The 72,089-nt window shown below is 36.6% G+C and overlaps 1 protein-coding gene across 1 annotated transcript; it reads left to right on the top strand.

Annotated features, from left to right (window-relative positions):
- The first annotated feature begins 45,905 nt into the window (after positions 1 to 45,905).
- Positions 45,906 to 66,818, top strand: LOC132303166 (uncharacterized). The gene is made up of 6 exons (XM_059800315.1): positions 45,906 to 46,450; positions 46,558 to 46,633; positions 47,802 to 47,932; positions 48,113 to 48,183; positions 56,688 to 56,769; positions 66,446 to 66,818. Exons 1-6 carry the CDS (start codon positions 46,088 to 46,090, stop codon positions 66,464 to 66,466), a joined length of 744 nt encoding a protein of 247 aa, XP_059656298.1. The 5' UTR covers positions 45,906 to 46,087; the 3' UTR covers positions 66,467 to 66,818.
- Positions 66,819 to 72,089: the final 5,271 nt, after the last annotated feature.

Raw genomic sequence — 72,089 nt, 5'->3', positions numbered from 1 at the left:
CTCAGGGAGCCAGCTCCCTTTTCTTTGAGAGCCGACTCTCCATTGCATAAAGCCAGCTCCCTACCTCTGTGAGCCTGCTCCCCATTTTGGGAGCCTGCTCTCTTGCTGGGAGTTTAATTTTTTCGTTGAAAATTAGCTACTGGAATGTTGGCAGCTTGCTCTGTCTTTCACGGAGCCTGCTTCATTGTTGTATGTGACTTAAAATAAGTTTATTTTAGTCATGTATACTTCCTATGATGTGTAGCTCATGTGTGAATGTGTTTTTGAAGTTCATGAGCTGTTTTTATGTTCTTGAAAACAAAATGAGAATGGTTATGCATGATCCTATGAGTTTGAACTTCAAGTAAATATTCAAAAATACCTTAACATTGATACATAACCACTTACCAACCTATCTACCCCTTTTCTTCATTCTTTGACCATGATCATTTAGACTTGATGAAGTCGTGCTTTCTTTCTTTGAAAATGCTTGAATGATCGTTGTAGTCCGAGTAATGATTGGATATGCCTCTGATCTCTTGAATCCATTGTTTGAAATGCTCGGAATAGACTTTAGCTCATCACTTTGTATCCATTGCTTGGAATGCTTGGATTAGACCTCATAGCTCACCATTGAATCTATACATCACTCAATGAAAATATTAGTACTTAAACATCATGAATGTTTTGTAATCATCAAAATATTAGATTGATCTTTAGATAAAATCCTTAAGGCCAACAATCTCCCCCTTTTTTATGATGACAATACATTGATGTGTTTATTGTCAAGTGAAGTAGCATTTAAAAGAATGCTTACCCTATCGATATGCATATCTTGAATATTATAGCATGCTTATATGATGATAGCATAGTTAGAAATTTATAGCTCACAATTACACACATTTTTCTCCCCCTTTGTCATCTAAAAAAGGTAGGAGGGCAAACTAGTTTCTTACCATATTTTGAAGTAGAAGTGCATGAGAAACACAAGTACAATGAAAGATGAAACAAGTTTAGAATAAATTGGAAGCAAATTTTCATTTTATATATATGGCAAATTTCGATACATAATGAGAAAATGATAACAAATTGCCATTTAAGAGACAAAAACATAGAAAATAACATAAGAGAATATAGCTTAAGCAAAACACAACCAAAATAATGATTCTCTAAAGCATATATAGAAGTTAAGTGCACAAAACAGATTCTAGAAAGGCTACTGCAGATTTAATGTGGAGGGAATCCATAAGCGCTTCGCATTTCTTGAATATTGTCATTAATGTCATCTATTGCCATGACTACTTCTTTGATTTGTTCTTGTTGTCTTTCAAGAGTGGCTTTGTTTTAACGAGAGACTTTAAGAATTTCTAACAAAAGATGACAATCAGATCTTTCTTTAACCCCTATATTCATTGGCTCATTTTCAGCGCCATCATCACTTTCAAGTTCCTCTTCATCATCATCAACATCATCAATCTCTTCTCTTCTAGCCCTAGCCTTTTCCATCCTCCTTTGTCTCGGATAATACCATTGATCCGTAGCATCCTTTTGTAGCCCTATTGACTCATGATTTATGGTAGTGAGTATGTGTCTTAGTCCTGGATCAACTGATTCACTATTATCAAACGGAATATTCTTATCTATGAATATGTGAGTGAGAACCATAGCATAGTATAGAGGGACCGTTTTCTTTTTCTTGCATCCATACAAGTGATGAAAGATTATATATGCAAGATCAAAGTACTTTTCATTTAAGACACACCAAATTAGGAAAGCTTTCATATGCGAGACTTTGGAGTGACTGCCGGATTTTGGAAGAATAGAGTACATAATGATTTTGTGAATCAATTGAGGTTCCATAGTCAATTACTTTATTTTTACCTCTTTGGTATTGGTTATGCGGGAATCATAACTCATTTGCTGAATAGCTGTGAGTTTGTCAAAGCCTTTCCCTTGAAACCATTTGGAAGAAGAATAGAATTGAATTCCATCCATAAGGCGAAGAATTCGTGCAATGCTACTTGTATCAAGGTGAAATTCTACTCTAGCCACATAACAATGTAGTTTTTCTACTCCGGACATTTTTTCGAGGTGGGTGTAGTACAACTTCACTAGTTTAGGATAGTATTTGTTATCCATCCCAACAAATGATCTAAGTCCAATTGCATCAAACAATCTGTAGGTGTTGAGATTAATATCAACGCAGATTGTGTGTGACAACACCATTCCTTTGGCCACTTTGCTATGAAAAAAGTTTTTCTCATATACTCTTTTATAGGTGGGGTTTCTATACAACATGGTTGTAGAGATTTGAATTGGTCTTGGAGGAGGACGAGGTTCATTAGGGCCAGATTTATGGTCATTAGCACGTTGGGTGCTTTGGTTTTGGCCACGAGAGTGAGATGGATATCTCCTAACTGAAGAGGAAGCCATGGATTCTAGTGTTTGAACTAAAAATTCACTAAGGAGACCTAATATAGAAACCAATGGAAAATTCAAAAGAAACCCACAATTTAATGTACAAGACAAACCTAAAAATCATACTTAATTTAATATATGATTAAAACTGTAGATATAAGGGTTTGTTAGAGATGAATTTGACGTGTAGGTCAATTAGAAGTTCATGCATAAATACTAAAAATTTGGAATATGAAAGAGGCAATGAATCCAATAGATTGAGTGAATGATTCTTACTATAGTGAATGAACATATTATATGTGAGAGTGAAATAGATTCAGTGCATATAAGGGTTTAATGGATGATGAAAGAAGGGGAATAAATTTGTAAATGAATGACTAAAAATGTGAATTAAAGGCAAGAACATATGAAATTTTGATTGGATTAGGTGAAGGGAACTTATTACTGAAGATGCCCAAAATGCATGTGAGTCGCCCTTCAGAGTTCTTATCTCTAAAAATTTTAACTGAAATTGCCCCAACTGATACATTTCAAAACCTAAAATGAATTAATCAGGTTGGGAGCCGACTCTCATGAGTATAGAGCCGACTCTATCTCTTTTCATAGAGCGGACTCTTAAGTGAATGGAGCTGGCTCTCGCTATTTGCTGAAAGGATCCCGAGAGATGGAATTTGCAGACATGATTGGAGTTGGCTCTTTTGTACATGAAGTCGGCTCTCTCTCTTTAAGGAGTCGGCTCTCATTTGAATGAAGTCGGTGCTGTTGCTGCTTACTTCAGTGAATTAATTCCTTTTCTGAAGACATTCCAATTTCCCTTCTAAGCAAGCAAAATCTATCTTCCTAGAGTGGTTTTGTGAAGAGATCAGCTAATTGCTTTTCAGTATTGATAAATACGAGTTCAATGTCGCCCTTAGAAACATGATCCCTAAGAAAATGGTACTGAATTTCAATATGCTTTGTTCTTGAGTGCTGAATAGGATTTTTAGAAATACATATTGCACTTATGTTATCACACATAATAGGAATATGATCGAAATAAAGTCCAAAATCCTTAAGTTGTTGTTTAATGTTAAGTGTTTGAGTGTAACAACTACCGGCTGCAATATACTCGGCTTCTGCCATTGATAGAACTACGGAATTTTGTTTCTTGCATGACCAAGACACTAATGATTGTCCAATGAAGTGACAAGTCCCGTTAGTACTTTTTTTACCAACTTTGCATCCTCCAAAATCAGCGTCCGAGTAACCAACAAGGTCAAATGATGTATGCCTAGGATACTAAAGTCCTAAAAATGTGGTATAACTTAAATAACGAAAGATGCATTTAATGGCACATAGATAAGATTCTTTAGGACAAGATTGAAAAAGAGCACATAGCATACACTAAATATAATGTTCGGTCTACTTGTGGTTAAATATAAGAGACTACCAATCATACCTCTATATTTTTTAATATCTACATTAATGCCCTTTTCATCTTTTTTAAGTTTCAAAGATGAGCTCATTGGAGTATTGGCATATTTGACTTCCTTCAAGCCAAATTTCTTTAGTAAATCTTTAACGTACTTAGATTGGCAAACAAAAATGCCATCAAGTGTTTATTTGATTTGTAACCCTAAGAAGAAGGTAAGTTCACCCATCATGCTCATTTCAAATTCATTTTGTATGCTTGAGGCAAACTTTTCACATCGCACACTATTAGTTGATCCAAAGATAATATCATCAACGTAAATTTGAATGACCAACAAGTTGCTATCAATGGTTTTAATAAAAAGAGTATTGTTAATTTTTCCTCTAATAAAACCATTAGTGAGTAAAAAACCACTTAGTCTTTCATACGAAGCTCTTGGAGCTTGTTTCAAACCATACAATGCTTTTGATAATTTGTAAACATGGTTTGGACTATTATAGCTTTCAAAGCCCGGTGGTTGTTTTACATACACTTCTTCTTCTTCAATGAAGCCATTTAAGAAAGCACTTTTTACATCCATTTGATATAATTAAAGTTCTTATGGGATGCAAATGCAAGTAGCATTCTTATAGCTTCAAGTCTAGCTACGGGGGCAAAGGTTTCCTCATAATCAATTCCTTCTTCTTGATTATAACCTTGAGCAACAAGCCTCGCCTTGTTTCTCACAATTATTCCTAATTCATCCTTTTTATTCCTAAATACCCATTTTGTGCCAATGATAGTTTTATCTTTAGGTCTTGGAACCAATTGTCAAACTTCATTTCTTTCAAATTGGTTAATATCTTCTTGCATGGCCAAGAGCCAAGATTCATTATTTTTGATTTCATGAATATTTTTTGGTTCAAGTTGGGAAACAAAAGCTACATAATTGCAAATATTACTAATTTGAGATCTAATGCTTACTCCTTTGGATGGATCGCCAATAATTTGATTTATTGGATGATTAAGCACTTGCTTCCAAGCCTTAGGAAGTGTGTCCTTATGAGAGTGACTTCTTTTGGATCATCTTTGGGGAGATCTTCAAGAGATGGATCATTTAAATCAAGATTTTAATGTTCTTTTCAATCTCAATCACATCTTCATTATCATCTAATAAACATCTAAAAGGGGCAATGATGATTCATCAAATACAATATGTGTAGATTCCACAACCACTAGTGTTCTCCTGTTAAACACTCTAAATGCTTTGCTACGAGAGGAATATCCTAGGAAAATGCCTTTATCCGATTTAGGTTCAAATTTTCCTAAATTATCTTTGTCATTTAACATGAAGCATTTACACCCAAAAACTTTAAAGTAACCAATGTTTGGCTTCCTTTTATTCCAAAGTTCATAAGGAGTCTTATTAAGGAGCTTTCTAATGATGACTCTATTTATGACATAGCATGAGGTACTAACGGCTTCGGTAAATAAAGTTCTAAGAGATTTATGTTCATTCAATATAGTCCTAGTCATTTCTTGGAAAGACCTATTCTTTCTTTCAACAACTCCATTTTGTTGAGGAGTTCTAGGAGCCGAAAGATTATGATTGTATCCATTTTCATCACAAAATCTTTCTACATCTTGGTTTTCAAACTCTCTTCCTCTATCACTTCTAATGGTCTTAATCTTATTCTCTTTTTCATTCTCGACTCTTTTACAAAATTTAGCAAAGAGTGTATGAGCCTCATTTTTGTGTGTAAGAAAAAGTACCCAAGTGAATCTAGAGTAATCATCAATAATGGCAAATGCATAGAGTTTTCCACCAAGACTAACAATTCTCTCCGGACCAAATAAGTCCATATGAATTAATTCAAGTGGTCTTGTAGTCATTATGTCATTATTCCTTTTAAATGATGACTTGATTTGCTTGTTTATTTGGCATGCGCTACAAGTTTTAACTTTAGAAAAATTAGTCTTTGGGAGGCCTTTGACTAATTCATTTTAAGATAGTTTAGAAATCAAATCCATCCTAGCATGACCTAACCTTCTATGCCACAACCAACTATTTTCATTTGACGATACAAGGCACTTGACATCTTAATCATGTAATTCACACAAAAGCTAAGTATACACATTACCATTTCTAAGAGCATGAAATACTTCATTATTATCTTTTTTAACAATGCATTTATCCAATTTAAGCAACACATCATATCTTTTATCACATAGTTGGCTAATACTAAAGAAGTTATGTTTTAAGCCTTTAATAACATCATCAATAGATAAGGAAGAGGAGATACCAATAGTTCCAATGCCAATGACCTTGCCTTTTGAATTGTCACCGAATGTAACACTTCCTCCTTTATGAGGTTTGATGGAAACAAATTTTGATTGATCTCCCGTTATATATCTTGAGCATCCACTATCAAGGAACCATTTGTCCTTTGATGAATATAGAGTCTTCAAGCAAACCTATAAAAGGAATTTGAGTAATCTTCTTTTGGTACCCACATTTTCTTAGGTCCATAAGAATTAGGAAGAGGCATATATGTCCCTTTAATAGCCCAAATTTCTTTTGTCATACATGGCCTAATAGGACAATAATTAATCTTATGTCCTAGCTTTTTATAATATTTGCATTTTGGACTTAAAGTGGAATTTTTAACAAAATAATTATTCAAAGGCTTTCTCTTTTTCAATAAACAAGAATCTTTATTGTGAGGATCATATCCAAGCCCATCCTTAGCATAAGCATTTCTTTGTTTTCTAAGCATATGGCTCAAATTCTCTCTACCTTTTGTGAATTTGGCTAAAATCTCAATTTGATCCTCAATAATGACTTTCAATGATTCATTTTCAGAAATTAAGTCAATTGAGGCCGATTCTTTAGCTAATTATTTCTCCTTTTTCAAAGCTTCATTTTCAAGTTGAAAATTTTCAAGGTTTTGAGAGATGATAAATTTTTCTCTTCTAAGATTAGCACATTTTTTAACCATTTTGCCTAATTCATCATGCAATTCTTTAAAAGCATCTAGCAAATAGTTATGTGCATCAACCAATTCATCATAAGTACTTCAAAATCAAATGAGTTATGATTAGAGTTTACCTCATCTTCATTGGCCATGAGACAAAGATTAACTAATTCATTATGCTCATCGTCACTTTCAGATCTATTTGAATCATCATCCTCTCATGTAGCTCGCATGGCTTTGCCTTTCTTTTTTCTTTCCTTTTCATTTTTGTAAGCATAGCAATCGGATTTGAAATGTCCCAGTTTTCCACAATGAAAAGAAGTAGGTGCTTCTTTTTTTCCTTGCTCACTTGATGAACCATTTCTTTTGAAGTTGTTACTCTTTTGGTACTTATTCATTTGAAGGACTCTTCTCACGGTTTTGGTAATGAGAGCAATTTCTTCTTCTTATTCACATCAGGAGCTTTATCAATTACGACTTCTTTGGTAGTAGCTTGAAGAGCTAGATCCTTCTTTTGAGTTTCTTTGTCTTCATCTCTATTGATGGGTACAAATTGTTACCACTTAAAATACCACTTGCAATAGCACAATTCAAGGTAGAATAAGGCTATAGTAAGGGCTGTCGAACCACAAGGATTGCTAGTTTATAGCAACCAAAATTATAAAATTGCGTTTTAGTTTGATAAGAGAGATAATAATTTGATTGGTTTGTCACTTAAAAGTATAGAATGGAATTGCATAAAAACAGTAAATAAAATGAATTCAAATGGATTGAACTTGTAGAGATAAGAGCTAGGGAATTGATTTCACCAAAACCTCATAAACATATTAACTTGCACTCAACTTGGGGATAAACAACTATGTATATAAAATAATGTGTAGAAGTATAAAACAACCACAACATCTTCTAGAAAATCATACATTTCAGGACTAAGCATAACCCATCTTTGGTTAGCATGGTTCATCCACCTAAACTAGGTTGTGGTATGAACCATCTTCCTTAGGCATGGCCTATCAAGGTCCTTCAATTGTATATTGAAGTATATGAAATTCGATTATCTATCATAAATTATCTTCAGTTGGTATGGACCATTTGCCTAACTAAATTAATCTAAAGGTATAGCATAATCCATCTTCCATACGTATAATCTATACAAATCCTCAATTACATGCCAATAAAACCATTTCATAAATTCATTCCCATTGTTACTATAAGAAATCAAGTGCATAATTGTGCCAATATGATTTCTAAGACAAGATAAACATATCAACATAACTATATATTCAAATGAAAATCACATACATTAATTCAATGTAAAAATACATCAATCAACTTCTAATTTATGAAACTAATATATACAAGATGAATCCCCAATTTGAAATAGCAATTACAACATATTTACTTGGTCTAGGTTACATCAACTCCCTAGGAAGGGAGTTAGTTCCTCATGGATATGGTAGCAACATCAAGGATTGAAGAAGAAGAAGATTCCCCTTTTAGCCCCATTGTTACAAAACTCAGCATAAACCTTAGGAAAATCTCTTTTCCTATCTCTATCTTTTTCAATGATAATAATAATGATAAACTTTACAAGCCTTTTGCCCCCCTTTAATTCAAAAGTGGGTTGCCAAACAACCCTAACCCATTCAAATTCAAATTTCCTAGAAAAGAGGAACAAACTTTGACTAAATCAAGGTAGAGACCCGTAGGCTGGCGTTCGGACACGGGAAGTGGCGTTTGGACGCAAAGTTAAGTGCATGGCGTCCGGACACGAAGACTTGCATCCGGACGCGAGATTAATGCATGGCCCACAATGCAACTTGTTTTGCATTTCTTTAGCTTGGACCATTAAGTCCTTCTTCATCCTAATATGTTGCTGAGAGTTTCCAAAGATACATTGGAACCTCTTTTCTTAACTAACCCTAGATATTGACACCCGGAGTGCATTTGATCTTCAAAAGCTCTTAAAGTCCTCTTTTTATTTCTTTTTGGAGAGTACACCTGAAAATAGACAAAAATACAAAAATGAAGATAATCTATATACAAAGACCAGAAAATGGACTTAACTAATACAATTAAGGGTGCTTGAATATACAATATTCGGCACTTATCATCTATCATTCATTTCTAGCTCATAAGCCATCAACGAACCAATGAGTTCATCTATGGGGAGTGTGTTGAGATCTTTAGCCTCTTGGATGGCGGTCTTCTTGGAGTCCCAATTTTTAGGTAAAGACCTAAGAATTTTTCTCACATTGTCGGATGATGTATATGACCTTCCAAGAGCCTTCAAAGAATTCACAATGTTAGTAAAACGATAGTACAGTTCACTAATAGTTTCTTTGTTGTTCATGGTAAAAAGTTTATATTTATGGACGAGCATATTCATTTTGGATTCCTTAACATGACTAATACCTAAATAGGTAACTTCAAGTTTATCCCAAATTTCTTTGGCCGTTTCACAATCCGAAACTCTATTGAATTCGTCTTTGCTTAAGGCACGATCGAGATTAGTGATAGCCTTGACATTGTGTTATACAAGCCTATGGTCATTGAGGGTCCATTTAATATCGGTTGTTGGAACTTTTTCACCATCTACCATTTTAGTTGGAACATGGTCTCTTTATTTGGTGGCTTTCCAAACATTTATATCTAGGCCTCTTATGAATGCTCTCATTTTGATTCTCCAATAGTTATAGTCATTTTCGTCAAATCAAAGAGGTCTATTGTTAGATTGACCTTCTTGATGAAAATTTGTATTGACCATGATCGTTCTCTAAGATGATTAAATTTTTTTCTAGAGATTAGGCTCTGATACCAATTGTTAACCACTAATTGACTCTAGAGGAGGGTGAATAGAGTCAATGGCCAATTCTTACAATTTATAAAAATTATTTCCGACTAACTATCATGCAATAATCAATTGAAAAATTTAAGCAATATATAGTATAAGTATAAAAGAGATAGAGATAGGAAATTGCAAACAATAACTCAGCGATTTAGCGAAGTTCGAAAACTCCTACTCCTCGGCTCAAGGTCCCCCCTTGAGACTTCCTAAATTCACTAGAGCTTCTTCTTAATGGTGAAGAACAAACCTTCAATTGAAGCAAGACCTTACTTCTCGTCCTTGCTAGGAGAATACCTCTCTCCTAGGCTTCTTTTGAGTCACACCAACCCTTTACAATAACTTGTAATAGAAATGAAGTGTACAATGAATCTCTCAAAGATAGTAGTACAAAGTTTAGCTCACAACTATAGTAAAGATAAATATATATATAAAGCCCAATATCACTAAAATGGAATGAAATATTAGAGAGGAAATGAAAGCTCAATGAATATTTCTTTGATGATCTTGGGAGGTAGAATGCTCTCTCAAAAGTGTAATTTTTCCTTCAGACTTCCTTTAGTATTTATATAGTTTTTAGGATCTGAATAATGATGCTAAAGAAGAAAAAATTGAATTAAAAGGCAAAGGAGCCGTTGGTCACAGATTTCCAGGAGCAAAGCCGGCTTTGTCCTAAAGGGAGTCGGCTCCATTTTCTTTGAGAGTCGGCTCTCTGTTGTGTTTGTTTTTACTTCAATAATAAATAACCACTCGCAATAGCACGAATCTTTGTAGGATAGTACTATAAAAAGAGTGTCGAACCCATAGGGGGATGAGTGTATTTTGTTTTGCTTTTAACTAATCTTTATTCGTTTACAGGTAACTCGTTGAATTGATTGATTGGTTGTCACGATTATAAATTGAAATTAAACTAAAGTGATCAGTGAGAGACAGGTCAAAGGGCTTTGACTTCACCATAACCTTCATACTATGGTCAACTATTTCAACTCTGGGAATTTAACACATTATATTTCAAATGAATTGAACTTAATAATATTTGTTCAACTCGGTTTTTAAAGAAAGATATTTTATAAATTGCAGTTAATTATAACCTATTTGCGGTTAGCATAGACTATCCACCTACCTACTCGAACTACTTTAACTAATTTTGTAAACAATCCATCTTTTCTAAGCACAGACTATGAAAACATTCATTTATAAAAAAACATTGGAATGCCATTACATGACCTCCATTCCTATGTCCGGCAGGGCTCCGCCAGATACCGTCCAATAAGAATGGGTTGAGAATCGAATACGAACAGTTATATCTAAGATAAGGTAATAACAATTCGAAAGCTATTTAAAACATTAAAATCCAATTGAGTTGTCTCAATTGCTCATAGTCATGTAATCAAAAACATAATATATATTAAAAATATCCCAGAGTTAAAACAATCAAACCATAGTATTAGATTAGGTTACATCAGTGCCCTAAGAGAGAAATTAGCTACTCATGACGATGCCGAGTGTAATACCCTTACATTTTACAAGGCTTTTATTTATTTGTTTTATTTATTTATTTATTTATTTTGTCTACGTGGCTATTTAAATTGTTTGTGCATTTGTTTTAGGGTTTTAATTGTTTGTCATTTAAATATTAAGTATTTAGTATTTATTATATTTTATTTTTATTTAATTGGCTATTTGAATTATTTATGGAGTGTTTAATTATTTAGTAGAAATTTTTGTGCTAATTGTATTTTTTTTTTTTTCATTGATGTTATTTTAGACAATTTTTTTAAGTTAATTACATGGATATATATATATATATATATATATATATTAAAGTGGTATTTATAGATATGTAAATCTATAGTGCAAACTATTACATGTAATAGTATTAGCCAAAGAGAAAAACTACCAATACTACGAAACTCTTGCATGTAACAATATCAATAGAAATGTGTTTAAAATTTCTGGATGAGATGCTTACCTCCACAACTTTCATGAACTTTACTGAATGACTTCCACATCTACGCCGACTGGAGTGAGGAAAACAAAAAAAAACTAAAGTCAAAATTGGTATTATTATTATTTTTGTATTAATTTTTATTAGGTATTACGTGTCATGGTTTTGGTGGGTTAGTGGGTGATGAGCACTGAAAAGTGCGCATTTAAACCCGTTAAGCTTAAGCATTCTAGTACCTTTATCTATCTTACTTTGCCGTTTTAGACTTATTACGTGTTATTTATATTTTCAGGCACTAATCCCAAAATTGAGCTAACTCAGCCAAATAAGAGCTTAATTGAAGCAATCCTGAGATAAATCAAGGAGGGAGCAAAGTGGAGAAAGAAAGGAGCAAAAAGGAATCAAAGTTGTGCAGCTGAAAAGTTCGATCGATCCAACTTAGAGTTCGATCAATCGAACATCTATGATCGATCACAGTACTTCTCGATAGATCCAACCTTGGCCTTTGCTGAAATTCCAAGTTCGATCGATCGAACATCACCTTCGATCGATCGAACCCTATTTTGTCCTATTCAAATGATTGATCTTATCCACAGCTGTACGCCTACCAACCACTTTTGTCCTTTTCCCCATAAATATCTTCGAAATATCTCAGCCTTGTTCTTATCCGGAGGAGTCAGACCACTTCGATCGATCCAAGATGTAGTTCGATCGATCGAACCCATCTTCGATCGATCCAAGTTAAGGTTCGATCGATCGAACTTCCTCCAGCGAGAAAAAGTTAAAGTCTAGCTCATTTATTCCGTCCTTCACCCAATCATTGGAGAATATGCCTTGCACGACCACAGCTCATCATAGGGTGTATTTGACCTACCTATATAAGGAATATGATACACTTTTTGAGGAGGAGTCTAGAGTCTCTTGTCACACATTGAAAATCATCTTGGAGGCTATTCTTGGAGAGGAAGAAGGGAGGAAGCTAGAGCAACCATTGGAGGAGATCTTCATCTACAAGGAGCAGCCATGGAGTTAGCCCTTGAGGGTTGGATCATCACTACCATGAGTGGCTAGACATCTTCTTGGGGCTAGAGTTAGCCCCAAACATGCTTTCTTTACCTAATCTTGTGTAATTTTGAGGGATTTGTGTTGTAATGCATATTTTGATTCTTGAACTTATGAAGATCTTGATTATTCATTGAGTTCTATGGATTAATGCTTCTAATTGACCATTTTCTCTATCTATATGTCTATGTATGCTAGAGTAGTGCTCACCTCTAGATTTAATGTTATTGATGCATGTCTATGTGTATTAATGCCTTTAATCTTGAGATTGCCAAAATATGAAGTTCTTAATGTAATGCTCTTGTTATGTCTCTAGATGGTTCATACTTATTCCTTGATGGATTGTGTTTCTCTTTTAAGTAGTGTAGTGTTAGTTGGGGAAACAATTCATGCTTGTTCTTTGATGTTCCATGCTTTTGAATGCAAGAAGCATATGCTCTAATTTTGTGGTGTAAAGGAATTTTGAGCTTAATGAAGGATTAATGATTAGTTATGATATGTTGTATCTTTCACATGTGTTTAGACAAATTATTCCTCTCCCAATAGATATTTTGTACCTCTCACATGATGATTAGATAATGCATGTTTAACTAAGTCATCCTTATGGATTGCTTGGACTATGAGCTTAATGAAAGGTTCAATGACTTGAATTGTTATTTTGTTATCTTCACATGATGTTTAGACAATATATTCCTCTACCAATAGATGTATTGTGGCCTCACACATGTTGATTGAGACAATTTGCACTTGTTGAGTCACCCTTACCAATTGAATGTCTTTTACACACACAACATTGTTGCAACACATTCATTTCCCTCATTAGTCACTTGATTATGGTTTGGAATAGTATTGTTTGGTGGTGATCTCTACACCCCAAGACCTTTCCTTCTTACTTACTCTTTATCTTATTGCATTGCTTTATTATAGTTTAGCTCATTTAGTATAATCAACCAACCAACCAATTGTGTGATCACTCGACCTACTAACCCTAATTACCATAGTTCACAATTCGATACACCATCAAATCCCTTAGGACGATCCCTACTCGCCCTATCTATATTTTATATAGAGAAAGGTAGTAGTGGCTTTTTATAAATGTAAAACTTGGCCACCTCCTAAACACACGTAACTCTCAAGCTTTGTTGGTTGTGGCGACTCCATCAAGGAAACCGACAACAGTGGGTAAGAATTTAGTGGGCTGTGAGGTGTCATATAGTTGAATTAGGTTACATTATTTTTTATATATATAGGTTAAGTTTGTGTGGTGGGCTGAAGGAAACGAAACAGAAAAGAAAAAACAAAGAACATAGTCGTGGCGAGACCCAGAGAGGAAAAAGGAGAAAAGGAAAAGAGGAGGAAGAGAGAAATAAAAGAGGAAGGTGAGTGGTAAGGCCGGCTCTTGTGGGTGAGATTCGAAGTGCAGAGGTAGACAACAGCGACCCGAAAGCCGCCGGCGCCAAAGGGAAAACGAGGAAGGACGGTGTAGAGTTTCGACCCAAATACTAAGGCAAGTCTTTGTTCTACTCGTCCTCGTTGATTTCGTGTTCAATTCATTCGTAGAATGACTTTAGGGAATTTATTTTGGATTAATTTGATTTTTTTATCAATTCTAAGATAGTTGATAACAATAAAGAGATATCATATATATATAAATATATATATATATATATATATATATATATATATATATGAGTATAGTGGTGTATTTTCGAATTTTAATGCATATGATGGTGTGTCAATTTCGTAAAAACCTGTTACCCAAAAATTGTTGTGGACTTTTGGGACATGCTAGGACATAGTTAAAAACCGTAGGACCTTAGCTGTGGAGGCTTGGAGGAGTGGGTTTTACGAAGGCAGTGACAACACCACATTGAGTTCCTTTGGGCCATTACGAATTTAAGTAGTAGAATAGGTGGAATAGGCTTAGGGAATATATGGCATATGCTCAATAATGTTAAACTGCCATGTTAATGTAATTATTTGTATGGAATGTTAAATGTTTTTATATATATAACCTATTGTACCTTTGTTAACAAGCCATGATAGTATAAAATCTATATATGGCAATTGTATGGTTTTAGCAACTTTATTAACATGCTATGGTAATATAGAATAGTTATAGTTTGAAAATTGATTTATTTACATGTGAACCGTTATAGCTTATTTTATCTAGTAAATAATTTCATGAACATAAGGAAAATAATGGAACTTGTTTTAAGTTTCAAGTTATTAAATTAATGACTAAAAATGTTTACTTGTGATAATCATAATCGTAGAGGATGATATTATGGTTGTTCATGTAACGGTAAATAGCTTTATTTATTTAATTTATTTAAGTTACCTATATGATACTTATACTAACTTGTACTTTTATATATGTATTAGCTTATATAGGCTTGATATAAGTGTATATGGAGGACCATTGTTAGGATATGGTTTTAGCAGCACCATTGTTAGGATATGGCTTGCTGATATATACGGGCTGACTAATAAGTCTAAACCCATACGTTTTGGTCATACTATTGTCAGGATATAGTTATGACCTTAAATTGTGCCATTGTCAGGATATGGCTACAGTTACTTACATAAATATATTTTTATTGGGTACCATGATATGAACTTGAGATCTCATGATCGATGGTTAGGATTGGCGTATATTGTCAGATGAGATGGGTAGCTAGATCTAGGGATGTGTGTGCCCTGGTAGAAGAGGTACTCGTGACCACCTTGTGTGTGCTTGCATGTGACCTACTATCCAGTTGAGGCTGTCTCATGATCCAGTGAGATTCTATAGTGTGTATACTTATGTATATTGACCTACATAGTTATTGCATGAGTCGGACTAGGATGGATTGTTATCGGGTCTCTGTTTGGGATATAGTAGAAAGGGCTTGTTCGTGTGTTTTGACCCACCTTTGTTGTTCTCTTTTCATGTCCTTGATAGTTCCAGACGTAGAGTCAGTTCGTGTAGAACAGAGGCCAGACTTCATCACTCTTTCGGTGTCATAGACGTAGGACCTCCACTATGTTTTCGTTATTATTTATTATTTTTGAGTTAGACATTTATTTATTTCGTCTTTAGTTGGGATTTTTATTAGAGGTCTACATGGTATGGATTCCCAAGTTGTACTCCAAAGATTTATTATTATTATGAAATTTTATTGGAGATTATGTTGTCTGTAATGACCCGGTCATTTTCCTCCCTTTCCTTTTTCCTGAAATTTTACGGATGAAATTTTTCCGTTTAATTCTCTTTTCTGAGATCTGTTTCTCGTCATTTAGTGTCATCTCGAGTGCTTATAATTGGGTTCTGATACTCTTTCATGTGGATTAACAACTTCGTTTGAGGACCAAATCATTTCTGCATTTTCACTTTTCGGGACACTATTCACTTTTGTCCTTTTCCCTATTTCATCCTTTTCCCTATTATGTCTTTTCCCCGTTTGCTAGTTTTTGGCACAACCTCAATTTTCATGCTCAGAGTTGGTATTTGACTTCACGTGTCTTCATCTTCAGTGGTTTCCTCGAAATACGTATCTTTACTTTTGCAAGAAAGTACTCTAGTTGCTCCCGGTGTCCATAGGGGTATGGATGCACAATTCTTTAGAATCTTTTTCTTTTCTTGGGGTGTTTTTCATAAATATCTTTTGAAGATATTTTATTTCAGGGGCATCTAAGAAAATATCTTTTGAAAGATAATTTCATTCTGGGGTAGTTTCGCAGTTAACCCTTTTTGTTGGGGCCATTGTGCAATTAACGAAAGTTATTGCAAAATATCTCATCTGGAGCTTGGATCCTCGTACGGGATTCATTTTCACATTTTGTTTACTCGTAAATTCATAAAATTTCCTTCTGATCGTTTTTCTCCAGTTTCAGAGTTTTTGGACCCAGTTGCCGCTGAACTTGTTCGGGGCATAACTCTCTACTCGAAACTCAGTTTTCGATGCCGTTTCTTCTGTTATTCATATTTTCTCATTTTGAATCTTTTTTGTTCATGAATTTTTGCTGTTTGAGCGCGTTTACTTAAAATCCACTTTTCCAGATCGGCAGGGCCCTTTCGGGGCACTTTTTGAGACTTACTATAAATAGGATGCCCTAAAGTGAAAAATCAGATTTTCACTCATCTTCTCCACTCTCTTGGCCGGCAGCCATGGGAGCTCATTGGCTACCACCCTTTCTCCTTCTACTCCACTTGATTTCCATGGTAGAAATCCTTCGGCCTTTACATTTATTGTTCCCCTCGACGTGTTTTACGATTCCCCCTTATTCGATTTCATTTCTGACCATTTCTTGAGTTTGGGTTTGAAGTCAAGTTGTGATTTTCATGGGCCTTCCTTCGGATTCATGTAGATCGTGTTGTCCCCGACAAAACCCTCCGGTTTCGGCGAATTCGGAACACTTTTTTTTCAGGGGGGATTTGAGGTTTTCATCTCAAATTGAGATAAGGGGTGTTATAATTTAAATTCTTGCTATATTACATGCTTGTGATGCTTATACAACTTTATTAAATGCTTGGATGTAAAATCTAGAGATTTTATTATTTATTTTTCTTGTGGAGGATTAAATTTTCCCGGTTATCCATAGCTTTGTTTAATCATGTGGCATGATATAATATTACCCCTTGATATTTAGATTGACATATATTAAATCTAGATTAATTGGATAAGTAATGAAGATTTTATTTAATATTTATCTTAAATAAAATATTAAATCATGTGGCCTTATCTAACTTTAAATCAACATGCGATAGCACACTATAATAGGCCTTAGCATACTTTTCAACATAGATTAATTTGAGAGTAATCGGAGAAGTTTTGAAATCTAGTAATATTTAATTAATTAGATTAATTAAATTACTCCGAGTGTACTATTCACTCCATTTGAATTCCGACTTGAAATTCTTGATGTGCATGGCATATAGTTTCACATATATTAAATCTAGAATATTTGATTAGGTTTTGAAACCTTCCATTTATTATTTTTTTTTTGTATTAAAGTTTAATACTCAAGGCCGTAACTTGCATGAAATGTACTTGTATTATGTTCTTAAATCAAGTTATGACAGGTTGTATAACATATGTTAAATTGAGGTCATTTGGAGGACTTCCAAAATCTAGAGATTTTAATTAAATGAAATAATTAAAATTCATTTAATGGTTCTATGCACTTGATTAAGTTTCTAGCCTTGTATTCATGATTTCCTTGATAAGCACCGTCACATGTATTACATTGAACATAATCGGATAAGTTTTGAAACTTATATTTATTCATTTCCTTTGTATGGAACTTAACTCACATGGTTGTGTCGTGTATGAAATGAACTTGAAACTTGACATTGAACTTGGCCTTGACATGATCCTTGACATAATTTGTTCGTAGAACATTTGAACTTGCCATGTAACCTTGATAATAGTAGGTTAAATTTCCTTTTATGTCTCCCTCGAGATAATCATGCCTTGATATCATGTGTCTAGACTTGTTGTATCTTGGTTTCATTAATGTGCTTAATAAACATGCTCATTTGTTTCGGAATAGTTTATTCACACATGTGTTGTTTAGTATACAATTGAATCATGTATCTTATACTTATGGTATATTTGCTTCGATGGATTCCATGTGTTATTTATCTTGGTTGTGGCCTATGTAATTGCACACATTGATTTCTTGACCATTCACATGCCATCATAGTTGAGAACTTAGGGCATGACTTGGGTGTTCCAATTCCAAAATCTTGGTTGTGCATAATATGTGGTTAATGCATTTCTTGTATTTTGATACAATCTTAACTTGCACAACTTGTTGATTTTGGGATTTGGGATATCAATCAATAATTGACATGGCTAGGACTCGGTTCTAGTACGGGGGAATGTCCCTCTACACTATAGTGCGCACTAGGGGAAAGGTACCCATGGGTTAGTAGCCCTTAAGTGATCTCAAGAGTATGGTCTTAATTCGGGCGATATCCAAGTTTCCACATTGGTTGATTTCACTCTTTAAATTTCAAGTTGCTATTCCTTGAAGATTTAAACTTGTCATGTATGTGAAATGCACCAATCTTGTCTCATTGCATAGATTTTATGCTTCATTCGTGATTTAACTCCTTAAATTTTAAGTGTTGTATTCCTTGAAGATTTAAGACTCTTTTCGTGTTATATGGTAGATTATACCCATGTTTAAATGCATAGATATTATGCCTTGCTCCTGACCCCATGGATTTTCCTTTTCGTGTTTTATGGAATATCCCATCTTTGTTTAATTGCGTAGATATTATGCATTATCCTTGATGTCATGTGTAACTCTTTCCGTGTTATGCGAATGGTTCCAACTTTGTCTAATAGCATAGATATTATGCCATGTTCTTGATTTCGTGTATTAACCCTTTCGTGTTAATTGGAATGCTCCAATCATGTTAATTGGAATGCTCCAATCATGTTAATTGTATTGATAATGCAATTCATGTTAATCTATGTTCAAGTATCCTTCTTATCGTGTTCTTGGATTATTCCAACCTTGATTTGTTTCATATATGTATATATATCATAATTCTTGTTACTTATACTCCATGATAGCTTAGGATGATCCCTGAGTCTAATCTTTGACATAGACGTTAGGTAGCATGATCCCTTTTAAAATATATCATGTTAGTCCTAAAAATTTCTAACGAAATCGAGTCGATGCATGCTCATTCCCTACAAATAAACTTGTTAGTCTTGTTTATTCACCCCAAAGTTACTGGGTATTTTGCAGGTAAAGAAGCTTTGTTATGGGATACACAACACTCTTAGACATGCTAGAAGTCTTGAAGTATTTTTGATGACATTGAATATGCACATGTTAGTATATCATGTTTGCTTTTGTTTATTTTGACAAAGCTTGTATCTTTTGATTCTATGTATGTAATGTGTACCTAAGTACACTCTTTACAATGTATTTGATATGTATTCTATGCACTTTACTTTCAAAGTTACTATGAAAACATTGAAAATTCACAAGTCTTTTCTTCATAACTTTTGCATTGGGCATGGGAATTCCATTCTTTCTTTTTCATAGGAATTTTATATTCTTGTATGAAGTGTGGCCAAGGGCCAAATGGTCATTTGAAACCATTTCCTAATTTTGGTTTCCATATTTTCCATTTCAAGTCCATTTTTGCCTTTTTGGCCGTTGGGGGGTCAAATTTTGCATCGGTGGTATTTTTAAGTCGTGGACCATTGTAGCACGTCCTAATAGGTAAGTTACACTTGCGTACATATTCGTTTCAATCTAGAAATGCATTTAGGGCCAAATGCATACTTAGTGCAAAGTTGCATTTTCTGAGTTTTTGACCCTTTACTCATCTAGGGGCATTTTGGGCATCTTACTGTGTGTTTTTTTCATTTTCTCTTACAATGCCGGGTAGAAAACTTGATTTCGGGAGGGGTTTCTTTTTTGTGTTTTTCTAGAAAAATTCGTTTGGTAGCCCATTTTCACTCTCAGTTGTGGGCAGATTCTTAAAAATTTCATGTAGTAGCTTTTTAGGTCCATCTTGACCTACGCTGTTCAAGGGGCATTTTAGGGACTTTACATCATATTTTTTTTGGTTTCTTCCATAATGTCAGGTAGAAAACGTGATTTTAAGGGGGGTTTCTTCTTCGTGTTTTTCCAGAAAAACTCGTTTAAGGGTCCGTTCTCAGCCTCAGTTTTGGAAAAAAAAATTAAATGTTGCTTGCTATAAAAACACTATTCCTGCCCAGATTTCTTACCCGAAAAATAAGTTGATTTTTTTTAAAACTTTGAGGCTTCATATCTTCATCATCCGAACTCCAAATCAAGTGATTTTTTAGTCTAAGTTTATTAACTTTTGCTTGTCTATCCAACGGTATGTACGGTTGCATTCAATTCTCTCTAAAAGGACCGTTTTACCCTTCGCCAAGTACCCTTGCCGCATTGATTTGAAACCCAAAAGTCTAGTTTTTTGTAACTTTGACGTTTCATATCTTCTTCATTCGGATTCCGAATCAAGAGATTCTTGAGTCTAGATTTATTAGTTTTTCCTTGTCTATCTAGTGGTATTCTCAGTTGCATCTGGTTTTGTCTAAAAAGACCTGTATATCCCTTGTAAAGTACCATTGCCGCACTTGTTTTAAAAACCAAAAAGTTTGATTTTATGAAACTTTGGAGTTTCATATCTTCTTTAACCGGACCCTGAATCATGTGACTCTTGAGTCCATCTTAGTTAGTTTTTTGTTATCTTTCCAGTGGTATGCTCGGTGGCACCGGAATCCATACTTTAAAAAATGACTATTTTGCCCCTGGGGGCTTATTTGTCATATTTTTGATCTTTTGCTTCTGCATCAGTTCTCATTGAGTTTCACGACCTCATGGAAGGTCACTTTGACTTCTTAGAGTCTTGTTTTCTATTTTCGCTTCCGCATATCGGATCCGTTATCGAGTCGACCTTCGGTTCATCACAGGACACGCTGGCCTAAAAACTTGGGTCATCATAAGTGGTATCAGAGTGTCCTGGTTCCAATACCTTAGACGATGGGTTTTGGGTGCATATCATGCTCATGTTGTTTTGCTTTGATATGTCATTTGTATCTTGATAACATGTCTTGTATGATAACATGTTTACATGTTTAGGTGTTTCGAGGTATCTATTATTTGTTAAGCATGCTTTATGTGTATATATGCTCTTGATAACATGATCTGGGTTTCTATCATGTCTGCGTGCTTATGTGAGCATGACCGTATGCGACGTATGTTGGCATACCTTACGCTTTTCATTCAAGTGTATTGTCGTACCATGTACTTACGTGTTTCTTGATAACATGTTTGATTTGATAACATGCCTATTTGCTTATGTGGCAACTTGTTTACTACTTGTGTGAGTAGATAGTTATGCTATGTTGCATGCTACTTGTTTACTTTATGTCAGGTTTTGGCATTATCTCTTAGGATCTGTCGTATCCTTTGGATGCGTTCTTGTTTCACGAGTTTCTTCCTTGGATAGGTGAAATTCATTCTGTGAGGACCCATGTAAGGAACCTTCTTGTCTGTTCTGTTGGTTGGTGCAAGTAAGACTCGTGTGAGCATAGACGACTGCGATTTATTTCCTTTTCCTTGTCTGGTGGAGTAAGACGTGGGCCAGGGAGGCACTGTTTCATTTCCTTTTCCTTCGTGGCTTCTAGATCTAAGGCCTTAAGTGTAGGGGTGTTATAACATTGTTGTCAGAGTTTTGGGATTAGCTACCCCAGCTCTTGCAGATGCCTAGTTCCCGTGGTACTTTTGGTAACTATCATTTTCGACATTGATGTCATTGGTATCGATAGGCTTTTCAGAGTTGACCTGGTTGGGGCATGTTATGAATTAGTGCCTTATAATGTCATGCTACCTTGCTGACGAGTAAGTGTGGGCGGGTTTTGGTCACTGTTCGTACTGCCTTGTCACTCTCTTCCTCTATCATATTTCAATGTTTCGTTGTCTTGGGATTCTCTTTGTGGTTGACATTGAGTTAGCGTGCCAATTCGTATGAGGTGTTGGCTCAGTTCGTGTTTCGCGTTCCTTCAGTTGATCTGGAAACTTCTGGTGTTGTCCTTCAGCACTTTATGAGCTGTCCTTGGTTTGACCTTTTGTTTGGTCCCTGCTCTGTTCTTTTCCGGTATGTTTTGAATTTCGGGGATGAAATTTCTTTAAGGACGGTAGGTTGTAATGACCCGGTCATTTTCCTCCCTTTCCTTTTTCCTGAAATTTTACGGATGAATTTTTTCCATCTAATTCTCTTTTCTGAGATCTGTTTCTCGTCGTTTAGTGTTATCTCGAGCGCTCAGAATTGGCTTTTGATACTTTTTCGTGTGGATTGACAACTTCCTTTGAGGACCGAGTCATTTCTGCATTTTCACTTTTCGAGACACTATTCACTTTTGTCCGTTTCCCTATTCTGTCTTTTCCCCATTTGCTAGTTTTTGGCACAACCTCACTTTTCGTGCTCAGAGTTGGTTTTTGACTTCACGTGTCTTCATCTTCAATGGTTTCCTCGAAATACGTATCTTTACTTTTGCAAGAAAGTACTCTGGTTGCTCCCGGTGTCCATAGGGGCATGGATGCACAATTCTTCAGAATCTTTTTCTTTTCTTGGGGTGTTTTTCGTAAATATCTTTTGAAGATATTTTATTTCAGGGGCATCTAAGTCGAAGATATTTTCATTCTAGGGTAGTTTCGCAGTTAACCCTTTTTGTAGGGGCCATTGTGCAATTAACGAAAGTTAATACAAAATATCTCGTCTGGAGCTTGGATACTCATACGGGATTCATTTTCACTTTTCGTTGACACGTAAATTCATAGAATTTCCTTCTGGTCATTTTTCTCCAGTTTCAGAGTTTCTGGACCCGGTTGCCGCTGAACTTATTTAGGGCATAACTCTCTGCTTGGAACTCGGTTTTCGACGCCATTTCTTCCGTTGTTCATATTTTCTCATTTTGAATCTTTTTTGTTCATAAAGTTTTGCCATTTAAGCGCGTTTTCTCAAAATCCACTTTTCCGGACCAGACAAGGGCCTTTCGGGGTGCTTTTTGATACTTACTATAAATAGGATACCCTAAAGTGAAAAATCAGATTTTCACTCAGTTTCTCCACTCTCTTGGCCGGCAGGCATGGGAGCTCTTTGGCTGCCACCCTTTCTCCTTCTCCTCCACTTGATTTCCTTGGTAGAAATCCTTCAGCATTTACATTTATTGTTCCCCTCGACGTGTTTTACCATTCCCCCCTTATTAGAATTCATTTCTGACCATTTCTTAAGTTTGGGTTTGAAGTCAAGTTATGATTTTCATAGGGCTTCCTTCGGATTCATGTAGATCGTGTTGTCCCCGACAAAACCCTTCGGTTTCGGCGAATTCGAAACACTTTTTTTCAGTGGGGATTTGAGGTTTTCATCTCAAATTGAGGTAGGGGGTGTTATAATTTAAATTGTTGCTATATTACATGTTTGTGATGCTTATACAACTTGATTACATGCTTGGATGTAAAATCTAGATATTTTATTATTTATTTTTCTTGTGAAGGATTTAATTTTCCCGGTTATCCATAACTTTGTTTAATAATGTGCCATGATAGAATATTACCCCTTGATATGTAGATTGACATATATTAAATCTAAATTATTTGGACAAGTAATGAAGATTTTATTTAATATTTATCTTGAATAAAATATTAAATCATGTGGCCTTACCTAGCTTTAAATCAACATGTGATAGCACATTATAATAGGCCTTAGCATGCTCTTCAACATAGATTAATTTGAGAGTAATCGGAGAAGTTTTGAAATCTAGTAATATTTAATTAATTAGATTAATTAAATTGCTCTAAGTGTACTGTTCACTCTATTGGAATTCTGACTTGAAATTCTTGATGTGCATGGCATATAGTTTCACATATATTAAATCTGAAATATTTGATTAGGTTTTGAAACCTTCCATTTATTATTTTTCTTGTATTAAAGTTTAATACTAAAGGCCGTAACTTGCATGAAATGTACTTGTATTGTGTTCTTAAATCAAGTTATGACATGTTGTATAACATATGTTAAATTGAGGTCGTTTGGAGGACTTCCAAAATCTAGAGATTTTAATTAAATGAAATAATTAAAATCCATTTAATGGTTCTATACACTTGATTAAGTTTCTAACCTTGTATTCATGATTTCCGTGATAAGCTCCTTCACATGTATTACATTGAGCATAATCGAATAAGTTTTGAAACTTATATTTATTCATTTCCTTTGTATGGAACTTAACTCACATGGTTGTGTCTTGTATGAAATGAACTTGAAACTTGACATTGAACTTGGCCTTGACATGATCTTTGACATAATTTGTTCGTAGAACATTTGGACTTGCCATGTAACCTTGATAATTTAATCCCTTAAGTAGATTAAATTTCTTTTTATGTCTCCCTCGAGTTAATCATGCATTGATATCATGTATCTAGACTCGTTGTATCTTGGTTTCATTAATATGCTTAATGAACATGCTCATTTGTTTCGGAATGGTTTATTCACACATGTGTTGTTTAGTATACAATTGAATCATGTATCTTATACTTATGGTATATTTGCTTCGATGGATTCCATGTGTTATTTATCTTGGTTGTGGTCTATATAAATGCACACATTGATTTCTTGACATTTCACATGCCATCATAGTTGAGAACTTAGGGCATGACTTGGGTGTTCCAAAATATTGGTTGTGCATGATATGTGGTTAATGCATTTCTTGTATTTTGATACAATCTTAACTTGCACAACTTGTTGATTTTGGGACTTGGGATATCAATCAAGAATTGACATGGCTAAGACTCGGTTCTAGTACGGGGGAATGTCCCTGTACACTATAGTGTGCACTAGGGGAAAGGTACCCATGGGTTAGTAGCCCTAAAGTGATCTCAAGAGTACAGTTTTAATCCGGGCGATATCCAAGTTTTCACATTGGTTGATTTCACTCTTTAAATTTCAAGTTGCTATTTCTTGAAGATTTAAACTTGTCGTGTATGTGAAATGCACCAAACTTGTCTCATGCATAGATTTTATGCTTCATTCGTGATTTAACTCCTTAAATTTTAAGTGTTGTATTCCTTGAAGATTTAAGACTCTTTTCGTGTTATGTGGTAGATTCTACCCATGTTTAAATGCATAGATATTATGTCTTGCTCCTGACCCCATGGATCTTCCTTTTCGTGTTTTATGGAATATCCCATCTTTGTTTAATTGCGTAGATATTATACATTATCCTTGATATCATGTGTAACTCTTTTCGTGTTATGTGAATGGTTCTAACTTTGTTTAATAGTATAGATATTATGCCATGTTCTTGATTTCGTGTATTAACCCTTTCGTGTTAATTGGAATGCTCCAATCATGTTAATTGTATTGATAATGCAATTCATGTTAATCTATGTTCAAGTATCCTTCTTATCGTGTTCTTGGATTATTCCAACCTTGATTTGTTTCATATATGTATATATATCATGATTCTTGTTACTTATACTCCATGATAGCTTAGGATGATCCCTGAGTCTAATATTTGACATAGACGTTAGGTAGCATGATCCCTTTTGAAATATATCATGTTAGTCTTAAAAATTTCTAAAGAAATCGAGTCGATGCATGCTCATCCCCTACAAATAAACTTGTTAGTCTTATTTATTCACCTCGAAGTTACTGAGTGTTTTGTAAGTAAAGAAGCTTTATTGTGGGATACACAACACTCTTAGACATGCTCGAAGTGTTGAAGTATTTTTTATGACATTGAATATGCACATGTTAGCATATCATGTTTGCTTTTGTTTATTTTGACAAAGCTTGTATATTTTGATTCAGTGTATGTAATGTGTACCTAAGTACACTCTTTACAATGTATTTGATTTGTATAAGATGAGGCCGAAGGCCAAAAACATGTATTATGTAGTCTATGCACTTTACTTTCAAAGTTACTATGAAAACATTAAAAATTCACAAGTCTTTTCTTCATAACTTTTGCATTGGGCATGGGAATTCCATTCTTTTTTTTTTCATAGGGATTCGATACTCTTGTATGAAGTGTGGCCAAGGGCTAAATGGTCATTTGAAACAATTTCCTAATTTTGGTTTCCATATTTTCCATTTCAAGTCCATTTTTGCTTTTTTGCCGTTGGGGGGTGAAATTTTGCATCGGTGGTATTTTTAAGTCGTGGACCATTGTAGCACGTCTTAATAGGTAAGTTACACTTGCCTGCACATTCGTTTTAACCTAGAAATGCATTTAGGGCCAAATGCATACTTAGTGTAAAGTTGCATTTTTTGAGTTTTTGACTCTTTACTGATCTAGGGGCATTTTGGGCATCTTACTGTATGTTTTTTTCATTTTCTCCCACATTACCGGGTAGAAAACTTGATTTTAGGAGGGGTGTCTTTTTCGTGTTTTTCCAGAAAAATTCGTTTGGTAGCCCATTTTTGCTCTCAGTTGTGGCAGATTCTGAAAAATTTCATGTAGCAGTTTTTTAGGTCCATCTTGACCTACGTTGTTCAAGGGGCATTTCAGGGACTTTACATCGTGTTTTTTTTTTGTTTCTTCCATGATGTCAGGTAGAAAACATGATTTTAAGGGGGTTTCTTCTTCGTGTTTTTCCAGAAAAACTCGTTTAAGGGTCCATTCTCAGCCTCAGTTCTAGAAAAAAAATCAAATGTTGCTTGCTATAAAAACACTATTTCTGCCCAGATTTCTTACCCGGAAAATAAGTTGGTTTTTTTTGAAACTTTGAGGCTTCATATCTTCATCATCCGAACTCCAAATCAAGTGATTTTTGAGTCTAAATTTATTAACTTTTGCTTGTCTATCCAACAGTATGTACGGTTGCATTCAATTCTCTCTGAAAGGACCATTTTACCCCTCACCAAGTGCCCTTGCCGCATTGATTTGAAACCCAAAAGTCTAGTTTTTTGTAACTTTGACGTTTCATATCTTCTTCATTCGGACTCTAAATCAAGAGATTCTTGAGTCTAGATTTATTAGTTTTTCCTTGTCTATCTAATGGTAGTCTCAGTTGCATCTGGTTTTGTCTAAAAAGACCTGTTTATCCCTTGTAAAGTACCATTGCCGCAATTGTTTTAAAAACCCAAAAGTTTGATTTTATGAAACTTTGGAGTTTCATATCTTCTTTAACCGGACCCCGAATTATGTGACTCTTGAGTCCATATTGGTTAGTTTTTCGTTGTCTTTCCAGTGGTGTGCTCGATGGCACTAGAATCTATACTTTTAAAAATGAATATTTTGCCCCTGGGGGCTTATTTGTCATATTTTTGATCTTTTGCTTCTGCATCAGTTCTCATTGAGTTCCACGACCTCATGGAAGGTCACTTTCACTTCTTAGAGTCTTGCTTTCTGTTTTCGCTTCTGCATATCGGATCCGTTATCGGGTCAATCTTCAGTTCATCACAGGACACGCTGGCCTAAAAACCAGGGTCGTCACACTATCAGAGGTTTTGTTATTTAATTATTAATTTATTTTTCACTTTCAGCGTTATTTATTTAGTTTATTATTTTTCCTCTTGTATTCTGTGCTTGCTTATTATTTATTGGCTGATATTCCTTGATTTTGTGCGTGGACCTTATCAACCCGTGTTCTGAAATTATGGGGTATCACACCGAGTATCATCTATGTTGTAGCCATTTTCATCGTCACGGACGACACTTCTCTTCTCAGGATCTTCACCTTCTAAGGTTATAGAAACACTAAAATCTGCCACCATAGTATCAGCCTTCTGAATAATTCAAGAAAACAGGACATCTTCTATCAAGGCCTGTGCCTTTTTTTATAGAAGAAAATAAAGGTTTGGTGTGCTTTTAGTTCCTCTAGCCCATCTGAATACAACTTTGAAAAGAATAATCTTGTAACTTTAAATCTGATATGTGATGGAAGGCTCGAGCTTAGGAAGTAGAGCTCGAGCTCTAAGGTTTAAGCACGAGCTTTGAGAACAAGGCTCGAGCTTCAATAAATTATTGCTCGAGCTTCAAAGGATGGTGCTCGATCTTCACTTTTGCACTTAGTCAAATTTCTTCAACTATTTTTCGAAATGTCTTTTCCTTCAACACTTAGAATATTTTGGGATTCTCTTCTTTTAACATTGCTCGATCCAAGCTTCATAGGGCTCGAGCTCTAGGTTCTAAGCTCGAGCTTTGGGTACTCAAGGCTCTAGCTTTGAATGATGGTGCTCGATCCTTGAGGTCTGGCACGAGGCCCTGGGAGCTTAGTTCTTCCTTTAAAATCAACTCTTCAAATTCCAACGCCTTATGCTCAAGCTTGAAGGCTAAGGCTCGAGCATCACTGAGTAGGGCTCGAGCTCTGAAGGTATAAGGCTCAAGTTTCAATTCCTTGTTGAATTTTCTTCTTTTTCTTGCAGGGCTCTAGCCTCAGGACTTAGGCTTGAGCTTTGGTTCTTAAATTCTTCCAAACTTCACCATTTAAGCTCTCGGCTTGCTTTGGATGACCGACAACGACTTTGTAAGTTTTGATATCATTCTTTTCATCATAAAGTCTTAGTTTTAACCGTTTCTCTGGGAAAGTACCTATAAACACACATTAAACATAAATCAGTCTAATAATGGATAAAAGTATCACTTTAGGCCTTAACATACGTATATTTAGGAGCTCGAATATGCAATATTCAGCGCTCATCACTCTCCATTGCAAGGAGCTGGCTCCCTACCTCTGTGAGCCTGCTCCCTTTTTTAGGAGCCTGCTCTCTTGCTGGGAGTTTGATTTTTTCGTTGAAAATTGGCTACTGGAATGTTGGCAGCTTGCTCTGTCTTTCGTGGAGCCTACTCCATTGCTGTATGTGACTTAAAATAAATTTATTTTCGTCCTATATACTTCCTATGATGTGTGGCTCATGTGTGAATGTGTTTATGAAGTTCATGACCTATTTTTATGTTCTTAAAAACAAAATGAGAATGGTTATGCATGATCCTATGAGTTTGAGCTTCATGTAAATATTTAAAGCTACTCGTAGGAAATGAGCATGCATCGACCTACGTTTTACAAGTTTGCATAATTTAATCATTGTGGTTCATTCCACCTAACGTCTATGTCAAAGGTGAGAGTCAAGGAGCATTCTAGCTACCTAAGATCATTTCAAGCATCTATCACCTCATTCATACAATTTTAGCAATATAGGGTCATGCTTACACAAAGCAACAACATATAGATTCTCAAGGTTATCAACTTGAAGTCTAAAATGCAACATCAATTAAATATAACAATTTAGCATAATTAGAATATCTAATACCACACATCAAGACATAGATTCTCTAGGTTATCAACTAGAAATCTAAAAGTGTGAAATCAACTAAATATATCAATTTAGTATGGATGTACTTAACAACATCAAAATCGCCAATAGCCAAAACCACAAGTCAACAAGGTAAACATGATTGTCAACTTGGAATTGAATGACACAAATAGTGGAAGACTTGGACATCACGCTCAGAATTCTGCCGAGACCTTAATGGTTATTCCGGGCACTAACCCGCAGGGAAGACCACCCTAAGTGCGCACTATCTCAATGACTTAGATGACTCACGTCCCCGTACTAGAGCTAAACCCTAGCTATCTCAACTCAACAATGGTCCAAGATTCCAAAATAAGCCAAATAAGTTCATAACTTATACATATTACTACTACATAGTAACAAGTTAGCAATATAACTCTCAATTGTGCATAATAAGTATTTCATATCCATAATGCTATGAAATCACAAGCCAACAATATATTCATATTAGAAACATACTCTCATGAATATAAATTTAACAACAATGTCCTTCAATGCATATAACACAATCAAGTGAATACTTCATAAGTCTAAATCCATGATCTTAAAATAGAAGCACCTTCTAAAACATGATTAAATCCATGGATAAACAAGATAGAATCTAATTACATCAAAATAATTAAACTCTCTAGATTTCAAATCATTTCCAATTGGCCCCAATTTAATATATGCTAATAGACATAGCATGGTCATTACATATATTCCCACAAAAGCTTAATTAGGCCCATAAAACCACGAAATTAGATTTTAATTAATTCTCTTAATTAAAGTCTCTAAATTTTCAAACTCAACCAAATGCTCTCAAATTAAAGTATGTTAACAAACATGCCAAAACTTAATTTAGAAGTATAATATAACTCAATTTCATGCAAGGTACAGCCATGAACTTTAATCTTTCATAAAAGATAAATATTAATTAAAAAGAGTAATTCTTATTTAATTAATCCAAATTTAATATATGTTAACCAACATATTAAACAAGATTTTCTACCGTGCCACAATTCAAATCAAAGTTATATATCATCATGAATTTTAAATCTTATACAAAGAATTAAAAATTACTAACTTTCTAGATTTGATACAAGGCACATATATAAGTTGTATAATCATGCTAAACACTCAATATAACACACACAAAAGCCTAAAACATTCCATATCTCCATTTGAGATGAAATCTCAAATCCCCACCAAAATAAATCGACTCCGAATCTGACGAAACTCCTAGGTTTTGTCGGGGACAACACCACGAACATGAATCCCAAGAAAGCTCCATCAAAAACACAACTTGACTTCAAACCCAAACTCAAGAAATGGCCAAAATGAGATTCCAATGGGTTGGAATCGAAGGCCTCGCCGAGGGGAACAATAAACACTAAGGCATTAAGGTATTTCATTGAAGGAAAGAAGCTCAAAAGAAGAGAGAGAAGATGGCAGCCATGGCTACCTCTAGATTCGGCCAAGAGAAAGGAGAGAGAGAGCAAAATCTGATTTTTCACTTAAAGACCCCCTATTTGTTAGAAAAACTCAAAAAGTGTCCCGAACGGGCCCCGCCGAGTCCGGAAAAGTGAAATTTGAGCAGACGCACTCAAACGGCAAAACTCCGTGAACAAAAAAGATTCCAAATGAGAAAATATGAACAACGGAAGAAACGGCTTCGAAAACTGAGTCCCGGACAGAGAGTTATGCCCAAAACAAGTTTGGCGCAAACCAGAGCCAGAAACCTTGAAACTGGAAAACATCGTCCAGGAGGAAATTCTAAGAGTCCACGACTCGACGAAATGTGAAAATGAATCCCATACGAGGATCCAGGCTCAAAATAAGGCATTAAGTAATAACTTTCATTAATTGCACAATGGCCCCTCCAAAAAGTGAAAACTGCGAAACTGCCCCAGAATGAAAATATCTTCCAAAAGATATTTTCTTAGATACCCCTAAAATAAAATATCTTCAAAAGATATTTATGAAAAACACCCTAAGAAAGGAAAAAGTTTTCAAAGAACTTTGCATTTATGCCCCTATAGACACCAGGAGCAACCAGAGTACTTTCTCACGAAAGTAAAGATACGTAGCTCATAGAAATCATTGGGAATGAAGATACGTGAAGTCAGAAACCAACTCCGAACACAAGAAGTGTGGTTACGCAAACAGAGTGACAAACAAGGAAATGACGAAATAGGAAAAAAGACAAAATAGGGAAAAGGCAAAAAGTGAATAGTGTCATAAAATGAAAAAATGCGGAAATGACTCGGTCCTTAAAGGAAGTTGTCAATCCACAGAAAAGAGTCTCGGAAATCACTCTAGAGCACTCGAGACGGCACTAATCAACAAGAAACCAAACTCAGAAGGGAAAAGACAACGGAAAAAATTTATCCGAAAAATCCGGGTCATTCCACCTTAAAGGGATTTCGTCTCCGAAATCCAGCCCAAACAACAAAAGGCAAAACCAGGATAACTACGGAGTACATCTCTGAGTACCTTACACAACGCGCTACACCAGCGACCTCGAAGCTGAAAGGAACACACAAACCATTGTCAATTACACCCGCGTGCTCATGACAAGACAACCCCTCAAGGGAAAAGTGACCACATGGCCACACGACAAGTCTGAACTCACACAGAGAACGCAAGGTTAGACAAAAGAACGGAAAACAACAACCGTAAGTGTCCCTCTTGACAAACCATCATAAGGAACCAAAAACGACCACCAAAAGAACTCTAAGATAACCACATATCAAATCAGGGTACAGAACAAACACAACGTGGCAGTACGAATAGCGACCTGAACTCGCCCACGACATACTCGAATGTATGGTAGCAATGACAGTATCTAGTGCCCGCCCACACTTACTCGTCAGTAAGGTAGCATCGACGGCAAGTAGTACTCGCCCACAACACACAACTTGTACGGTAGCATGACAGTATAAGGCATTAATTCATAACCTACCCCCCACTAGGTCTACCCAAGAAACCTTTCGATACAAATGACATCAATGTCAAAAATGATCATTGCCAAAAGCACTACGGAGACCAACATTTTGTGAGAGTTGAGATATAGTCCAAAGATGTCTGGCCTGACCATCCTGGCCAATCCCAAAACTCTGACAACAATGCTATAGGTACCGCTATGCTTAAGGCCCCAAATCCTCAATACAGCAAAACCAACATCTCCAATGTCTCAAAATACCCCAATTAACAACATTAATCAGGAATCTAAAACTTGACAAGCAAATCAACGCCTACAGAAATCAGAACGAACCTCACAATAAGACATTTCATCGAAAGTCCTTCACATTACTCCCTGAAACAGATCAACTACAAGACCAATCACCATGATCAAACATCAGATCCACATCCCAATCACGGATAAATAAATCCTCAAAATACAAATCCACCAAGTGGTACACAAATCAAAATGCCAACAACCAAGGTCACAAAATGAATCTCTTAAAACCATGCTTGGCAACACCAAGCTAAATCAAAATTCTTCAATTTTTAATCCACAACCAATCATCAGAACTACGATTCCTCAAAACTATGCCTAGTCATAACTAGGACGAGAAACTCCACAACAAGCCATATCCAACAGCAATCCTCCAAAACTTTTCCTAAAAGTTAACCACATCTAGGTCTCCAAAACGGAAACAAGTCTCCAAAAGACATTCTCAAAAAGCATCGAGCTCACCTCACAATCAAATAAATCCTCAATGATATGGACACAAGTCCCCATAAAATGATCTCACACCAATCAACTCACTCTGAGCACTACAACTTCGTCAACAACTACTATAAAAACTCCCCAAGGGAAGACACGAAAGAAAGGGAACCACCAGTCCTGAAAATGATAACACCACGACTCCATCTCTGAAATGAAAGACAACAAGGTCAAAGACTTCACCCCCTACATGGAAGTAAGTCGACCAAAATCCATCAAATCCTCACTAAGGACTCAAGACAACGATAGTGATCCTCACGGACCAACTAACCCAAAAACTGTGCACAATGCAACGATGAGAAGAGACTCACTCCATGTGAAGTCCCTTACTCGAACCAAACACGAAACCATTGTAAAAATTCGCATACACGCTACGTGCGACCGAGGGAAAACAAAAGGGAATACCAAACCTAGAAGTTATGCATATGACAAGGAATGCAACTACCAGAAAGAAAATCTACTTGCATAGGTAGAAACCAATGGTACATGCAATATGTCTCCACGTAAGCACAAAAGCATGTTACAAAAGTACAATAACAACATGGCATCTCTAAGCATATAAGAAAGGCATGCTAATGCCACACAACAAGAAGGCAAATGTGGATACACCTCCACCTACTCATGCATCACAATATCATAAATCATACTACTAACATAGTAATAAACAAAACTGCATAGGACAAAATGATGCAACAATGAACCCTATAGACATCGTGTCCTCAAGTGTCTAGGTAAAATGAAGGACAATTCCTAGCCATAAACTGACTCCAAAACCAATGCGACAACAACCTATCCCCAAACAAACGTGAGCCCTTACCACAACGGTAAGACTCTAACAATCTAACTCCGAATCTAAAGGTGACACTACAAGTGACACTAATAGTGCAGTACTCTTACCACCCAAAACATTAATCAATCAACTTGATCCCAAAAGCGTCATCACGCAAGAACTCCTTAAGGAAAATGGCAACTACAGCCATACCAACAACAATCAAATCAATCACTATGACTGATCTCCAAAACAACCATCATCATCATCGATCAAAAGGACAACGCCTATCAAAGCAAAACCAACATTGATTCCATCCGAACTGTACTTGTAGCTCGCCAGTACGGTAGCATGACAGTGCCATGCACCCGCCCACAAACGTTCCCGCCCACGAAAAAACGCAAGTTCCAGAGGAATCATCCTGAACAATCAAGGATCCTAAGAGGTCCATAACCTCATTATGGCTCAAAACCAACAAATCTATCACTATGGTAACACCAAATGACTCATCTCACAAGAGCCTAAACAAATGGTGACCATCCACCTACCTCAAAACCAATGCTAGGTCGACAACAACCTATACCACAACTAGACTATGACTACAATCACTATCAACCTCAACTCGTGCCTCAATGACCAATCCCGTGTCATGCCAAATATGCAACACAATTATGTATATACAATTCTAATCTAGCATACGTCACATGTCATACTCTTTACATTAGAATAAAACAATGTTAAACAAACGGCATACAACATGTAGCACGTAAGCATATAAACACATTATCAACCAAAACATGTTATCATAAAGCATATAAATACATAGAGCATGGCAATAAAAGCATGATATGCACCCAAAACCCATCGTGCTAAGGTTTTCGAACCTAGGAGCTCTGATACCATTTGTGACGGCCCAAGTTTTTCAACCCGGTGCGTCAGTGATGAACCGAAAGATGACCCGACAACAGATCCAAAATACGGAAGCAAAAGACAAACAATGGCCTCTAAAGATACAACATGACTCTAAGACGCCAATGTAACCCTCAACGAGGTCACAGAACCCAAAGGAAACAAATGCGGAAGCAACATTTCAAAACATACAAAAATGAACCTAGGGGCAAAAATGTCATTTCCAGCCTAAAAGTGGGTGTCACCGAGCGCACCATTGGAAAGACAACAAAAAATTAATGAACTTAGACTCAAAACTCACTTGATTTGGAGTCCGGATGAAGAAGATATGGCTAACGGAAGAAGAAGGGGCAAAACGGTAAAAAAATGCAAACCCTAGATCATCTAACCGGTTACCAAGCCTTCCTAACCGATTAGGAGACCAAAAAACTCGACCAAAACACTACCCAAGCACATGTAACCGGTTACCAAACTTCTCGTAACCGTTTACATGTGAAGGAGGCAGAATGGGCAGCAAGAAATCCTGGCAGCAGGGGTTTTTCCGAAAAAAATGAAAATTTGAGGGACTAGTTGATATTTTATGGAAAAACTCAAGGAAGAAACCCCCCTCAAAATCGAGTTTTCTACATAACTAATAAGAAAAATAAAAAAAAATAGCACTGTGAAATGCCCAAAATGCCCTCCCAAGAAAACTGGTCTAGAGGGTCCAAAAAGCTGCTAAATTTAAAAACTGAGAGCTGAACTTCGGAAGCGATTTCCGATGTCAAGACGACATTTTCTAGGAAAATCACAAAAAAGAAACCCCCCCTAAAATCATGTTTTCTATTCAACCATGTGTAGAATGGAATTTATTTCCCAAAGAAAATTTCCAAAATACCCTTAGGTCAGAATATGCAACAAAAGTGTAAAATGAGTCTGTAGGAGGCTCATTTCACCAAAGAAGGATCTTTGCCCGGAAACGACCATTCATGCAAACGTAACTTACCTAGTAAGATGTGCTACAATGGTCCATGGCCTAAAAATATAGCCGATGCAAAATATGACCCCCCAACTGCCAAAATGCCAAAAATGAAGTTTGAAACGAAAATTTGGAATTTAAAATCATGAGATGGTTTCAAAATGCCATTTGGCCTTTGGCCACACCTCATACATGATGAATGAATGCTAATGGATAAGTTTCACACACAATGCACACTCCGGTGCAAAATAGTATACTAAAACACATGAATCTTCATATAATCTCATTAAAGGCAAAAATCAACATCCATGACATATTTGTGATTCTAAAAGGAGTTTGGCCCTTGGCCTCATGTCATACACATAAAATGAGAATCAAAAGTGTGCTTAGGCACACATTACAAGTTTTGAATCAAATATACACATTTGACAATTAAGACTATAATTGGCATTCCGAGCTAACCTTCACAAAAATGGAAGTCTCCAAGTCCACAAACCATCCAAACATAATGAAGACCTCAACTTTGATTCTTATACCTAAAATATGCCCCAGTATCGTAGGGGTGAGTAACACAAAGCTACTCGTAGGAAATGAGCATGCATCGACCTACGTTTTATAAGTTTGCATGATTTAATTATTGTGGTTCATTCCACCTAACGTCTATGTCAAAGGTGAGACTCAAGGAGCATCTTAGCTGCCTAAGATCATTTCTAGCATCAATCACCTCATTCATACAATTTTAGCAACATAGGGTCATACTTACACAAAGCAATAACATAGGAGCATGCTTACACAAAGCAACAACATATAGATTCTCAAGGTTATCAACTTGAAGTCTAAAATGCAACATCAACTAAATATAACAATTTAGCATAATTAGAATATCTAATACCACACATCAAGACATAGATTCTCTAGGTTATCAACTAGAAATCTAAAAGTGTGAAATCAACTAAATATATCAATTTAGTATGGATGTACTTAACAACATCAAAATCGCCAATAGCCAAAACCACAAGTCAACAAGGGAAATATGATTGTTAACTTGGAATTGAATGCGAAAACAAATAATGGATGACTTGGACATCACGCTCGGAATTCTGCCGAGACCTTAATAGTTATTCCGGGCACTAACCCGCAGGGAAGACCACCCTAAGTGTGCACTATCTCAATGACTTAGAGGACTTACATCCCCGTACTACAGCCAAACCCTAGCCATCTCAACTCAACAATGTTCTAAGATTCCAAAATAAGCCAAATAAGTTCATAACTTATACATATTACTACTACATAGTAACAAGTTAGCAATATAACTCTCAATTGTGCATATTAAGCATTTCATATCCATAATGTTACGAAATCACAAGCCAACAATATATTCATATTAGAAACATACTCTCATGAATATAAATTTAACAACAATGCCCTTCAATGCATATAACACAATCAAGTGAATACTTCACAAGTCTAAATCCATGATCTTAAAATAGAAGCACCTTCTAAAACATGATTAAATCCATGGATAAACAAGATAGAATCTAATTACATCAAAATAATTAAACTCTCTAGATTACAAATCATTTCCAATTGGCCCCAATTTAATATATGCTAATAGACATATCATGGTCATTACATATATTCCCACAAAAACTTAATTAGGCTCATGAAACCACGAAATTAGATTTTAATTAATTCTCTTAATTAAAGTCTCTAAATTTTCAAACTCAACCAAATGCTCTCAAATTAAAGTATGTTAACAAACATGCCAAAACTTAATTTAGAAGCATAATACAACTCAATTTCATGCAAGGTACGACCATGAACTTTAATCTTTCATAAAAGATAAATATTAATTAAAAAGAATAATTCTTATTTAATTAATCCAATTTTAATATATGTTAACCAACATATTAAACAAGATTTTCTACCATGCCACAATTCAAATCAAAGTTATATATCATCATGAATTTTAAATCTTATACAAAGAATTAAAAATTACTAACTTTCTAGATTTGATACAAGGCACATATATAACTTGTATAATCATGCTAAACACTCAATACAACACACACAAAAGCCTAAAACATTCCCTACCTCCATTTGAGATGAAATCTCAAATCCCTACCAAAATAAATCGGCTCCGAATCCGACGAAACTCCTAGGTTTTGTCAGGGACAACACCACGAACATGAATCCCAAGGAAGCCCCATCAAAAACACAACTTGATTTCAAACCCAAACTCAAGAAATGGCCAAAACGAGATTCCAATTGGTTGGAATCGAAGGCCTCGCCGAGGGGAACAATAAACACTAAGGCATTAAGGTATTTCATTGAAGGGAAGAAGCTCAAAAGAAGAGAGAGAAGATGGCAGCCATGGCTACCTCTAGATTCGGCCCAAAGAAAGGAGAGAGAAAGCAAAATCTGATTTTTCACTTAAAGGCCCCCTATTTATAGAAAAATTCAAAAAGTGTCCCGAACGGGCCCCGCCGGGTCCGGAAAAGTGAAATTTGAGCAGACGCTCTCAAACGGCAAAACTCCGTGAACAAAAAAGATTCCAAATGAGAAAATATGAACAACGAAAGAAACAGTGTCGAAAACCGAGTCCCGAGCAGAGAGTTATGCCCAAAACAAGTTTGGCGCAAACCGGGGCCAAAAACCCTGAAACTGGAAAATATCGTCCAGGAAGAAATTCTAAGAGTCCCCGACTCGACAAAATGTGAAAATGAATCACATATGAGGATCCAGGCTCAAAACAAGGCATTGAGCAATAACTTTCGTTAATTGCACAATGGCCCCTCCAAAAAGTGAAAACTGCGAAATTGCCCCAGAATGAAAATATCTTCCAGAAGATATTTTCTTAGATACCCCTGAAATAAAATATCTTCAAAAGATATTTATGAAAAACACTCCAAGAAAAGATAAAGTTTCCAAAGAACTTTGCATTTATACCCCTATGGACACTAGGATCAACCAGAGTACTTTCTCACGAAAGTAAAGATACGTAGCTCATAGAAATCATTGGGAATGAAGATACGTGAAGTCAGAAACCAACTCTGAACACAAGAAGTGTGGTTACGCAAACAGAGTGACAAACGAGGAAAGGACGAAATAGGGAAAAAGACAAAATAGGGAAAAGACAAAAAGTGAATAGTGTCGTAAAACGAAAAAATGTGGAAATGACTCGGTCCTTAAAGGAAGTTGTCAATGCATAGAAAAGAATCACGGAAATCACTCCAGAGCACTCGAGACGACACTAATCGACAAGAAACCAACCTCAGAAGGGAAAAGATAACGGAAAAAATTTATCCGAAAAATCTGGGTCATTACAGGCAAGGTGAGTGGTTAAAGAAGAAATGAAATTCTATAAGATTTCCCACTAACTCAAACCCTTGTTAGTCACTAAAACATCACCAACACTACCTCTCTCACATACAAATACATCACACCTCTCCACTTATCACCATCTCCTCACAAGACTTAATCCTAAGCATACACTTATCACAATCTAAAGCACCCTCCTAAGGTTTAATCCCCCACCTACACTTGTCAAAAGCCTAAGCCTCCAAGTGCACTAACCAAAGGCCAATAAATAAGTGAATCCTCACCCAACACTTCTCACCAAATTAGGCTTCCAAGTGTCTCCATGCAAAAGCCAACACATGGAACAAGGAAAGTGTGACACTTGTCACTATTTCTAAAAATTGTAATTTTGTCCCTCTTCTAAATATCTCAAATAATAATTACAAAATGGTCCCTAAAACAAAATATCTAAAAAGTTAATTACACAGTGTAGCCCAAAAAGTAAAAATGTTTTCGAAGAAACTATGCATCCGTACCCTTACGGAAAAGTAAACAAGCTAAGCATGCTTTCCCTACAAAAGTAAGACTATGCATTTTTAAAAATAAAGCAAGATAAATGTATGCGATGCCAGAAATCAAATCCGAACTCAAACCCTACCTCGGGTCTCCAAAACCCTAAGGTTATGTGAAAAGAAATAAACAAATAAATACACAAAAAGAAAAAGAAAAGTGCCGGAAAAAGAAAAAAATGACAGGGTCATTACATTCCGTGTTCATTTATTACTCAATTGTTTTACATTTCGCACGCGAACTTGATGGACCCGTGTTCCAGAATCAAGGGCTATCACATTATCCATAGTCAAAAATAACTTCGAACCTTCAACATCATGCATAACAACAATGGTCCCCACATAAAGTTCAAATCCACATATCAAATTATTTTGAATTCTAGCATCCTTGTAAAAGTGAACGTACATTAATCTATGTTACTTACCATCCATACTCATATACATTCCACAATATTCCTCAATTCATTGGCAATTATTTAAATTTCAATTCCCAAGGCATAAATATTAATTCTAACACATGTATGCATTTTTCTTTTTCTTTTTTTTTTTTTAATTTTCAATTTTCAATTTTTCCTTTTTTAACAAGAGTTTTGTGCAATGTTCGGATCCCTTAAGCTCTCTAGAAAATCCAGCTTTCAGTCAATGATTCCTAAACCATCCGATTTTCGGGCATTAGGTGTTAAAACACCCCAAAGGACTTAATTACTCAAGTTAACTAGGCTACTAATCCAAACTAACTCTTCAACTTTATTTTTCCTAAGTTCTCCACCTTTTGACATGAATCCTCAATGCTTAATTAGGCATTAGTCACAGTTACTTAGTGGAAAACAGTCTAATTTTTGCATACAAACCTATCATTATGATAAAGTCCTCAAATTTTTAAAATTTACCAACTCATCTCAATCAATTACAAAACATAACAAGATATCAAGTTCATACCCCACAAAATAGATGTAAGTGTGCTCATGTGAAAGTAAAGTACTCTAGAAGTTCAAAAATCATGAGAATGTGGAAAGACCAATAACGTGGACCGCGATATGGAAACACAATGCCAAAAATTTTCAATTTATCCCAAAATTAGAAACAACTCCATATACGTGATGTATTAATCCATTAAAAATTGCTTTAGGACACCAAACTAGCTTTACAGGCATAAAATCATTGCTAAAACCACATGCTCTCAACTCTACCATGCAAATTTCAAATTGCAAATTACAAATTTTTCTAAAAGTGTGGAATTTATCAACAAACTTGCAATTATATTGCCTTACCCTCAAACTTGAACTGCGCATTGTCCTCAATATGCAATGAAAACAAAACTAGAAGAAGGGTTAGAACAATATTACCATAAAAGTGATGAATGTCAAAATCAAACCGTTCAAAGTACAGGCAATTGTCAAGCAAGGTGGTACCCCCAAACTTGATTGCAAAAACCTATCAATGAAAACAACTAGACACCACCACATGAGAGTGAACAAAGATATGAAAGAATAAGAAATCACCTTACAATATCAACTATGTAGAGAAAAGAGTAATGAGAAACAAATCTCTTAGTATAACTAAGTCAATTGCTCAAAACCATGAAATCAATATACATATAAAATTTTCCAAAGTTTAGATGCTACTCGGACTAGGGTTACATCAATTCCCTAAGGAATACTTTAGCTACTCATGGAGAAGAAGGACGTCATCATTGTTGGTGTAAAAGTCATCTCCATGGATTGCCAATTGGGATCTTCAATCTTCAAAACCCTAAAAGCCACCACAAGTTAGGAGAACCAAGAGGAAGAAGAGAGAGAGATAAAGATAAGAGAGAGATTAAATGTATCTTCTCATCTTCTTTTATAGTGGAAAACAAGTCATAATCCCCTTTGGATGGGTTTTACAACTTATGGAGTCATCTGGGCCATTTGGAACCAAAAAGGAGTGTTTCCTGCATGTATTTTTAAGTTCTAGGATGACAATGCTCGAGCACAGTTGATATATAGTGCTCAAGCACAGTTTCAGCACTCAGTTTTCTTTCACCAAATTGTTCTGAAGTTGTAACACTATTTTTATATATTTGGAGTACGAATCTTAAAATATTTATTAGAGTTAAAAATGTTGGGCTTCGAGTTTTCTTTCCATAGCCGCTGAGTTTTCCTAATTTAGAGTTTCGAGTGAAAAGATATGCCCAAAATACTGAAGTAGATCCAGAATTTTCATCAGTGTTCGAGCTTTAAGGGGTTGTGCTCGAGCATAAAGTTTTGTGCTTGAGTTTTGGGAGCTGAATTTTTCCGAAACGTCTTTTTCTTCAATATTTAGCTTTTTTTTCTTGAATTTTATAATTTGTGCTCGAGTACAAAAATTTGTGCTCAAGCTTTATGAGTTATCAAATCTTCCCAATTGAGTCCCAAATTAACCTGGAAGGCCCCGAGCATCTACTTAAGCACCGAGAACATTGCAATAAGCTCTAAATACATGGAATTGACCGTCTCTTTGGGTAAAAATGTACAAAAAACAAATAAACTAAAATAAACATAAGAACCAAAATAAAAGTATCACTAATGCATTAACATATGCATGTTCAAGGACTCGAATATGCAATATTTAACTCTTATCACACCCCTAAACTTACATATTGCTAGTCCCTAGCAATACAAAACTAAACTAAAATAAAAAAATAAAAACAAAAACATAATGTCCGCTTTCGTAAGAATCATGATTGCATTTAACATATGTAACAAGCCTTTAAACCTCTAGGTTACCCCTAGTGGATGAGTTATAGTCTTGTAAGGGTTTCCAGAAATGGTACCTACACACATCCAACATTTAGCTCAATTGTCACCTGTTTAGCATAGTAAAGGTATCCCTACAATCAATAATCAAAAAATTACAACAAGTATGTAGATTATGCACAATCAGAAACAAATTTGAACCTTCAACATCATACATAACAACAATGGTCCCCACATAAAGTTCAAATCCACATATCAAATAATTTTCAATTCTAGCATCCTTATAAAAGTGAAGTTACATCTATCTATATTGCATACCATCCATACTCATATACGTTCCATAATATTCCTCAATTCATTGGCAATTCTTTAAATTTCAATTCCTAAGGCATAAATATCAATTCAAACACATGTATGCATTTTTCATTTTTTTTTTTTTTTTTTCAATTCTAAATTTTCATTTCATTTCATTTTTCCTTTTTCAAAAAGAGTTTTGTGCAATGTTCGGATCCCTTAAGCTCTCTAGAAAACCCATGTAGCAAGCTTTCGGTCACTGACTCTCAAATCGGCCGATTTTAGGGCATTAGGTGTCAAAACACCCTAAAGGACTCCATTACTCGAGTTAACTAGGCTACGAATCCAAAGTAATTCTTCAAATTTCTTTTTCCTAAGTTCTCCAGCTGTTGACATGAATCCCCAATGCTTAACGAGTCCCAGTTACTTAGTGGAAAATAGTTTAATTTTTGCATTTAAACCTATCATTATGCCATAGTCCTCAAATTTTCAAATTTACCAACTCATCTCAGTTAATTACAAAACATAACAAGATATCAAGTTCATACCCCACAAAATAGATGCAAGTTTGCTCATGTGAAAGTGAAGAACTCTAGAAGTTCAAAAATCACGAGAATGTGGAAAGACCAATAATGTGGACCACGATGTGGAAACACAATGTCAAAAATTTTCAATTTATCCCAAAATCGGCAACAACTCCACATATATGATGTATTAATCCATTGAAAATTGTTTTAGGACACCAAACTAACTTTACAGACATAAAATCATTGCTAAAACCACATGCTCTCAACTCTACCATGCAAATTGCAAATTATATTTTTTTTTCTAAAAGTGGGGAACTTATCAACAAACTTGAAATTATATTGCCTTACCCCCAAACTTAAACTACACATAGTCCTCAACGTGCAATGAGAACAAAAATAGAAGAAGGGTTAGAACAATATTACAATAGAAGTGATGAATGTCAAAATCAAACCGTCCAAAGTAAAGGCAATTGTCAAGTAAGGTGGTACCCCCAAACTTGAATGCAAAAACTTGTCAATGAAAGCAACTAGACACCACCACGTGAGAGTGAACAAAGATAGGAAAGAATAAGAAATCACCTCACAATATCAACGATGTAGAGCAAAGAGTCATGAGAAATTAATCTCTTAGTAAAACTAAGTCAGTTGCTTAAAACCATGAAATCAACATACATATAAAAATCCCTTTAAGTTAAAATGCCACTCGGCCTAGGGTTACATCAATTCCCTAAGGAATGCTTTAGCTAGTCATGGAGATGAAGGATGTCATCATTGTTGGTGTAGAAACCATCTCCATGAATCGCCAATTCGAATCTTCAATCTTCAAAACCCTAAAAGTCGCCACAAGGTAGGAGAACCAAAAGGAAGAAGAGAGAGATCAAGATAAGAGAGATAAGAGAGAGATTCAATGTATCTTCTCATCTTCTTTTATAGTGGAGAAAAAGTCATAATCCCCTTTGGAGGTTTTTATAGCTTATAGAGTCATCTGGGCCCGTTTGGAACAAAAAAGGAGTGTTTCCCGTATGTATTTTTAAGTTCCAGGATGACAGTGCTCGAGCACGGTCTCAGCACTCAGTTTTACTTTCAGCAAATTGTTCTGAAGTTGTAATGCTATTTTGACATATTTGGAGTACGAATCTCGAAATTTTTATTAGAGATAAAAACGTCGAGTTTCGAGTTTTATTTCTATAGCCGTTTAGTTTACCCAATTAGAGTTTCGATTGAAAAGTTATGCTCAGAATATTGAAGCAAGCCCAGAATTTTCATCAGTGCTCGAGCTCTAAGGGGTTGTACTTGAGCACAAAGTTTTGTGCTTGAGTTTTGGGACTTGAATTTTTTTGAAGCGTCTTTTTCTTCAACACTTAACCTTTTTCTTGAATTTTATGATTTGTGCTCGAGTACAGAAAGTTTTGCTCGAGCTCTGGAAGCTGAATTTCATCAAATCTTTCCAATTGAGTCCCAAATTGACCCGGAAGGCCCCGAACATCTCTTTAAGCACCGGGAACATCACAGTAAGCTCTAAATACATGGAATTGATAATCTCTTTGGGTAAAAACCTACGAAAAGCAAATAAATAAAAATTAACATAAAAACTAAGATAAAAATATCACTAAGGCATTAACATATACACGTTTAAGGGGGTTTGAATACACAATATTTAGCGCTTATCAATCATCATTTTAATTCCAAAATTCCTTTGTTCCATCCTTATGTAAAAAGATATTTTTTGAGAAACATAATTTACGTTGAAACAAACTGTGGAGTGTTAGTTTCAAAGAAAGCTAAAGTGACTTTCCTGTCCCATTTGATTATTTATTTATTTATTTTAAATAACAAGAAACTCATGCGCCCATTTATTCCTAAAGGGACTTGAACCCTTGCCATTTTCTTTGGAAGGTAGAGACACTACTAGGCTACAATTTGGTAGTTTCCGAATGTGGGTATAGCGAGATTATGAAATGAGTAATGATACTCACGCCGAAGTGTTACAGTGAATTGCTTAATTGAATAATTTTGTTTGGTTATTTATATCAAATACAAGCAATTGGAGGGTCCCACTATCTTATTCGTTGCAGAGATGACTAATTAAAAACAGGGGTTTGACAATTCACTGTAATTGCTCGATATAAAAATTATTTTCCTTCTGAAATATAGTTGTCGATATAAAAATTATTTTCCTTCTGAAATATAGTTGTTGGAATTTGGGTTTTGCTGGTGAAGACTTGGGCTATGTCATGATTTGAATGTGTTGACTCTGTTGAGCCCCTTGATTTTTTTTTTTAGTAGTAGTACTTGCCGCAAAAAGTTATAGCGAATGCACTAACCTAATAGTATATATATATATATATATATATATATATATATATATATATATATATATATATTTCTTTCATTGAGGAAAAGCTTGCCGATACACTTTGTTCATTTGGAGATTCGAACTCTTCGTGACAGAAGAGGAAGAGATATAAACCTTCTTTTGACCAAAAAAAAAAAAAAAAAAAAAAAAATTACTTCATATATATATTTTTATTAGGTTATGGAGGCAAGGCAACTGGTTTTGTTCATTTGAAGATTCGAAGTCTTCAGAATAGAAGAGGAAGAGATATCAACCTTCTTTTGACAAAAAAAAAAAAAAAATACTTCATATATATATTTTTATTAGTCTATGGAGGCAAGGCAACTGCTCTTTGACCCATTCATCGGTCAATCCAAGTCTATAACAATTTGTTTGTATTTTCAAAAAGAAGAAAAAGAAAAAGAAAAAGAAAAAGAAAAAGAAAAAATCAAAATTCAACTCACCAACACAGCAACACTAACACCACCAGTGAACCCTATAACAAAACCCAGTTCGCATTCAGAACAAAACCTCCCAATCTACATGACGACTTCTCTCCTTTCGAAATCGTTTCTGAAACTAGCCAGTTGGAGGAGGAGGAGTTATTCAGGCTTTGTTGTTGGCTGTCCAATAACAATTCCAATCATAATATTAAGGGGAAGACTAACACCCACCAGTACCAGTAGTAATCTACTAAGGTTGTCCATTACCAAAACTTGGAGCTACAGAACAATAGCAACTAATAATAGCGAAGATGGGATGAAATACTTGATTTCGTCGGACGAGGAGTTGTTCAAGCAGTGCGAGATGGATACTTTCAAGTCGTCTGGTCCCGGCGGTCAGCACCGCAACAAACGAGAGTCTGCCGTCCGTCTCAAGCACCTCCCAACTGGCATTGTTGCACAAGTATGTATGTACCTAATACAATTCCTTAATCACTATTTATTTATTTGTTTCTTTTCTCTTCTCATTATTAATTTTCATTTTCTTTTTTGTGATCGAATTTTTTTTAGGCTGTAGAGGATAGATCGCAGCACAAGAATCGTGCATCTGCACTAGCCCGGTTGCGAACCCTATTAGCTCTTAAAGGTGTGCATTTTTTTTTTTTAATTTTTAATAGGTTGAAGTTTCAGAATGAAATTCAAATTTTGTTGTTTGGATACTAAAATATTCATGACAAGATTTAAAATCCCCTGTTTGGATCAAATTATATAAGGGTGATTTTGAAAATTAATCCATTACTCATCATTTATCAAAATCATCCCGGGTAAAGTCCAATCATTCAAATTTTGTTGTTTGGATACTAAAATATTCATGACAAGATTTAAAATCCCCTGTTTGGATCAAATTATATAAGGATGGTTTTGAAAATTAATTATGACTCATCATTTATCAAAATCATCCTGGGTAAAGTCCAATCACTAAAAATCTAAAACTAACTTAATGTAGGCCATATTATTTCAGTTTATTTATATTCGAAGTGTTTATATGGATTCAAACAAAATCATCCAAAATGCTACCATGGGATTTTACTGTGAACTTTAACAACAAATTTTATGCCTCGTTTCATTTACTAGTACTGACAAAATACTGCAGTTCACAAATTTATATAAACAGAAAAAGCTCAGTAACTAACAAGTACAAAGCAGAAACACAATGTAAGATATCACCATGTCTCCCGTCTTCCTTTCTCCAAACAACACAAGTACAACATCATAAAATCCACAACCTAAATTAAAGAACATTGTGATAAGACAAGTGTTTGATTTAAGCATAATGAAGCATAAGAAAAGATACAAGTAATAGTACAAGGAAATTAGGGGCAAAAACAATAGTACAAGGAACACTTCTCATCATGTAATGAGAAACCTTTCTACTATAAACTTTCCTCAATAGGAATAACTTTCAACGAATTGAACATTGCTGCTTGTTAGCTTTCACACAACCCTAAGGACTTCATCTCTAGTCTATGCACATTGAAAGCCAGCTCATCTATCTCCAAATCGATGGTTTTGATTGTTCGTTTTTCTTACTATCTAAATATTTTTTTTCTGACTTGCTCATGGTAAATGATGGTCACCATCCTATGTTATTTAAGTTTTGCTGGTTCTCTTTTTCTAACTACTCAAAGGCAGTAATCAAATTATGTATAAATTCTCTTGTAGCATTTGTCATATCTCTTTCTTTTCTGTTCGATTATATCTTAATAAAATTGGATACCTCTACTGATAGGTAACATATTATTCTTTTGAGCTAGTCAGGAATACAGTAGATCTTGATGCATATTCACCTCCTCAAGTGCTTCTTCAGATTCTTCCGGCGAAGTCAACCATCCGAGGTTCAGATCGTGGTCCACAGATTGGGCCCAATAATCCAAAATTTGCTTTGGTCTGCCCTATCCATCCTCTTCTTCTTATTCTTCTTCTTTTACTAGAAAAGTATGAAAGAATTGATATTTATTTTATTTCGTTCAACTAAACTGAAGATCAGGATAGTATATTTAATTACTTCTTCTTCTTCTTTTTTTTTTTATGAATATTTTTATTTATAAATGTCATATAATCACAGGGAATGCAAGCTCTGCTAGATCTAATTTTTGCAGTTGAGGGTTCTGTATCTGATGCAGCAAAAAAACTGGGGTACGTGATATTAAGTCCTAAAGTCTATATTGGTTTTCCTACTTGGCTCCATCAAATGTGTTAGGCTCTCTTCCTCAAACATTTTACGAGTTCCATTTGGTTCATTTGGTTATTAGGACATCATAGGCATTTGAATATGTCTTCTCGGAAAGAGAAGTATAAATGTCTATAATTGGCTTTTCATTCCAGCTTCTATATTAGATGCACTGAATTGTAACGGAGCAAAAATTATTTTCATGCATTCATATACATAAACTATTTTCTGAGTGGCTGCATTCAAATAATTATGAAATGAAAATAAAATTCTCACACTCGTATGTAAAAGCTTCATTAGTCATATATATATATATATATATATATATATATATATATTTATTTAAGATTTATAAACTTAAAAATCTTAGATGAAAAAAAAAAGAAAGATATATAATAGGAGACATGGCTTGTAATAAAATAGAATTTAAAATGAGAAATTATGTGGCTGATTGAAGCAAACAGAAAAAACAGAAAGTCTTCTAACAGTAGTAAAGAAGACTAGAAATACTCCAATCAGGAGCCTAGATTTCTAAAGGGAAATCTGGAAACCCTGTGGAATACTTTCTAAACTGGTATCTCAAAATTATAGTGATGTAAAACATGGTTACAGCAGATAAGAGGGCTGTCTTTTTTATAAGACAACTATTAATGACACTTATTTTTTCCTAGACTGGCTTTTAGACTACCCAAAGAGCATTAAAGACAACTAATATTCCCATCACATTTTCAAACTTCCCATACCATGATTACTATTTAATAGTATTTGACTAAACACTTTTCAGGACACTATTAACTGCTTCAATCCTGACTAGAGACACTATTAATTATTTGCATCAGACCCTCCTCCTTGGAGAAAACTCGCCCTCGAGTTTGAAGCAATTTACCATGATCTATTAGAAACCAGAATAAAACCTTCCATCCTTTTCCTTACTAGAACAAAGCACAATAATCTTCTTTCACCAGCAAAGAACATCTTTCATGAACTTCCTGAGCTCTTTCTTTAAATTTAGAAGATTTCCGAAGCTTGCTTGAATACATATCATGAAACAAAACCTGAATTAGTCTGATTTTGGATTGACTACAACTCCATGTTATACGCCGCAGCAAGAAATCATCCCAAATTGAGTCATGAATATGGAATTCATGATTTTCCAACTTCATGAACAAAGCTTCATTTCCCAAATTATTAAAGCAACCTAAATCTGATGTAATGCTTGCTGAACCACGTACTGTTGGAACTTGGAAGATCAGTGTTTTTATCTTCAGATTGCCCACCTTGAGAAGCAAAGTCTGATTCATATTCATTATTTTTACTCTCAAATCCATGATACGCAGGTTGAATGGTGAAAACTTCTTCAATTTTACACAAGTTGCTGGTTGGTTCCTTAGATTTATCCTCTTCCGCCTTCAAAATCCTCTTTATTGTTGTCAAATTCTGAAAGATGGGAAGTTGAATGCACCCCCAAGTTCTGATCTTATTCATCTACACCTTCGAAAGATTCATCAAAAGTTGAATTTTCCTCCAGTCTCTCACATTCTTCATCATCCCATCCAGCAAATTCATCCCAAGCTGATTTGGCATTGTAAAAAATCAGCATGATTCCCCATGGCTTCTTCAATGATGAGTTGTTTTGCATTGATTACGTGATTATCTAAAATTATTAGACACTCAAACATATTTGCATCTCAAACCCTCGTGTCTTTAATACCACAAATCAGACTCCTTGGTATTGTTCACAATTGCTGTCCAAGTGTTTTTTGACTGCTTAACTGAAGTGGCAGCACCCGATTTTGCCCTTCTAACACTGCTGATTTCTTTCTCTAGTAGGCTGTTCAGTCCAATTTTTACTTTTGAAGTGCTTATGTTGTTGAATTCTTTCTCAAATAGGCTGTTCTGTCCATTATTCGCATTCATATGCATCCATTTGCTGATCCCTTTCTCTCCTATTGTCCAGATTCAGCGGAGAAATGATTCCATATTATTCTAATGGAGTGCTCAGCTGAGAAATTTGATGTTGCTGATCTTTTTGCAGATTTTGAGAGTCTTCTTTTGTGGCTATCTTGCTTCCTTGCCTAGTCACATATCCGCAATAATCACATTATCTTACAGCAGGGCTTTGATCCCACTTGAAGCAAACAGAAAAAAACAGAAGTCTTCTAACAGTAGTAAAGAAGACTAGAAATACTCCAATCACCGTTGGAGCCTAGATTTCTAAAGGGAAATCTGGGAATCCATGTGGAATACTTTATAAACTGATATCTCAAAATTATATTGATTTAAAGGCAGACGTCTCGGCGAATGGACGGAGAATCCTCCTCTCTGTTTCCGTCGGAAAGGTGATACCTGAATATGTTTTTTTTGAGGACCCATGTGTGGCCTTCAGGGTTAATCTGATAGAGGAAATCATACCTCGTATCCTTCCGAAATCCTACTACGGTCTTGGAGAAAGCCCTCATATCCTGGCTGTTGCAACAGCAGGTAGTCGCTGGAAACCACAGAACCACCAAGGCGTTGAAGGAAAGAGACGACTGCCTTCTCACGCGCCAGAAGCGCCTAGACGAGATAGATCCAAGACTCGTGTCAATCAATCCCTCAGTCATCGCCTTTTGTTCCCTCATAAAATTTGCGCTAACGGATACCAACCACGTGGCCATAATCGTGTCATTGAAGATGATCTTTATGTTGCGGATTCAGCTGGGCCAAAACGTGGATCTACAAAGGTCTATGGGACAACAAGTGGGCCGCTAGTTAATCATGGCCCACAGAAGGTTAAGAGGGCTGTTCATCGGGGGCCTGTTTCCTTTCAAAACAAGCCCAGCCCATATTCTTTAAGCAATTTGAAGAGAAAGGTTTTACGGGGGCCAATAATAAAATCTTAGTTTCTCTTATTAACTCCAAGCCCAGCCCACTTACCTCCACTGAAATAAGCTATTCACAGAGTCGTCGTTCTAATGAAACCTCTGCAACTTTCTGGAATTCACCAGAGAAGAAGAGATGGAGGGATTTATCTGTCGCCGCGGCTGGTGGAGATCTTGCGAGGAAGGGATCGCGTCACTCTCATTGTTGTGCGGGTATCTCGTCTTCATCCCTCTCTGATTCTACACAGACGAAGGGCGAATTCTCAGATCTTCATCTCGGGACTTTCACAGTGGTGTTAGATGGTGCCGAAAAGAAAAGCAGAAGTGGACTTCTTCTCTAGCTCCAGGTATGCCTTTAGCTTCACATTCTCAGAGCTTTAATATTCCATCCTCTTCTTCTACCCCTTCTAGTGAGGTGTTGAGGAGTGTTGGCGTTGTGACTGAAGTGGGAAAGAGGTGTGGGCTATCGGTAATGGACAGTGGATATGGCCTTATGCATGGGCTGAATACAGAAGGAAAAGAAGATAGTGTTTCTGGTGTTTCTAGGCAGCTGGAAATCACTGATTGTGCAGTCAAGAAATTTTATGAAGGGGTTACAGTCTGTGTGGGCAGAGATTTACACTTTCAGTTATCCAATGATGAGGTTGTAGCTCTGTTCAATGAGCTTCGAGTAAATGCAGCTTTGAAAGGCCTTAACTGCATGCCTTCTGCAGTGGTTGAGGGGAATGATTTTGCTACAGATTCTGATTCTTTTTATGAGAATGACAGAGAATTTACAGAGGAGGTGGTTGATGATTTTGGACTTCTCCAACAGGTTAGTTCCAAAGAGCTAGCACCCTGGATGGAGAATGGTTCTGAAATTTTAAAGGAGGAACCACTGGCCATGGTGCGACCTAATGAAGAGGTTGCTGATTTGGGAAAAGATTGGGTTGTTGACAATATTAGAGTCACTAGTGAGCTGTTGGGAGTCTCTTTAGAAGGTAATGAAGATCAGACATTGTCTATCCTTTAAGCGATTGTGGAAGGGAGAGAGGTCGCAGTGACCAATGAAGTTATGAACACGAGGCCTTTATCGTCTTGCAAAGGGGTAAGGGAGATAAAGAGTCTTATTTCTGAAGTCAACTATGAAGGGATAAGAGGAGTGGTGAAGGAAAGGGGAAGGACCAGGAGTAGGAGTCTTATGAAAGGTGGAGGGGAGATAATTTTATCAAGTTCTTAATGAAGCTACGAATTATTACATGGAATGTTCGAGGTCTCAACGATCCGAATAAGAGAAGGGTGGTGAAGGTAGCTTTAAGGAAGTGGGGTGCCCAAGTTGTTTGTTTACAAGAAACCAAGTTGGCATCCATTTCTGACAGGGTGGTTAGGAGTTTGTGAGGAGGTAGGTTTGTGGAATGGGAGGCTTTGAATGCCATAGGTACTTCGGGTGGGATCTTAATCATGTGGGACAACAGATGGTTATCTAGAATGGATGTGTGGATGGGGAGATTTTCTGTGTCTTGTCTGTTTAATTCGGAAGAGGACAATTTCAGATGGGTTTTTACTGGAGTCTATGGACCAGTTATTGATGATAAGCGACCTATCTTTTGGGAGGAGCTTAGTCATGTTTAAGGATTGTGGTCTCTCCCTTGGTGCTTGGGAGGAGATTTCAACTCTGTCAGGTCCCCGTTAGAGAGGTCTACAGGGGGAGGGTCACTAGAAATGGATCAATTTTTTGATTTTATTGATGAGCATCTTCTAGTTGATTTACCAATGGAAGGTGCAGTGTATACTTGGTCGAATGGTAGGGATCCAATTACTCTTTCAAGACTGGATAGATTTCTAATTTTTGGGGCGTGGGAAGAGAAATTCTCGGATGTCATTCAGGCGATGTTAGCAAGGGTTATCTCTGATCATGTTCCTTTGGTCTTGGATTGTGGGGGCTTGTGTATTCGAAGAACCCCGTTTAGATTTGAGAATATGTGGTTACGTGCAGAGGATTTCCAAGAGCAAGTCAGATCTTGGTGGGAGGGAGTCATTGTTTCAGGATCGCCCAGTTTCATAACAACAAAGAAGTTAAGAGCTCTCAAATTCGCTCTTAAGCAGTGGAACAAGGATTGTTTCGGGAATCTGGAATGGAGGAAGAACATAGTCCTTGCTGATTTTTCCGAGATTGACCGTCTTGAGGAGGTGGGTGGGGATGTGGAGTCTCTATGTTCTAGGAGAGTCTCTTGTCAGGCGGTTCTTACTGAGATTGCTTGTATGGAGGAGATCTTGTGGAAACAAAAATCTTGAGCTCTTTGGCTAAAAGAAGGGGATAGGAACACAAAATTCTTCCACAGATTAGCTAACGCTCATAGGAGGAGTAATCATATTGGAAGAATTCGGGTGGAAGGTGTGGAGTTGTGGAGAGAGGAAGAGGTGCGTAACGGGATTGCTTCTTTTTATCAAAAGCTTTACACTGAGCCTTTAGCTTGGAGACCTAAACTTGATGGTCTCTATTTTGAGGCTTTATCTGAACTAGATAGAGATAGGATTGAGAATCCTTTTACTGAAGAAGAAGTTCTGAAGGCTTTATCAAGTTGTAATGGGGATAAAGCTCCGGGGCCTGATGGTTTTACTATGCGTTTTTTGTTGGAAAGCTAGGAGATAGTAAAACATGAGGTAATGGGTACTTCTCAGGAATTTCATTCTTCTGGCGTCTTTGAGAAGTCGCTTAATGCTTCATTTATTACCCTTATCCCCAAGAAGGGAGGCGCTTCTGACATTAAGGATTTTTGTCCAATTAGTTTGGTGGGTTGTATTTACAAACTTATTGCTAAGGTGCTTGCTCTAAGGATGAGGGAAGTAATGGATGGAATTATTTCAGACTCCCAGAACGCCTTTGTTGGAGGACGACAAATTCTTGATTCAGTTCTTATTGCTGGCGAATGTGTGGATTCCAGATTGCGAAGCGGTATTCCTGGAGTTTTATGCAAACTTGATATTGAGAAAGCATACGATCATGTGAATTGGAATTTCCTACTCTATTTGTTACAAAGAATGGGTTTTGGAAGCAAATGGAGGAAGTGGATCGAGACTTGTCTTTCATCTGTCAAGTTTTATATTCTTGTGAATGGCTTTCCTGCTGGTTTCTTTGGTTGCACCCGGGGCATAAGACAATGCGATCCTTTGTTATCTTTCCTCTTTCTTGTTGTTATGGAGGGATTAAGCAGACTTATGCGCAGGGCAGAGGACCTTGGCTTTATTAAGGGTTTCAGAGTGGGTAGAGACTTAGCCCATCAGATGGAGATTTCTCATTTACTTTTTGCTAACGATACCTTGGTTTTCTGTGATGCTAATGTGTCTCAACTTCGTTATTTGAGATGCATCCTAACTTGTTTTCAGGCGGTCTCCGGGCTAAAGGTCAATGTGGCTAAGAGTGTGCTTGTCCTAGTAGGGAATGTTCATAACATCTCCTCCTTAGCTGCAGTTCTTGGATGTAGGGTGGGTTCTTTTCCTATTCCTTATTTGGGGTTGTCCTTAGGGGTCTCTTCAAGGATAGTGGGGAGTTGGGATTCAGTGATTGACAGGTATGCGAAGAGATTAGAAGGATGGAAAAAGCAATATTTGTCCAAGGGGGGTAAAGTTACTTTTATTAAGAGTACGTTATCGAGTCTTCCCACTTATTTTCTTTCTATGTTCCAAATCCCTTGTTCTATTGCGGATAGGATTGAAAAAATTCAAAGGGATTTCCTATGGGGAGGAAGGGGAGATGAGTTCAAGTATCACTTTGTCAGATGGGAACAAGTTTGCAAGCCTGTGAAATTGGGTGGACTTGGCATAAGATGAATAGTTCCTTTCAATCAAGCCCTCCTAGGTAAATGGTTATGGAGATATGGAAGAGAAAGACACCATCCTTGGCGGAGGTTAGTTTCCTGTCGTTTTGGGGAAGAAGATGGAGGCTGGTCTACACGTCCGGTTACTCTTGTGGGAGGAGTAGGGATGTGGAAGTCTATTCGGAAGGGTTGGGACGCCTTTTCTGCTCATATCAGATTCAAAGTTCGTGATGGACGTCGCGTTCGGTTTTGGGAAGATCTCTGGTGTGGTGATCAACCACTATCTCATTCATTTCCTAGATTATTTAGTATTTTAGTTGATAAACACGCCTTTGTAGCTGATTGTTATCGTCTTGATAGCAGTGGGATTACGTGGGAATGTGGGATGTGCACTTTTGGCGCTCTTTTTAGGATTGGGAGATAGATGAGGTATGTGTTTTTTTGGATCTTTTGTATCGGCAGGAGGGTGCTGGCAGAGGAAATGATGATCTGATTTGGGTTCCTTCTTCCCAAGGTCGTTTCGAAGTAAGATCCCTGTTCTTATGTCTCTCATTTTATTAATTATGTTTTCCCGTGGAAAACTATTTGGCGATCCATGGCTCCAACTAGGGTGACTTTCTTTGTTTGGACCGCTATTTGGGGAAAGATTTTGACAATTGATAATTTAAGGAAATGCAAGAAAGATGGGGAGTTTGTTGACCACCTCCTTATGCATTGCCCTGTGGCGAATGACTGTTGGAATCTTATTTTTGGGTTGTTTGGCATGTGTTGGGTAATACCACAATCTACTTAGGAATTGATTCATGTATGGAGAGGTTGTCGCATGAGAAGGGATGTACGCGATTTCTAGAGAGTTATCCCACATTGTGTCTGGTGGTGTATTTGGAAGGAGAGAAATAGTAGAATGTTTGAAGATAAAGAGTCGTCTACGGCAATGGTGAAAAATCACATTCTTTGTTCTCTATTCAATTATGTGAAGAGGAGTTTTTGCTCTTCTTCTGATGATTTAATTATTTTTTTGGATTCTTTGGGCCCTTAGTCCCGGTTCCATTTTTTTAAAAGGGACGCGTTCCCCTTTTGAACGCTTTTTTATGTTATTATTACTTATCAAAATATATATATATATAGATTTAAAACTTGGTTACAGCAAATAAGAGGGCTGTCGTTTTTTAAGACAACTATTAATGACACTTACTTTTTCCGAGGCTGGCTTTTAGACTTCCCAAAGAGCATTAAAGACAACTCCAACTGTTCCCATGACCTTTTCAAACTCCCCATACCATAATTACTATTTACCAGTGACTGTCTCAATCCTGACTATAGACACTATTAATTATTTGCATCACTGATCCATCCATGTGGGATAAAGTCAAGAATGATTATGATGATGGTTTAGGATTTTTAAACTACCATGTATTAAGAGGGAATGAACTTTACCCAAAAGTCAATGAATATGGTAAACAATGAAGGTATATGATTTGTTCCAACTCTAGTTGACGAATCATGGATGTCTTTGTAATCAATTAAATTTGGGGAGCGCTCCTCTTTTAGCTCTTTTAATGAAATTTTGCTTTAAAAAAAAAGAAAAAAAGAAAAGAGAAGAAAAGAAACGCACTTATGCTATTGCTGAACTTGTTGAAGAGTTGAATATGGCTGAAATTTATTTTTCTTGAACTAAGGTTGGATTGGCCATCATAGGAAGAGTTGGGCCAAATATTATTATTTGTTTGATGGAGTTTAGTGGCTTAGTTGATGATCATATTCTTGATGTCTGAGACATTCTCCTTCTAATTGCATATAGAAATTTTGCAGTCTAAGCACAGGGGCAATGTCACGACTAATACTGTCGGATGATTCTCTTCGAATGGCTGTCAACCAGCTCAGGATATCTAAGGTAGAGCAACTCTAAAATCATTTTTGTTCTCGACTAGTATATAGTAGTTGCTATTTACGCATCGGGTTAGATATGCTCACAGGCAATAATTTATGATTTGAATTTTTTTTTTTCTTAATGGGAAGTTTGTTATTTGTGCAAAGATTGTTGTCTACATTTACCTTCATTTCCCTTGATGCGACTTAAGGAGCATGTTTTATTGGTTTATTGATGTTACTTGTTGAGGTAATTGGAAAGCAGGTAGTTCCAACTGGGGTAAAAAAGGAATTAAGCACCCTATTCTCCAATTTGAAGATCCCATGAACAACATAAACTTGTAGAATATTTGTTCCTCAGAGTACAGAGTAATCTTTTTGAACAGATGATGTTGAATAGTAATTAACAAATATGATATGATAGTCTCCAGTCACGAAAATGTGTATACTTCTCTTTACTCTTTTAGAACAGATGATGCGAATATCAATTAACAAATATGATACGATAGTCTCTTCAATCACAAAAATGTGTATACTTCTCGTCTCTTTAATGCCTTCACACCCTTGGGAAAGCTACATTGAAAACGGTTTTTGAGGTCATTATAGGTGCTTTAAACAGCTGCAAGTGTTCTTCCCTCCCAAATAACCCCTGGAGGTGAATCAGAGCTGGAAGGGCAGCCCTCGCTCAACGGGGTATATTGGAGGATCCAGATTGTGTGCCAGGGAAGGGGAGGGGTACAACGAGTATCAATACATGTACCTTATAGCTCTAATACCCTAAGAGTGTTTCGAATTATATGGTCGTCAACAGTTATGGGCTATTGCTTGGTACAATGAGTAGAAGGACAATCACTTTCACAAATAATTTTTTAAGGATTCGGTCTGTACGTAATTCTGATCTCATGAACATGAGTTTTATTTATGTCGAATGCAATATAGATAGCTACCGGGGATAAATGATAACTTTGTCAACTTAAAGTTATTCTACTAGTTTAAAGGTTTTGTGATGTTATCACCAAACCTAATATACAGGAGGACTTGTTTTAAACAAACTTCTAAAAATCTCATTCACCAAACATTTTTTTGTTTCTTTTGAAGTCCTTTCATTGAAGTTCTTCATGCAAATTCCTCCAACATTAAACCCAAACAATGTGCAGCACATAGTGACTAATACAAGTGTGGATGCTTTGCTTCTAACAAGTTCCCTAATGTAAACAAAGAAAAATTGATATCAAGAGAAGCAATAATCCTTTGTCCATAATTGAAAATTGTAAAGATAAGTCACTAAGAATGTCCATGAAAGATCCTTTTTAGTTGAACCTTCAGTCCATGTTGTAGTGATCTGATGAGTAGTGAACATAAAAAACCCAAGCAGAATAGAAAAAAGAGGAGGAAATTGAAATTAAAAAACATAGGAGAAAAATAAACAATGGAAATTACAGAAAATGCGTAAAAGGTACAGAAAAGTAGTAGATGGATTTAATGGTTGTATTGAACTATCTGATTTGATTATGCAGCAATAGTTGTCAACATTTGAACTCACACTCATCAATACTATAATGATTAGTGTAAAAAGAATAATAAAGGCTCGCTCTAAAGCTCACAATTAAGGGAGAAAGGAGATGTGGTGCGAACGTCCACCAACAAAGGGTTTGTTCTTTGGGTGGATGAGCAGAGCACGATTCTTCATGAAATGACGCTTCAATCTTGCCTCGTTGGGAGATTCTACAGAGATGTGGGTAGTTTGGAAGGAATTGAGGAGTGGGCTTCAAAGATTTGGCAGATTTCGTGTGGGGTTAGGGTTTCTAATCTACTAGATGGGCTATTGTTGTTTCGATTTCCCTCGGAGAAGGAAGCTCAGAGGGTGCTAAGATGGGGGAAAAAATCTTGGGTGATGCACAACTGTTAATTGATATGTGGTGTTATAGAGTTGGGTGTTTGGGGATAAGGAAAAGGACGAGGCAGATAGGGGTAACGCTGTTTGGCCTTCCACTCCATCTTTGGTGCCAGAAGCTTTTTGAATCTATAGGGGAGTTATGTGGTGGGTTTAGGGAGGTCAAGGTCTCTGAGAGCGAAACAGAAAGGATAGTCATCACGGTGGATGACGACGGGGTCATCCCAGAGTTCATGATCGTTGAAAATAGGTCTTGGGCTTTTAAGATCTCAGTGACGGAGGAGATCGCTCCTTTTGTGGTGGTGAAACCCATGGTATCCCTGAATTTTGTGAAGAAAGGATGTGTGTCTTGCAATTTTGAGGTTGGTTCAGTCCGTTCGGTGAGTTTGGTTAGGTCGGAAGAAGATGGATGGTAGCAGGGTTAGGGAAGAAGTGACATGTACGTGCGGAAGGCGAGTGGGGAAGGGGTGGAATGGAGGCGCCCACGTGAAGGTGATAGGGTTTCGAAGATTACGGACAAGGTTTTGGATGGGGTTGGGCCGGTGGGACGTGGGCCGCTTAATGGGCCGCGTAATAGGCCAATTGGGCAATTTGGGCTTTATGCTCAGAAGATGCGGACTAGGGACAAGTCCAATGATGGGTATGGGCCTAATAACTTGGTCCAGCAGAAGAGAGATAGGGCTGGGGCCCTAATAAGAGCCTGTTTATTATGGTCTTGGGCTTGTGTTCGAAGGAAGAGGAGATGAGATCCAGAGTGAATGGGTTGGGCCAAGCCCAGGTGTGGAATTCTGCAATGGCCCATGGTGAAGATAATAGACACTAGTCACGATCGGAGAAAGAGAATTGGGTTAGAGCCAGTTCTTATAGTAGCTACAAGGGGAAAAGGTTTCGGCATGGGAGTTGCTGTTTGCAGATGGTTTCGGAAAATCAATTTCGGTCTCTGCAATCAATTTCTTCTGATGATGGTGATCCCACAGTCAGAGATGGTAGGTGTTGGTCACGAAAGGAGAAACAGAAATGGGTTTGCCCATAGGAAAGTCAACCTGGTATGTCTTTTTTCCCCAACTCTCAGAGCCTTCTTTCTGCTCCTTCTTCTTCTACTCCTTGTGGGGTGTTGAGGAGGGAATGAGGGAGGAGATTGACCGGAAGTCGGAGAGAACTGGGGTGTTGTCGCTTATGGTGGAAGTGGATTCGGAGGGGATTGGGTTGGATGCAGAGACAAAGGATGAGGTGGGATATTTGAGTAGTCACACACTTGATATTCTGATGAGTTCTTCAAAACTGTTGAAGGGAGAATGCATCAGTGATGGCAGCGTCGGGTGGGAGAATGCATCAGGAGGCACCGTCAGTACTGGTGAAGGAATTGAGGATGTATAAAGGGTTAAAGGGATTGAACCGTTTGCTGGATTTTGGCTCAGAAACAGTAAGGGATGACTCTGAAGGGGATTTTGGTTCACCTTCGGCTTTCAATGGGATTGAGGTTTTGGCTGATGACGGTCGTGACAGATTGGGGGGAGGGGGCAATGATATAAGTGTTATGGTGATGGTTCTATGGGAGGATACTACTAGCTTGGAGATGCAACCGTTATGTGTTTTATGATCGGACGGGGGGAGGGATTTCTCTGCATTAGGTTGTGATGACAGCTATGTTACACGGACTCGGATGCGGGTGTCGGTCACTGGTACGTATCTAGAGGTCGGATCCATTTATCTATCAAATTATAGGACACGGAATATAAGTGTCCAAAATTCGGACACGGGTACTTGGACACTTCATATATGCTGTACAAAGGAGCTGGAAAGGCTCGAAAGTTAGTCCAAAATAATAGAGGCCCAACAATAATTCAAACACTGAAATAGCCTAGCCCAATGAATTTGTATGTGTGAAATGGATGTGGGTTGCAGTCGTAACCCACAGCTGTAATATATGTAATAATATAATATTATAATGATGGTACATGCAAGCCTCCTCCAGTTGTAAAGCCACTGGCATCTTAGTGGACTTGTTAGACTTGATTGTTAATGGGTGATAAAAGAGAATGGGCCCCCCCAAACCACTTTCTTGGAAGTAGTAATATAATATTATACTGTAATTATTGTTGTAATATAGTACTATATAATAGTATAATGACTGATACCCAAACCTGTAATATACCTATAATAATATAATATTACAATGATGATCCTAGCCTAAAAAACAGTGAGCACGGGAGTATTAAAAAATGTATATACATATATATTATATGAATAAAAAATTAAGGCACAAATTTCCCTATCTTCCACAGATCCATCTTCAACCTTTGTAAACTTCAAACCAGAGATAACCAGGACTTTAATCCAGAGAACAGGGAGCTTCGCAGAGTGTCCGATTCAAAAATAAAGTGTCCGACACGAGTCCCGTGTCCGTGTCCGTGTTCGTGTTGTGTTGTGTCGACACGGACACTCTCGCCAATTATGGAGAGTCCGGGTAACACAGGATGATAGAGGGGTGGAGTGGGTGAAGGATAACATTGATACTGTGAGTAGTATGTTGGGACTTTCTTTTCAGCCAGATGAGGAGCAGGCTCGTTTGGTGATGCATTCAAATGTGGCGGGAAAGAATGTGGAGGATGTTGGGAGTTTGAACAGAACATAATAGTTAGAAAGAAGAAGAGGTTATCCCCGTGGAGAGGGGGAAGGGAGATCCGAGGCTTGATTTCTGACATTAATTATGAGGGGAAGAATGAGACGGGGCGGGAGGGGAGCAGTGAGAGTGGAAGAGGGAGAAGGAGAGAGGAGGGGTCATCTATTGATTTTTAATGACGCGCCACATTATTTCGTGGAATGCCCGACGGCTTAATGATTCGGACAAAAGAAAGGTGGTTAGATTGGCAGTGAGGAAGTGGGGTGTTCATGTGGTATGTTTACAGGAGACGAAGATGGCATCCATTTCAGAGAGGGTGGTTAGGAGTTTGTGGGGTGAGAGGTTTATTAAATGGGAGGCGTTGGATGATGTGGGGACATCTTGGGGGTATTTTGGTGATGTGGGATAAAAGGTGGGTGTCAAAAGCGGATGTGTGGCGAGGGAGATTCTCCATTTCTTGCAGTTTTACTATGGAAGAGGATGGGTTCCGTTGGGTGTTCTCGGGGGTTTATGGTCCAGTGGATGATGGGGAGAGGCATCTTCTCTGGGAGGAGTTGGGATTTGTTAAGGCACAGTGGTGTCTTCCATGGTGTGTGGGGCGTGATTTTAATGTGGTCAAATCCCCTTTGGAGAGATTGACAGGAGGAAGATGGACTCAGACAATGGTACAGTTTTCATAATTCATTGATGGGCATCATCTTCATGATTTGCCTTTGAAGGGTGCTTCTTTCACATGGATTAATGGCAAAGAGTCTCCTACCCTTTCACGTCTGGATAGACTTCTCATTTAAAGAGATTGGGAGAAGTTTCCGGATGCGACTCAGGCAGCCTTGGCTAGATCGACATCGGATCATATTCCCTTGGTGTTGGATTATGGTGGGTTAAGGTCTAGAATCACTCCTTTTCGTTTCGAAAACATGTGGCTTAGGGAGGATGATTTCCAAGGGTGGTGAGGTCTTGGTGGGAAGGTAGTATGGTGTCTGGGAATCCGAGCTTTGTTCTTGCTAGAAAGCTTGGGTTGATGAAGAAGGAGATGAAAAGGTGGAATAAGGAGGTTTTCAAGAATCTTTAGTGGAGGAAGAGTAGGGCTTTCGCAGAGATTGCAGAGATTGATCGCCGGGAAGGCATGGGCGGCATTGATGATGAGCCGAGAAGTAGGAGAGTGGCGTGCCAGGCTGAAATTGCTGAGATTGTTATGTCGGAGGAGATTTCGTGGAGACAGAAATCCAGAGCATTATGGCTTAAGGAGGGGGACAGGAATACTAAGTTCTTCCATAGGTTGGCTAATGCTCATAGGAGGGGCAATCACATAGGGAGACTTACAGTGGATGGGGTGGACTTGAGTAGGGAGGACGATGTTTGCAGGAGGATTGCCTAATTCTACTAGAGACTGTTTCTACGAGACCCAGGCTGGATGGACTTAATTTTGATATGATCTTTGAGGTAATCAGGGAGGGTTTGGAGATTCCGTTTTCTGAGGAGGAAGTGTTGGAGGTGCTAAGAAATTGTAATGGGGATAAAGCTCCGGGTCTGGATGGTTTCACTATGAGGTTTCTTTGGAGAGTTGGGTCGTGGTCAGGGGCGAGGTGATGAGTACTTTTCATGCTTTTCATACTCGGGGGCGATTTGAGAAATCCCTGAATGCATCATTTATAGCCCTCATTCTGAAGAAGGGTGGACCCGTTGATGTGAAGGACTTTCGATCTATTAGTTTGTTGGGATGCATTTATAAACTAATAGCCAAAGTTCTTTCTTTGAGATTGAGGGTGGTCTTGGTTGAGGTTATTTTGGAATCTCAGAATGCTTTCATTGGATGAGGTTATTTTGGATTCTATCCTTATTGCTAGGGAGTTTGTGGATGATAGGTTGAGGAGTGGGGTTCCAGCAGTTTTGTGTAAGTTGGATTTGGAGAAAGTTTATGATCATGTCAATTGGAGTTTCTTGCTATATCTGATTGGGGATATGGAGGAAATGGATTGAGTTCTGCATATCTTCAGCGAGATTCTTGGTGTTGGTGAATGGGGTTTCGACTGGTTTCTTTGGTAGCTCACGAGGTTTGCGTCAGGGAGATCCATTGTCCCCATTTCTGTTCATCATTGTGATGGAGGGGTTTAGAATTTATCAAAAAAAAAATCATTGTGATGGAGGGGCTTAGTATATTGATGGGGAGGGCTGCGGAGGTGGGCTTCATTAGGGGTTTTAGGGTGGGAAGGGATGATATGCATCAGCTGGAGATTTCCCACCATTTTTTGCGAGGCTGAGGTGTCTCACAAATGAGATATTTGAGGTCAGTGTTGATCTGAGGCAGTCTCGGGTTTGAAAGTGGATGTGGGGAAGAGCGCGTTGATTCCAGTGGGGGAGGTTCCGGAGATTGAGGAATTAGCTTCTATTCTTGGTTGTGGAGTTAGTTCTTTTCCGATTTCTTACTTGGGTTTGCCTTTGGGGGTTTCTTCGAGGATTGTAGGTGCTTGGGATCCGGTGGTGGAGAGGGTGGAGAGGAGGCTTGCGGGGTGGAAGAAGCAATATTTATTAAAAGGTGGGAGGGTAACCTTGTTGAAAAGCACTTTATCGAGCATTCCTACATATTTTTTACCCCTTTTCCAGATTCCGTCCTCGGTTGCTGCTTGTATTGAAAGACTTCAGAGGAACTTCTTATGGGGAGGTTTGGGGGATGAGTTTAAGTATCATTTCGCTTGTTGGGAGCAGGTGTGTAAGCTTGTTGAGTTCGAAGGAATTGGGATTAGGCGATTGCTGCCTTTTAACAGGGCCCTGTTAGGTAAGTGGTTGTGAAGGTTTGGTGTTGAGAGGGATAAATTGTGGAGGAGGGTTATCTTGTGTCGCTTTTTTTTTTTTTTTTTTTTTTTGTGTTGGGGGGGGGGGGGGGGGGGGGGGGGGGGGGTTTCTACTGTTCCTGGGGGTGTCGGTGTTTGGAAAGCCATTCGGGAGGGATGGAATGAGTTTTCTAAGCATATCAGATTCAGAGTTCATGATGGTATGGAGATTCGGTTTTGGGAGGATGTGTGGTGTGGAGATCGCACTTTAGTATGTTCTTTCCCTAGACTTTTTAGGATTGCGGCTAATAGGCATGCCTCGGTGGCTGACTGCTATAGCCTTGATAGCGGGAGTGTAGTTTGGGACGTGCTTTTTCAGCGATCTTTTCAAGATTGGGAGATGGATGATGTTTTTGGTTTCTTAGAGTAGTTGTTGTATAGCCAGGTGATCCATGGAGGAGGTAGGGATTCTCTTGTTTGGATTCCTTCTTCTAGGGGAATGTTTAATGTGAGATCTATTTTCGGATGCCTTTTGGACTCAGCTGGGGTGGTATTCCCTTGAAAGGCAATGTGGCGAACTAAGGCGCCATTGAAAGTGGCTTTTTTTGCTTGGACGGTTGTGTGGGGTAAAATATTGACGCTGGATAATTTGAGAAGGAGAAAGCATATTACGGTGAATTGGTGTTGCATTTGTAAGTGTAATGGCGAGTCGGTTGACATCTTCTTTTGCATTGTCCAGTGGCGGTTGAATGTTAGAATCTTATGTTAGGTCTATTTAGAGTTTACCGGGTCATGTCTAGATCTACGAGAGGTTTGATGGACACCTGGGGAGGGGGTTGGGTGGGAGCACAGGCTCGAGGGTTTTGGAGGATGGCGCCAGTGTGTCTTTGGTGGTGTCTGTGGAGGGAGCGGAATAGAAGATCCTTTGAAGGAGAAGAGTCTTCGGTCATTGTTCTGAAATCTTCTGTTATTAGCTCTCTGTTTTTTTGGGGTTCGGGTAGACTTTGTTCCTCTGCTGAGGAGACTGTTGAGTTTTTGGCTTCCCTGGGGCCTTAGGGTACCCAAGATTTTGTGATCTTGTAGGGACATGTTCCCTTTTTGAACGCTTTTAATGAATTGCTTATTTATCAAAAAAAAAAAAAAAAAAAAAAAATGTGTTCTCTTTGTATATTAGTCAGCCCTAGTATCATATATATGTATACAGTCAACATAATATTATGGAGATAATGGAGTTTGTAACTTTGTATACTCCATGATCAACGTCTACTGCAGTTCAATACCTAGAAAATTTTCAAACGGGAAGGTTCCAAAAACTTATTTGACGCATGATTTGAATGATTTTGATTAAAATCAAGTAACAAATAGAAACCTTAATTAGTAATTATGCATGCAGAACTCTAATTTGTTGGGTGCATCACTGTGTTAATTTACCTTAATACCCTTGTAGACGAAGATTACTGAAATACCCTTGAAAGCAGCATTAATTTTCTTTGACCTTGGGAGGTAATAACTAACACTAACGTTTTAAAATTTCTATTCTAAGCTAGAAATTAGAACAAAAAATTACAGACTCTAGTCTTGATTTATGGAATTTGTGACCCTAAGTCCTATTGACCTAACAGATGTAAAGACCTTGATAAAGCGGAATGACAAAACAAAATTTTGTAACTGATCCCAAGTATTTGGGAGAAAAAGCTTTGTTGAGCTCACTTCTCAATATTTTATTGGGCCTTAGTTCTTAATGAATTTATTGGCCGACCTTAAGTTTAATTTTGAATGATTTGAAGGTGGTCACTTGTTCTAGGAAGATTAGTAAGTCTTTTGTATTGCTTTCCTTGGGAGGGTAGAACAAAACTCAACTCTAAATAGTGTTCTCAAAAGCATTAATTCTACTGGAATCAGAGGCATTTCTAAATGTCATTGTGGTAATAAGGGTTTCCACGAAAGCCAAGGTCCTTTCTCTTTTAGAAGGTCCACAGGAACAAATGGATTCAAGAGTCCAAAACTTCTTAATCGACGGTGAGTTGAAGGTGGCAGTTAATTTCTAGATCTATTACATATTGGTACATTGGTTATCAAATGCATTTTTAAATTGTTGATATTTTAGTTCCCTTGGAGGCTGGGAATCAACATTCATTTTTCTTTTCTTTTGTTTCTTGGTACCATCAATATTCTTTTTATGACTTCTTGGAATAAATAAATAAATAAAGTGATGAAGGAATATTTAAATGATTTGCCACTGTCCTTTTATTCCACTGTAGTTTATACGAGAGATAATATTATAGTAAGATCTGAATCAGATATGATATAGTTTTTTTTCTTCATACTAAAATTATTTTGCCTTTTTTGTGTAAGCAAACATTTGGTTGGAAATGGGAAGTTTTACAATTGAAGCTTTTTTGAAACTGTGCAGGGTATGAAGCCTCTCAAGTAGAAAAGTATGCCTTCACAAGAGACATGGATCAGCTCAAGTGCCCCAGAGAAGAAAAGTGCTGGATGCTTTGACTAATGAACATTTCTTCTTTGCCTAGAAAAAAGTTCCAAGTATAGCATTGTTACATACCATTGTTCTAGAAATGCATTTACCATATTCAATGTTTCAACAGTATTTTGTCTGGCTAGATGACAGTGATTCCAGAAAAGTTACTATCTCTAATGCATATGCTTTACATTGTGCTTGGTATGGGATGAAGTTAATTTAAGTGAAAGACACCTTTGTTGATGATTATTCAAGATGGATGACTTGGATGTTTTTAATGAAATATTGTTCTGAACTTTTTTTTCTATATTTCAATCATTTCTTTAATTGAGGTCCAATATGGAAGATGTTAAAAGTGCTATGTTTTTAATTTTGCGACTTAAGGTTGTGTATCCATTCATATATTTTGTAATAGCTAAAGTAGTTTGTAATTGGTGTGTTGACACCTTTATTCTTTTGTTGAGAGAGAGCTGTGAGAGCTCATTGAGTCCAAGCAAGGGTGCTGTGGATAGGGGGAGTGCAGTGTGCACTTAGTGGAGCTAGGGTGAATGTAGAGGTTGTGAAAACTAGTGTTTCAACTTGTACCAAGGAGAGAGTGCAGAGTGTGAGACAGCTGAGTGTGTAACTACTTGTTTACAACTAGTGGAGGCATTTATTGGCTGAGGCCAAAAATCAAAGTTTTTCCCTATTAAGAGGGTTTCCTTGTAAACCTTGTGTTGGTATGATTTGATTATTCTTTTGTTCTTAATTGTGTATTGATTTGGAAAGAAGGTCAAAGTGAATTGGAATTAACTAAGACCAATTCACCCTCTCCTTCTCTTGGTCTAACAATTGGTTTCAGAGTCTTGGTCTGCTGAACCATGGCATTAACAAGCCTACAGAAAATATTCTTTGAGCATAATGGAAGGCTTGATGGTACCAACTTTGAAGATTGGAAAATTAGGATGGAAGTCTACTTAATGTCTCAGTCATATGGTGTGTGGGATGCAGCAATCAATGGAAGATATCTGTTAGATACAGAAGATTATTCTTCAAATAGCAAGAACTGTGCCCAATGAAGCAAGATCAATGATAGTTTTACCTAGTGGACTGAACAAGCTTGTGCTCAACAAGGTTAATGATTGCTACTCTGCTAGAGAAATGTGGGACACATTGGAATCTTTATGTGGAAGCGACCAAACCACTAAATATAACAAAAAGGCTGAACAATAAAGTCAAGAAGAATTAGATGAAACTATTTCTGAAGAGTCAAGAGTCACAAATGTTTCACATTAGAAATCAAATGTTGAAGCACTGTCGTCAAGAAAGATTCCTCTCAATCAAGTCAAGATCATTCTTTCTATACAATGTTCAGTCTCACTCATGTGAGAAATTTTTTTTGTAATTGACTAATTTCGGTGTCAAAACAAGTCCGATCGAGTTGTAATTTTCAAGTTACGAAATCAAGATCGAGATTGGTTATGGAATTGAAGAGTTGTTCAAGTTTGATGAACTATTATTTACAAAAAAGGTATGAACAACACTTTAGGAAGTTGTTTCCCAATTAGGACACTATACATTCCATTTATATTCTTCAAATTTACCAAAATAGAAAATTTCCAAACTGTTAAATGTTCCCTTTCAATTATGTCAAGTGGGAACTGGTACCAAACTTCTTCTACCGGTTTAAGAACCTGTAATTCGAAGAATACATTTTGTCATTTGGGAACCGGTTCCAAAGTTGGCTACTGTTCCTCATGCTGATACAGTTTAGGTAATTTATTTCCTGTTGTGTCTAAACTTCTTATTTGATATAGAATTCCTTCCAAAAGTCCTATGCATGAAATTTACCTTTTCTTATGCATATCCAGGTCTTTGAAGAGTCTATATAAACCTTGATTTATATCTAGGTTAGTACGGCTTTTGCGTTACAACTTCTGATTTATTAAAAGCCTATCTGAGAGAGATTTTGTAGAAAATCAAATATGATTTTTCTGTCTTTATTTCTAGAACACACACATAAACATAAGAGTGATTTTAGAATGTTTGTTCAATTCCTGATCGTGTTCAAAGTTCATTGAATATTGCATCTACAACGATCAAAGAAACATATCTATTTCTTCTACATCAAATTCAAATCTTGAAGAACATGGGTGAAACGATCACACTTTGGAAGGGTCAAAGTATTCGAGAAGTGTTGTTTGATCTACCAACAATCATTCTACAGAGATCAAGAGTAAGCCTGAGGCTAAGAGTTGTTAGACGGGACATTGCAAAGCCAAAGGATTGTTAACGATTGATTTTTGGTAGAACGATAGGGTGTGAGCTTGAGTCAAAGATTTTGTTTCAAACATAGTGGATCGTTTTGTTTTTGACTATACATGCCACGAGGTTTTTCCTGCAACAATTGGGGTTTTCTCGCTAAAAATCCCGATATCATCTCTCAAACTCTATTTTTTTACTTTATTTTATCTTGCATGTAATTAATTATTTAATTGCCAAATTAAGTAAAGATGATTAAAATAGAAAGATACAGATCTGTTTAAAAACTCAAACTTTCCACACAATATCTTCCGCTGCACAACTCACATTTGGTATCAGAGCAAATCTCTACACATTGAGTTTATCCTAGTGGAAAAATTTTTATTCTTTTTTTTTTTTTTTTTTTTTTTTGTTTTTAAAAAAAAAAAAATTGTTTCATTATGTCTTATGCGGTGAAAGAGGGTGGATCTAATCAACGTGGTCCTTTATTTGAAGAAAACAATTATAATTTTTGGAAATAAAAAATGAGAGCCTATTTGCAAAATTCAGGAGGTAAAGTATGGGCAGTAGTTGAATTAGGTTATACACCACCTACTGAAGAAAAACCTGTGGATGGTAAAGTAGTTCAAGTTTTGAAAGATGCTTTTAACTACACTGCACTTGAAACTGAGTGTAATGATGCTAATGGAAAAGCTTTATATGCAATTATTAATTATGTTATTCCATCTGAATATGCTAGAATTTATGATTGTAAAACTGTTAAAGATATTTGAGATATTTTGCAGGTTACTTATGAAGGGACTTCGAAAGTGAAGCTGTTAAAAATCCAAATGATTTTTCCTAAGTTTGGGAACATTGTGATGAAAGAAGATGAAACTTTTTCTAATTTTTATTCTATTCTTCTTGAAATTATTTCTGAACTTCATCTTTAGGCAAAAGAGTTAGTGATAAGAAAATTTGTGAGAAAATCTTAAGGTTTTTACCTAAAAGATTTCAGATAGTGATAGAAACTATAACTTAACATTGGGATTTTTCTAGTGCTAAAGTAGATGAGGTTGTAGGCTCATTAAAAAATTTTGAGATGCAAAATTTTGATCAAAATCAGAAAGAAAAGAATCTTGCTTTTAAGTCAAATCATGTTAATAATTCTGTTGATGAAAATTCTGATGAAGATGTGACTTTTATAACTAGGTAATTTAATCAGTTTTTGCAAAGACAACAAAGGAGAAGGAATGGGAATGGGGCCAATCCTAGAAATTTTGACAAGGGGTTGAAATTGAAAATAAATGAAAAAAAAGTAAAAGAGTCAAAAGAAACTGAATTCGCTTGCTGGAATTATGGTGGCAAAGGTCACTCGTTAAATATTTGTCCTAGTTCTAAGAAAGAACAAAAGGATAGGAATAATGGGAAAGTAATGAAAGTTTCTGTTTCTGAAAATTCCACTTCCACTGATAATGAATCTTCTCTTGATGATAGCAATGATTTTTCTTATGTAGCTTTTCTTGATAATGGTCCTCACATTGTTACTTTATCTGATTTTGACATTTCAGATGATAAGGCTAATGAAGTTCATGATGAATAGGTTCAAGAGGATGAGAAGGATGGAGAAAAATTGAAGACGGTGTTTGAAGAGACTATTGAAGTCAAATTGGCTGTCAACTAGTTAGCAAAGTAGCTTATATAAGCAAAAGAAGAGAATGATGATCTGAGAAAACAGATTGATGAAGAAAAGATAAAGGCTTTTGAAAGCAATTCAATCATCTCTGATCTCAATGAAAAAATAAGCACTCTTGAAGGTGAGGTAAGTAAGGCTAACTCTATGAATGAATATCTTATTCTAAGAATTGAATATTGTGAGCTTGAATTGAAAAAGACACAGGATAAACTGATAGGTTTTACTACTGGTCAAGTGAAATTGAATAAGATGATAAACATTGGTAAGAATGTGAATGATAAAAATGGGTTAGGATTTGTTGATCATACTGTGCTTGATCCTAGTTTGGTTGATTTATTGCATTCTGATATGTCATATGTGCCTAATATGTTGCATTGCACTTTTTGTGGTAAGAATGGACATAACCAACATTCATGTTTTCACAGGAAAAAGAAAGATTTTTCTAACTTTCATTCTCATGGTATTCATGCTAAGAAAATGGTGCATTCTAAAAAGAAAAAGAATTTCCATTCACCTAAAAATTCTAAGGCTAGAAATTTGCCTAAGAAAGATGTAAAATCTAAAAAATCTTTTCAAAAAGTGAGAGTGAAGAATGTGTGGATCAAGAAAGATGATTTGGTCAACTATATACCAATTGAATCCTTGGAACTAGTTTCCAAAAGGATATTGGATACAAAACCTTTAAACTAAGTCCTAGGGTGATTAGTGATCATGGATTGTGTTAATTGTAAAATTTTGTTGTCAGTGGATCACTTTTTAGGATTAGGGTCTGGTTAAGGTTTTGAGACATTGATCATATTTTTCATGATAATATATGTGAAAATTCTTTCAGTTGAATTTATGATCTATTTGTGAATTGAAAATTGGGACACATGATGATTTGATAAATATAGATTCTTGGATTGTAATCTATACAATGAAAAACAATTTGTTTTGATTAGGAGATTTTTAAATTTGAACCTCTTAAATTCATTTTTTTCCACCTGAGGTTTGCCATATTAACAACCAGATGAAACTTAGCCCTTTTTTGAACACTCACACCCCCTGCCAGAAATTCCAACCAAACAAGCCCTTAAAAGATAGAAAAAGACGACATTACCCTTGAATATTTAATTCATTTTAATATAAAAAATAAAAAATATATCTCAAACTTGTAAAATGACAAATTTGTCCATACATATGTCCTGTCTAACCCAACATCGGCTCTTCCCTCTCCACATCCGCTGCCACCATCTCTCCTTAACAATGGCCGCCGCCTCCACCCACCCCTATCATCTCCCTTCAGCCATGATCGCCGCCACCATCTCTTTACACCCACCGCCACAGCCACTGCCACCATCTCTCTCCACCCACCTGTGATTGCACAATATCACCATCTATCTTATCACCACCACCATGGTTGATTTATGCCCGCGGTGGCCCAATAAGCCATTGTGAGAGTGAGGAAGAGGTTAGTTGCAGATGGGCGGTACAAGAAGGAAGTGGATCGCGGCGGTACAAGTTGAAGTTGATTAGGGTTTGTGGAATTTTGTGAAGGAATACAAATTGATTTGTGGCTTGTGGATCGCGGCAGAGGCGGTGACGAGGGGTTGCTCATCTTCTTGTTGATCGGCATTCATTTTGTAGGTATATTTGTGTATTTTAATTCTCTCTTTCAATCGG

The sequence above is a fragment of the Cornus florida genome, unplaced genomic scaffold (genome assembly GCF_030987335.1).
Source record: "Cornus florida cultivar Cherokee Brave unplaced genomic scaffold, ASM3098733v1 CherokeeBrave_3.0.0_Hap2_Chr04, whole genome shotgun sequence".
Classification (NCBI taxonomy): domain Eukaryota; kingdom Viridiplantae; phylum Streptophyta; class Magnoliopsida; order Cornales; family Cornaceae; genus Cornus; species Cornus florida.
The sequence above is the reverse complement of the archived record's forward strand: the minus strand, read 5'-3'. Positions and strand labels throughout refer to the sequence as shown.

Coding starts and splice junctions, on each gene's coding strand:
- LOC132303166 (XM_059800315.1), top strand. CDS start 46,088: ATGACGACTTCTCTCCTTTCGAAATCGTTTCTGAAACTAGCCAGTTGG. Junction 46,451..46,557: donor CAACTGGCATTGTTGCACAA/GTATGTATGTAC, acceptor AATTTTTTTTAG/GCTGTAGAGGATAGATCGCA. Junction 46,634..47,801: donor AACCCTATTAGCTCTTAAAG/GTGTGCATTTTT, acceptor CTTTTGAGCTAG/TCAGGAATACAGTAGATCTT.